At 32.0% G+C, this 72,089-nt stretch overlaps 6 protein-coding genes across 6 annotated transcripts; 2 read left to right on the plus strand and 4 right to left on the minus strand.

The window, feature by feature from the left end:
* Positions 1 to 5,695: 5,695 nt before the first annotated feature.
* Positions 5,696 to 11,231, minus strand: LOC114724357 (GDSL esterase/lipase At5g45960-like). The gene is made up of 5 exons (XM_028910696.1): positions 10,868 to 11,231; positions 10,381 to 10,514; positions 9,486 to 9,719; positions 6,615 to 6,879; positions 5,696 to 5,904 (listed from the first exon to the last, which is right to left on the minus strand). Exons 1-5 carry the CDS (start codon positions 11,166 to 11,168, stop codon positions 5,696 to 5,698), a joined length of 1,143 nt encoding a protein of 380 aa, XP_028766529.1. The 5' UTR covers positions 11,169 to 11,231.
* Positions 11,232 to 22,299: 11,068 nt separating this feature from the next.
* LOC114724311 (GDSL esterase/lipase At5g45960-like) lies at positions 22,300 to 25,715 on the minus strand. The gene is made up of 5 exons (XM_028910642.1): positions 25,396 to 25,715; positions 25,105 to 25,235; positions 24,436 to 24,669; positions 23,262 to 23,532; positions 22,300 to 22,601 (listed from the first exon to the last, which is right to left on the minus strand). Exons 1-5 carry the CDS (start codon positions 25,697 to 25,699, stop codon positions 22,408 to 22,410), a joined length of 1,134 nt encoding a protein of 377 aa, XP_028766475.1. The 5' UTR covers positions 25,700 to 25,715; the 3' UTR covers positions 22,300 to 22,407.
* A 6,038-nt stretch (positions 25,716 to 31,753) lies between these two features.
* LOC114724358 (ethylene-responsive transcription factor 15-like) lies at positions 31,754 to 32,635 on the plus strand. The gene has a single exon (XM_028910697.1). It carries the CDS (start codon positions 31,754 to 31,756, stop codon positions 32,633 to 32,635), a length of 882 nt encoding a protein of 293 aa, XP_028766530.1.
* Positions 32,636 to 36,054: 3,419 nt separating this feature from the next.
* LOC114724334 (pathogenesis-related genes transcriptional activator PTI5) lies at positions 36,055 to 36,925 on the minus strand. The gene has a single exon (XM_028910674.1). It carries the CDS (start codon positions 36,825 to 36,827, stop codon positions 36,324 to 36,326), a length of 504 nt encoding a protein of 167 aa, XP_028766507.1. The 5' UTR covers positions 36,828 to 36,925; the 3' UTR covers positions 36,055 to 36,323.
* Positions 36,926 to 55,921: 18,996 nt separating this feature from the next.
* Positions 55,922 to 58,690, plus strand: LOC114724325 (rac-like GTP-binding protein RAC13). The gene is made up of 7 exons (XM_028910662.1): positions 55,922 to 56,158; positions 56,265 to 56,352; positions 56,887 to 56,996; positions 57,117 to 57,180; positions 57,382 to 57,446; positions 57,570 to 57,635; positions 58,340 to 58,690. The coding sequence occupies exons 1-7, from the start codon at positions 56,060 to 56,062 to the stop codon at positions 58,436 to 58,438; spliced, it is 591 nt and encodes a 196-aa protein (XP_028766495.1). The 5' UTR covers positions 55,922 to 56,059; the 3' UTR covers positions 58,439 to 58,690.
* Positions 58,691 to 66,200: 7,510 nt separating this feature from the next.
* Positions 66,201 to 68,791, minus strand: LOC114724359 (WUSCHEL-related homeobox 9-like). The gene is made up of 4 exons (XM_028910698.1): positions 68,635 to 68,791; positions 67,617 to 68,444; positions 66,722 to 66,930; positions 66,201 to 66,206 (listed from the first exon to the last, which is right to left on the minus strand). The coding sequence occupies exons 1-4, from the start codon at positions 68,789 to 68,791 to the stop codon at positions 66,201 to 66,203; spliced, it is 1,200 nt and encodes a 399-aa protein (XP_028766531.1).
* Between the last annotated feature and the right edge of the window lie 3,298 nt (positions 68,792 to 72,089).

Raw genomic sequence — 72,089 nt, forward strand, 5'->3', positions numbered from 1 at the left:
AATTCTTTGTCGAAACCCTTCTTTAAAAAATAATAATAATAATAATAAAGTGTGTACAATACACAAAAAAAGAAAAGGCCAATTTGTGATGAAGAATTTATCCATCAATAATTTGTGGCAAATTTATAGAGTTGAACTGATAAAATTTATAGGATTATATTAATCAAAAACCGTAATCATGTGTGAACGCACGACTATTTTTTAAGTCCAATGCAATTTTCTTTTAGATTTTTTTTTCCATCTTTCTTCACACATTTCATTTTAGGCTCTGTTCAATTTTGTTCTTGTTTATTTAATGCTACTTTTAGTTATTAATATACAACCTAGTTCATAATTCAAATTGAGTGACAAAAAACTAGTAACTAGATCTTATATTAATGATATGAGTTGGTATATCTATTCACCAAAGCTTGACTGTTAGAAAAAATATTTTCAGAAAGATTTTAAATTATTATATCTCTTGTACACAAAGAAAAGAAATCTGTAGAGATTAGAGATTATTTAAATGACTCAAGTTTTAACTTTTTTCTTTTCCATGTTAAGAAAATTATTGCATCCAAGTTGACAATTAAAATGGTAACCACACATTCTAATACTTTCAAAATAAATAATACTCCTCCGGTCCTTAATATAGGACCCAATTGTTGAGTTAGTTTTGGTTCTAAATATAAGACCCATTTCTCATATTTATCACTTTTATCTAAATTATCCCTATAGATACTCTCTCAACTATAATCAAGTAAAAGAGAAATAAGGGTATTAAGAAAAATGATTATGGTATTTTAGGAAAATCGTGTCACATTTCTTATAATTAACTAATTTATCTAACTTCCTTAATCTAATCAAATTAGTTAAATGGTTCTTATATTAAGGACCGGAGGAGTATCAAATAATATTGAATCTCTAATTATTTTTCGGTTGTAGAACCCTCTAAACTTTCATGATTCGAAATAAGTATAAATGTACTTACTCCTATCTTTGGGTTTAAATGCGCAAAGGTTTTATTACGAGCTTTGAAGTTCACGAATCTAGATTTTCTGCATTCAATAAATATAGGTATGAAATAATGAGAAGAACAATTCGCTGCGTGAGAATTTTTCTAAAATCTCATACAAGTCCCTAATTAATATATTTTCTAAACTAGTAACTAGATCTTATATTAATGATATGAGTTGGTATATCTATTCACCAAAGCTTGACTGTTAGAAAAAATATATTTTCAGAAAGATTTTAAATTATTATATCTCTTGTACACAAAGAAAAGAAATCTGTAGAGATTAGAGATTATTTAAATGACTCAAGTTTTAACTTTTTTCTTTTCCATGTTAAGAAAATTATTGCATCCAAGTTGACAATTAAAATTGTAACCACACATTCTAATACTTTCAAAATAAATAATATCAAATAATATTGAATCTCTAATTATTTTTCGGTTGTAGAACCCTCTAAACTTTCATGATTCGAAATAAGTATAAATGTACTTACTCCTATCTTTTGGGTTTTAAATGAGCAAAGATTTTATTACGAGCTTTGAAGTTCACGAATCTAGATTTTCTGCATTCAATAAATATAGGTATGAAATAATGAGAAGAACAATTCGCTGCGTGAGAATTTTTCTAAAATCTCATACAAGTCCCTAATTAATATATTTTCTAAACTAGTAACTAGATCTTATATTAATGATATGAGTTGGTATATCTATTCACCAAAGCTTGACTGTTAGAAAAAATATATTTTCAGAAAGATTTTAAATTATTATATCTCTTGTACACAAAGAAAAGAAATCTGTAGAGATTAGAGATTATTTAAATGACTCAAGTTTTAACTTTTTTCTTTTCCATGTTAAGAAAATTATTGCATCCAAGTTGACAATTAAAATTGTAACCACACATTCTAATACTTTCAAAATAAATAATATCAAATAATATTGAATCTCTAATTATTTTTCGGTTGTAGAACCCTCTAAACTTTCATGATTCGAAATAAGTATAAATGTACTTACTCCTATCTTTTGGGTTTTAAATGAGCAAAGGTTTTATTACGAGCTTTGAAGTTCACGAATCTAGATTTTCTGCATTCAATAAATATAGGTATGAAATAATGAGAAGAACAATTCGCTGCGTGAGAATTTTTCTAAAATCTCATACAAGTCCCTAATTAATAACATTCTTTTTTTGGCCAATTAATTAATATAGTATTCTTTTAGTTTTAGACCAGCTGCATGCAATAATTAAATGCTCTAAAAATAGAACACTTCAAGAACTTTAGGAAAACAATGCTTCAGCATTATTTTTTATGTTTGGCCAAAAAAAAAGCATTATTTTTTATGGGACATTAGCATGACAGATAAATAATAAGGCGCATACGGAATTTGGTTCCACATTTGTTTTTCGATAGTAATTTGGGTCAACCTTGTAATTAGGACCAAATTATTACTTATGATGGATATGATTTTATGGGCCCATGTCAAATATGAATTTGGGTTAAACCAAAGATTTTCTGAGTTCCGATAAATTCTACAATTTCTTCGGCATGGTTAGTAAAAAAAATTTTGCGGGCGGTACTATTAGTGAATACTATTTTTGGTATTTAATATAAAAGTTAGTTTGACTTTAAATTTAATCTTAAATATAAGACCCTAATTTATTTTGTCTCTCATCTTTATTTATTTTTCCAAAGTAATCCTTGTAATAGTTGCACATATTAAATATTCTATCAAATAATAGTTTTAACTAATACACGTAATTAACAAAAGTATTTTAGAGAAGAAAACACCTATTTATTACAATTAATTAACTTAGCAAATTTTTTTGATCTGCTCATATTAGTCAACTAGTTTTTATATTAAGGACTATGGATAGTATTTAGTAAGGCGGGTGATATATCTAATTCATTTATCAGCTGAAGGTATCTGTTTGTGAGAAATGATAAAGTTAAGAGAGAGGCATTAATTTTGTTTTGTTTTGTTTTGCTTTGTTTTTGTTTTTGTTTTTGTTTTTGTTTTTGTTTTTGTTTTTGTTTTTTTTAATTTTCTGGGTAAAGAAATAGCAGTTCAGCATTTGCCTTTGCTGAGTTAAGCGAACGCCAACTTCGTTAGTGAATGTTGCATATTGAGTGTGATGATTCATGGATTTGATGCTGAGCATCTTCTCTAGGGTTGAACGCATTCATAGCTTATGACAAGCTATAGTTATCTTAAAAGTTGTTCCTTTTCCATTGTCCTTAGGTCTAGTATTAACGACCGTTGGAAACACATAATTCGTCTTGTCACATGTCTAATTATGTTGAAACGGTGAGTCTGCTGATTATCATGATGACTAGTCAACGTTGTCTTTGTGTCTTGTAATTCAATTTACATTAGGTCATTGGAAAATTTGCTTCTCTCTATTTATATTTAATTTCCTTTAAGGAGTCTTGGTGATGTATATACGCCGCTTTCCTTGAATGCATCTTGTAAATATGTTGAAACTTAATGTTATGTCATATTCTGGCTTTAAGATGCTTCATATTCTTGAAGATGGAATTTTTGGAGCAATGATGAAGGTAAGCTTGTGTTATTCAATTTCTTTGTGATGATGCCCGTGCTGGTTTTAATGTTTAATGGCTACGTGTTAACTATCCTTGCACTTTTGATGGTGAGAAGGTCAGTTTGGTTAATGATGGACCAGTTACAATGCAGCTTGATTCACAAACTCCAAAGTGAGTTCAATCTTGGTTAAAAACGATTGCATTTGGGATTATGAAAATAACGATTCCATTGACAATTCCTTCACATTCAGGAAATCTACTGATGCACCAGAATCTTGATGCAGCGGTTGTCCTGCTTTGATGAAAAAGGTATGAAGTTTGACCTTTGGACTATGAAGGCAGAAATTGGATCCGTTTTGAAAAGCTAATATTTCTTCCTGATTGCAAAGAAGAGCATTACTTTCTTACTTTTCCCTGGTAGCTCTCCTGATTTTGGCTATACCATCTTCTGGCATTAGTATGGAGTCGTCTTCCAATGATGCTGTATTGTGCACACATAGAAATCCGAAGACTCTGCTAAGAAATCTGCTTGTAGCTGTGTCTTTTACTTATTCCTGAACAACAGAAGAATACATTGGTTGAAGTTCTGATTAGAACTTCAACTATAGATAAATCATCATTGACAAACTTTTTATTTGTTGTTCCCTTTTACATGGGAATATATAATTGTAAGTCCAGGGTTTTGCCTGATCACTGCCTTTTGACTTATTATATTCCTATTTTAGATGATGTTCCGACATCCAAGCTTCCCAAAATGCTAAGTAACTATTGTTCCTCTGTTACGTTAGTGATATTTCAAACCTCGGCAAACATCGGGACTGAGTCCGAAAATGAGAGGAGGCTCTCCTTTTCATACGGCTTCACAAAAGCTAGCTGCAGAATAGATGTGAAACTTATAAGGTGGTCTGGGTTACAGAGGATGTAATAGAATAGAAAGAAAAATAGAATTGGAAAAAGTAATTTTGTGGATGAAAAGTATTCTGTATCTCTCAAGGAAAAAAATAATCTTATTTCTTATGCAGAAGAAAAGAGTTGCTTCTATACTCTTATCTCAAACATCCTCTTAGAAAAGCTTGAACGTTGACATGGACAGAGGGTGCAATGTTTATACCGATGCAAACAACTGCACCTATAGCTATACAGGGATTTCCTTTTTTTTTTGGGTGACAAAGAGGACTTAAGTTTTGAAAGAAAAATATAAAATAAGTACTTTGCGTGGCCTCTCTATGCCTCCAGTATCTTCCTATAGTAGCTGATGAAGGTCCTTAGTCGGTGTAGTTCATGTATAGTGCCCAATATCTTGCTTGATTCCCCATTTGGCTCACCAATTAGTACACTCGTCAGCCCCTTTATAGGTATGCTTAAAGGTAAGCCGCAAGTCTCAGTCTCTGCCAGCTTCGCAGAGACTCAATTTCTCTTTATAGGCATGGCCGCCCTTCAGCTGTGTGGCTCCATTTGTAGTCAGCTTAACCCAATGATTCTATGGTTTGATCTAGCTAATCAGAATCAGCTTTCTCTTGTCCAGTCATTCCTCTATAGTCTCTGTTTCTATCCTCAAGCTCTCAATTATACTTAAGTGTCCCATCCTCTTGTCTTGACTATCGTTGAGGATAATTCCCAAAGGCATCATGATGAAGAAAAGTAACTTGATCTTCAACTGGCAGTCTAGTATTAGCTTACTTCCCTCGGTGTCTAATGAATCTCAAAATTTATCTTATTGGAGATAGGGTAGTATTTTGATTAAAAATAATTCTCATGAACCCCAAAACTATTATTGAGTCTAATTGTATTGTGTTTCCTAGCACCTAAGTCCCAGATTACTCTATCAAAATTGTTCGTGTTAATCCAAGTTATTTTATATTGTGGTGGTGTTTCTTCTCCTTCCTTCTTTTTTCTCCTTTTGTTTGCAATACTCCAATCCCTCATCAATCATATACGGTTTTTGGACTAAAATTCCTGCGTATGGCGAAATAAATCCCTAACAACAGTGTAAACATGCACAACTCAACAAATGACATGCAAATTCTCTTATTCCGTCAATAGAAAGTACATATTTTTCTTATAATCTTTATATGATACAGTCAAACCACTTCCATGAGGATATAACCCAATAATTACAGGCCATATAATATTAAGCAGCAAGAAGAGAGGGGGAAAGAAATGGAAGTTAATGTCGTTGTTGGAGGCGTTGGAGGATGAAATCAACGGTGGATTGAGCAGCCAAGAAGATGTAGTGATAGGCCTTATCTGTGGGGTGTATAGAATCCCAGAACACATACTTTGAAGCATCAGGACACGCCGGCGATTTGTCGTTACACAAAAATGATGTCTCAACGTAACCACTCCCACAACACCCATTATTTACCTCATCAAAACCTGTTCATGTTCCCCAACAAAAACACAAAATCAATGACATGTTTATAAAACTATATTTGTGTTGGTTAGTGGTGTTGTAAACAGAATTTGAGAAATGAATTATATTATTCATAATTTAAATATTTGTAAATAAATTAATATACTTGTCAGTCATAAATGTAGGAGTTAATTAAGATGTTTGTTTTGGGCATAAATGTGAATGTTTATTTGGATTGTCTTTTGTAATTCCAAACGCCAATTTGATTCTAAAAATTATATTTGGATTGGCATTGGAGCCAAATAATTCTTTTTCTAAAATCCACATTACATCTAAAAGGCAATTTCTTGGACCTTTTGGGGTTTCAACACTATTCTAATTGACTTTTATTCTAAATTCAGTTTGTAAAATGTAATTAAAATAAAAGTTACTTTTACAAATGTTAATCCAAATAAGCTTTAAGTTTCAATCTCCTTTATGTTTCACATTTTATTTTTCGCTAAATTAACTCTACTGATTGCAGATATCATACTCAATAAAGGTAGTTTTCAGAAAGGGTTAATTTAGGAAAATCCATATATATATATATTTATAAATAATCAACTTAACTAATTGTTTTAATTTATATGGATCATTTAGCCTATACATTTTATGACAATAGTTTAGGAAGTGATGGAGTAATATGCTCCGCACACAATAATGTGAAAAAGCAAAGAGCCAATGGAGTACTAACCATATTTATGAGGAGCTTGGATCATATCAGCCAAAGGGCCATAAATGTCAACGTAGTAGAAATGAGCACCAGAATTAGAGAAACGTTGTTGCATTATTTGCAATTCATGTTGAAGCATTTGGTTGTAATCTCTTGCAATTAAGGAATACTTATCAATGCAGCCTCTTTCCCCACCAAAGCTGTTCATAGTTATCATAATTGGTAAGCATCCCATTGGAGGAAGCCCTACCACTGCAATTTCCCTAGCACCCTCTACCAACAAATCCTGCATTATATCATCATTATCACTTAATACAAAATATATAAAACAGATCCTAATAATGTTTATTAATTATAATGCTACTATCACCTCCGGTTCTTAATATAAGAGCTAGATAACTAATTTGGAGAGGTTAAGAAAATTAGTTAAGTTGGTTACTTGTAACAAATATATGCTAACTTGCCTAAACTATCCTTTCCAATTATGTGTATGGAAATTATCCTTTAAAAGAAACCTTTTATAATCAATAGAAATATTTTAGGGAAAAAAATTATAAATTTGAGATACAAAATTAATTAATATTTAGGATTAAATCCAATATTTAATTAACTCTTATATTAAAAGCTGGAAGTAGTACTATTTATCTTGAAATTTCATGCAATACATGCAGTTATCTAACTTAACTAATTGTTTTAATTTATATAAGTTATATATCTAAATTCTATGTTAGGAATTGAAGGGAGTTAACTCAGCTAAGGGAATTCACTAAGTAGTTTTGTATGTGTGTAGAGGGATGAAGATATTAAAAAAAAAAACGGAAAAAATTGCTGAAACATTACTTCGTGGAAAATGATTTGTCCAAAGGTGTCTTAGGGACCATGTCCGTGCTTGCAAATCATCTTCAACAGGTGCAAACTCGATATTTCGTGACTATGTACAATATATTTTCAGCTATATGCATGTATACACACACACATATAGTTAAACACACACACCCATATATATAGTTAAAAATAGGTTGGAGACTGTTGAAGGAAAAAGTTGCACCAACCAAAGATAAATTGCACAAGAGTCCTTAAACAACTTTTAGCCACCTTTAGGCGGTACTTTTTCACAATTTTCCATGTAAACTAAGTTGCAATACTTATGATGTGGGGGTAGTGAGCCAGAAATATCCTGATTTTTTTTTTTGGTACTGAAAAAATATCCTGTGTGAACTAAGGAAAGCAAATTGCCAACATTAATGGGTGGGTGTGGTAGGGTCTTCCATGAGCCTTACTTTACAGTCCATACCGAAAATAACAATACATATATATATGTATGTATTATGTTGGCCGCTTCCTATATTGTGGCCTGCCATTGAACTATCTTCGTCTACAATATTTATTTATTTATTTATTGCATATTGTTTTTCTTATTAGGTGTCTCAAATAATCTTATTAGAATTCATTATGGTTATATATGAGAAGCATTCTATAATATGTTTCCTTCGAAAGAGTTACAATACCTTGATTTGGTTTTTCTTATTATGATTTCGTTTATTTTTGTTATTTTTTCTCTATAGTTTAAAATTTTAGAATCAACTCTTTGATATTTATGTTTTTTCTATCTCGTCATTATTAATTGGGTTTTGAATATGTATTACGCATATTTATATAACTTATCATGTATATTTTTAAATACTTTGAACTAAGGTGGTTTATGATAATAAAAATGACATCACAAAATAAAATTAACTTGCATACATGATAAATGTGACAAAAATATAACAAATTATGGTGACTAAATTAATAATTATTTAGACCACAAAGAATTAATTATAAATTTTTTAATTATTAATGCTAAATTCAAAATTAATTAGAAGGATTAAATGTAGAGTGAAGTCAAAATGAAACACAGAAGGTACATATCACAAGAATTCGATTCTTTTTGGGTAAACTCGTACCACAGAGGCTTCACATGATCCGTCCCTCTCACACATGAATCTTGTTACATCTTTTATTCTTTTTTCCCGCTCCTAACCCGTTTCCTCGGCCACTTTGAAAGAATCTTCTTCAATCACATCATAATACCTACCTCTAGTACTTAATATAAGATTTTGTTTTAATTTTGTTTTGATTTTAAATATAAGATTTTAATCTATTTTATCTCTTATATTTATTTTTTTAAGATAATTCTTCTAATAATAGTAGTTCTAACTAATAAATTTGATTAACAATGATATTTTAAGAAAAATAACACATATTTATTATAAATAACGAACTTAACTTACTCCTCTGGTCCTATTTATAGGGCAGAAAGAGAAGGTTTTTTTTGGTCCTATTTATAAGTCACTTCATTAACTTTTCAGTGTAAATGTACTATTTTGTCCTTCATTTATTATAGTGTAAGTAGTTATCTTTTTTGAAAGGAGTATATATTAAATAGGGGTAAAGTTGAAAAGTTGCTATATTTTAATGGAGAGTTAATGCAATTTAAGGTTTTCCTTGGTCTGTGTGAAACATATTGGAAGTGCCTTATAAATAGGACCAGAGGAGTATTTCTTTAATCTACTTAAATTAATCAACTAACTTTTATATTTAAAACTGGAGGTATGGCGTGGAGTTAATATTTTGTGATCGGACATTTTTTTTAAACTTGTATTTAGAGACTAAGTAAAGTGCTGTAGTGTGGGCCTATTAGAGGCATTGGCCCTCAAAAGGGGGCCCATTTTTATGAGCTTCACATCAAGAGAAGCGCCGCAAGCGTAGTGTGATATTTATGAGTTAAGAAACTCTTCCTTCTAAAGTCTTAGTCTTTCGGCACTCTCTTTGAGATTGTCTTCATAACATGTTTATGTATATGTATATGAATATGACATGCACACGCATGTGGGGGTGTATTGGACAAACCTGTAGGAGGCTTTTGAGTTGTTGAACCAAGAATTGCTGGTAGGTGAAGACACTGAAGCTTTTGCTTCGAAATGGGACCAAAAAATAATTAACGACGAAGTCATTTGTTGCTGCACTGACCAGAAATGCTGACTTCTGAATGTGAGTTTCTGTTCTTTCTCTTCCAACCTCATTCTCTAATCTCTTTTTGTACTCTCTGAAATATTGCAGCTGCTTTGGCATTGAGATTACATTCTGAAATAATTAACCAGAAAACAAAGTTATTTGCACATGCCATCACTTTCATGCGAGTTCAAATGAGTCCAGTGCTTATTAATTAAGGTTAGAACGCTTCATAGCTCAAAGAACTTTTACAAATATACTTATAAATCATCCATTAATAATGCCTATTATTCATTGGTATTGCTAAGGACTATGAAAGATAATTAGTATCTCTCTCTCTCTCTCTCGTCCTAAATACAAAAATGAGTATAAGGGGTTGTTTTAACTGTAAATATAATACCTCAAACCCACTTTGTCTCTTAAATTTATAATTTTGTTCTAAATGTTTCATAATAATTGTTCATATTAAAGGGGATTTTTCAATTTCTAATGTAAATGATTAAAATAAGTATTTTAAGGAAACTACTTAACTACATATTTTTTTAATCATAAAGAGCTAAATTAATATTTTTAATATCTACAAATTAGTGATTTAACTCAAATAGGATATTTAGGATAGGAGGTTTAGTGGCTTATTTGAAACGTGTTTCTGTATATACAATGAGTGAGTTCATTGTACAGTTGGCGAATTTACTTCAAATGGAGCCCAAACTCATTTCCGTGAACCACTTATGATAAATGTTTCAAAGATGTCAGGAGGAGAGAGGGGGAGAGAGAGAGAGGGAAAATATACAGAGAGAGCTGGTGTGAGAGGGTCGAAGCCAGAACCAGCAGAAGCAAAACTAACTCCACTCATGAGCTCCTCCATATCAAGCTTTGACTCCAAGTAAGGTGGCACAAACTCTATCTTCACATCTGCATAAGAAGCTGCACAAACAACAAACATCCTCAATTACATCAACCTCAATTCCAAACCACACAACTCACGCAGACAACATAATTTATCTCTCACTCTCAGACACAGTCACTCTCTCTCTGTTTCTCTCTCTCCCTCTCTATATATATAAAGAACTTAACAAAGAATCATATAAGATCGTATGTTTGAATCTTGCAGATAAAAAGTAATATCACACAGAGAGAGATTCACTCTCATTTCAGGCATTCCTTGAATTCAATTAGTCAGTAGTACCATGTATCACACACACCCACACATAGAGAGAGAAAGGGGAAGAGAGAGAGAGAGGGGCATAAAAATGGTAATGTAATGAAAACTTGCATACCAATATAATCAGTGGCGAGCTTGCCGTTGGTGAATCTTCCAGAGGGAACATGGTTGGGCAGATCTCTTCCATAAGGAGGGAAATTGCTCTTTAAAGGAGTGTTGATGTTGTTGTTGTTTCCTGGGTCTACTGTGGAATCTCCAAATACGTAAAGAGCTAAGCCTGACACATTTTTTCTTGAAGAAGAAGACCCAACTGATTTTACCACCAAACATAGTTGCAGACAAGCAATGAAACATTTCATAGGAAGAGAAACCGAAACATGCGTATCTTCATAAGTTCTCATGTTTTTTTCTCTCATTATGTTTTCCTCAGGAACTGCTAAACAGCTATGTTGCTACTCAAGTTTTCTGGGCTTGGCATCTTTATATGTGTCTCTGTGTGTGTGTGTGTGGCTAGTTATTGCCATATGAGTCTTGTGAATGCACTGTGGACTTTATTCATCTCAAGCGAAGTTTTGCACATTAATATCACAATAAAGTATCGACTTTAATTTGGCCTCTGCCATCGCCTCCGCCTCTCTTTATTGTTTGGGCTTGGCATTTCCACTGTTTCCCCACCTTAATCAATTCTTTGGCGGAACCCTTGTTTACAAAAATAATAATAATAATAATAAAGTGTGTACAATACAAAAAAAGAAAAGGCCAATTTGTGATGAAGAATTTATCCATCAATAATTTGTGGCAAATTCATAGAGTTGAACTGATAAAATTTGTAGGATTATATTAATCAAAAACCGTAATCATGTGCGAACGCACGACTATTTTTTAAGTCCAATGCAATTTTCTTTTAGATTTTTTTCCATCTTTCTCCACACATTTCATTATTAGGTTCTGTTCAATTTTTTTCTTATTTATTTAATGCTACTCTTAGTTATTAATATAAAACCTAGTTCATAATTCAAATTGAATTACAAACAACTACTAACTAGATCTTATATTAAGAATATGAGTTAGTATATCTATTTCACCAAAGCTTGACTGTTAGAAAAAATATATTTTCAGAAAGATTTTAAATTATTATATCTCTTGTATATAAAGAAAAGAAAGCTGTAGAGATTAGAGATTAATTAAATGACTCATGTTTTAACTTTTTTCTTTTATACGTTAATAAAATTATTGCATCCAAGTTGACAATTAAAATTGTAACCACACATTCAAAATACTTTCAAAATAAATAATATTAAATAATATTGAACTCTCTAATTATTTTTCGGTTGTAGAACCCTCTAAACTTTCATGATTCGAAATAAGTATGAATGTACTCACTCCTATCTTTTAGGTTTTAAATGAGCAAAGGTTTTATTGCAAGCTTTGAAGTTCACGAATCTAGATTTTCTGCATTCAATAAATATAGGTATGAAATAATGAGAATAACAATTCGCTGGGTGAGAATTTTTCTAAAATCTCATTCAAGTCCCTCATTAATAACATTATTTTTTGGCCAATTAATTAACATAGCATTCTTTTAGTTTTAGACCAGCTGCATCAATAATTAAATGCTCTAAAAATAGAACACTTCAAGAACTTCAGGAAAACAATGCTTCAGCATTATTTTTTATGTTTGGCCTAAAAGAACATTATTTTTTAATTTTTAAGGGACATTAGGATGATAGATAAATAATAAGGCGCATACTAAATTTGGTTCAATATTTTTTTTTCTATAGTTATTTGGGTCAACTTTCCAATTAGGACCAAATTATTACTTGTGATGGATATGATTTTATCGGCCCATTTCAAATATGAATTTGGGTTAAACCAAAGATTTTCTAAGTGGCGATAAATTCTACAAGTACCTCGGTATTGTTAGTTAAAACAATTTGAAAACATCATAGATAAAGACCGTGAAATTAGAAAAATTATAAATTAGGACTCATGATAATATTAGTATGGATTCTGACAACAATAATATGAGTTTTGACAATAATTTTTGTAAACTAGTCCCTGTGCATAATTTTTCTATCCACAGTTTTTTTTTTACAATTTTTCCAAAAAACATTTTGGCGGCAGTATTGTTAGTGAATACTATTTCAGGTGTTTAAAATAAGAGTTAGTTTGAATTTTAATTTAGTCTTAAATATAAGACCCTAATTTATTTCATATGTTATCTTTATTTATTTTTTTAAAGTAATTCTTGTAATAGTTGCACATGTTAAAAGTTCTATCAAATAATAGTTTTAACTAATACACGTAATTAACAAAAGTATTTTAGAGAACGCAATACCTATTTATTATAATTAACTAACTTAATAATTTTTTTTAATTTACTCAAATTGGTTAACTAATTTTTATATTAAAAACTGAAGGTAGTATTTAACAAGGTGGGTGATGTATCTAATTCATATCACCCTGGTCGCTTGTGATTTTCTCTCGCGTGTCAAGAAATGTATCAAATTAATAAAAAATTTTACACTTGTCCATATTAAAGAAAGGATATTGAAAAAAAAAATGATGAATATTTTCTTTCACATATATTTTTTTTGTATTTAACAGGGGTAAAATTGAAAAAAAAAACTTTATAAGTGATTTATATTTATAACCAAAATTTTCTCCTACAAGTAATTTATATATAGGACCAGAGTGGTTGTATGAATAAAAATAGAGAAAATTTCATTAAATATGATGAATATTTTCTTTCACATATATTTTTTTTTGTATTTAACAGGGGTAAAATTGAAAAAAAAATACTTTATAAGTGATTTATATTTATAACCAAAATTTTCTCCTACAAGTAATTTATATATAGGACCAGAGTGGTTGTATGAATAAAAATAGAGAAAATTTCATTTAAGGATCACAGGTGAGAATTTATATCATTCAACTCCCAAAACATTCTGACATATCATTGCAGGACCAAGAGATCAAACTGAAATTAAAATTAACAGTAAGATTACAATAATACCCCTCACTTTTTTAAAAAAAAAAAATTAATGGTCGTCGGAGTCCGGCCACCGGTGTTCAAGTAGCTGCCTCTGGAGGTTGAACCTCCGGTGGCCATTACTGTAGCTTTGGTGGCTGGAATTTTTTTTTAAAAACAAGGTGACCAAGGAAATGTTTGGACCCCTAACCCCTTGGCACACCAAGAGTGATGTAACTACCAAGCCAAGCAAGCCCTTCAATCATATGATGCAAATAATATATATATATATATATATATATATAACAAAACAAATGCAAGTATCCAAGTATAAGTGAACAAATGAAATTCGACAGTTTATAAATGAAATTCAACAATTTATAACAAACAGTTAGCAATTTACAAATAACATAATGGAATTCACAACCCTAAATGTAAATATTTAAGTACAAATGAGCAAGTAAAATTTGAAGATTTACAACAAAAGTTTATGAATTTACAATCCAAATTTGGTTATTCACAAGAAACACAAAAGAATTTATAACCCAAAATTAAGTGTTTGAGTGTAAATGAACAAATGAAATTCAGCAATTTGCAACAAAAATTTGCCAATTTACAAATAACATAATAGAATTCATAATTCCAAATACAAATGTTTAAGTATAAATGAACTAGTGAAATTTGAAGATTTACAAAAAAAAAAGTTTATGAATTTACAAGTAAAATTAGACAATTTACAAGTGAAATTCAGTATTTACAACGAAAATTTTATTTGCTTATTTACACTTAAACACTTGTATTTGGCATTGTGAACCTCGTTATGTTATTTGTAAATTGCCAAATTTTTGTTGTAAATCACTAAATTCCACTTGTAAATTGTCGAATTTCGCTTGTTCAGTTATACTCAAATATTTTGGGTTGTGAATTCTCTTATATTTCTTGTGAATAGTCACATTTAGGTTGTAAATCTATAAACTTTTATTGTAAATCTTCAAATTTCAATTGTTCATTTACATTTAAACACTCGCATTTGGGAGTTATGAATTCTATTATGTTATTTGTGAATTGCCAAATTTTTGTTGTAAATTGCTGAATTTCACTTGTAAATTGTCGAATTTCACATGTTCACTTACACTCAAATACTTACATTTTGGGTTATGAATTATCTTATGTTTCTTGTGAATAGCCAAATTTGGATTGTAAATCCATAAACTTTTGTTGTAAATCTTCAAATTTTACTTACTCATTTGCACTTAAACACTTGCATTTGGGGTTGTGAATTCCATTATGTTATTTGTAAATTGTCAAATTTTTATTGGAAATTATTGAATTTTACTTGTAAACTGTCGAATTTCACTTGTTTACTTATACTTAGACCTTGCGTTTGTTTTGTTATATATATTTTTATTTGTGTCATATAATTGAATGGTTTGCTTGACTTAGTGGTTACATCACTTTTGGTGTGCCAAAGGATTATGGGTTTAAACCTTCCCTTGGCCACCTTATTTTAAATAAAAAATTTCGGCTACCGGAGGTCCAACCTATTGGCGCCGGTGGGCAGACTCCGGCGACCATTAATATTTATTTTTTAAAAAAATAAAAGTGAAGGGCATTATTGTAATCTTACTCTTAATTTTGAATTTTAGTTTGGTCCCTTAATCCTGCAGTGATATTTCAAAATATTTTAGGGGTTGACTAATATAAATTCTTACCTATGGTACTTAAGTGAAATTTTCCCATAAAAATAATAAAACAAAATCACTATGTGGTGCCAAGTAAGAAACAATTATTAAAAAGTCCCATGATAATTTAATGATGTGTTGCAGTACAAAAGATATCAACAAGGTTAATGTTCATCTGTAATTACAACTTTTTTATGATTATATTTTTTTTCACAACTTTATAGCGATTATCCTAAGTAATAACTTTCTTACATAAGTTGGGTAGCATGCGTTGGAAACAACTAAAACTCATATGTGACGGACAATTATATTTTTGGGAATATATTAAGATTACTATTTGTCTCATGAGAAATAGCTTGAGTGAAAGAAAATAAGCACATAGGATAATCAATAAAATGAGGCTAATCAATAATTAATGAAAACAAAAGGGAAAGTTGATACTAAAAATTTTATAGGGAAAACTCGGGATAAATTTCTTATTGAAAAATTAATTGATAAAAAGATTTTAAAAATTTCGTGCAACTTAACTTCTTTTATATACATAATCCCTCTCGAGTTGTGTGACATCCTATCTTTGTGCAATTAAACTTTTCTCATGTAGAAGTCATTTTTCTTATATTTAAATTAAATAAACAAATATCTATTTTTGTGTAACTTAACTTTTTTTGTATGTAATTTATTTTCTTTTGCGCAATCTATCATCCCTAATGACTATTTATCAATTTTTTTTATTGAGAGATTTATCCTTAATTTTTTTTCAATTTTAAATAGGCTATTAGTCTCTCGTAAGTAAGAATAAACATCCCCTAAAAAATTCTGATATATACAAGGCTGGAACTAATAACAAACAATAAGAAATTTTTGTCTTGATACATGATTAAAAAAAAAAGCTAAAAACCATTCAAATTAAATTCTTTAAACTAAAACTTTCTTCGTAAGAACAAAAATTTAGCTGCCACCCCTTCCAATTTGGCTACTTAGCCAGATTTATTAGATTCTTGAAACGAATCATTCACCTAATCAAGATAATATCAACGATAGAATGCATGAATAATAGCTCTGTCAAGTCCAAACCGTGGAGTTAAAGCGTTCACTTACAATAACAATTTCTTTCGTCTCAAGATTGAACCTCCCTTTCTTTGTTGAAATTAATATGTGTGTGTGTATGTAAGCCTTTTTTTTGGGCCAAAAATATATAGAATAATTACAATTAAGTTCTAAAAAAAATAATTACTAAAAAATCTTAATAATTACTTAAACAGTTTGTAATATCAAATACCAAAATAAAAAATAATAACTTTTAACCTGTTATTGAAACTTATTAATAGTTGTTTTTTTCATTAACACTTCATTGTAATTCTCTCAAAATATTAGAGGCTAAGCCTAACTAACGTAGCATTTGAATTTTTTTAAAATTAATTGGAGAAACCTATCGAAAATTGGGATGCATTTAAAGGGAAAAAACTTTTTATCATTTGTCATCGTCACCTTAATGAGCATCAAGTAGGCTTCTAGATTGACAACTGACACACGAAATCTATGATTCTTTGGTTAGCTAATTAATACTACTGCATCAAGCAATTAATATTAGAATAATTATAGGAATTTTCGTAATTTACAGGGGTAGTTCGCATAACTTCACGCCTTATTTAATATAGTCAGTCTTTCTGGTTTGTCCTTTTCTGTTGCCTGGCTTGTAAAAGCTTATCAAAGTACCGGCAGTACTGCCAAAATAGTGTTGGGACATGAATATGATGCTTTTTTTTTCGGGATAAAAATCAAATAATAATTTTATAGTATATAAATAAATGTGTTGAACAATTTATTTAGATTTATAAAAAAAATATTTTTAAAAGACACTTTTCCTAATATCCAAACAGTTTAGTTTTACTTAGATTATTAGTAAGAGAAAAAAAATTGGTTGAAAGTTATAGATGTGTAAAAATTGTATGTACTACTCTTTTTCATAATATAAGAAGTCTTTTAGAAAAAATTTTTAGCACAAAATATAAGAGGTTGATGAAGTAATTAATAATAGTTTTTCATTTTTACTCTTTATTACAAGGAAGAGAGAGTTTTAAATGCAAGATAGAGAAGATAATTTTTCAATCTCATTCTTTAATATAATAATGGTAAAATCAATAAGTTTTATTAAATTAAAACATACTAAGTTAACAACTTAACTAACATTCATTGGTTTGTAAGAAATTTTAACTATTGTCTCATATTATGGATTAGATGGAGTATATCTCTATTAATTGTATGGAGTTACTATCAAGTAGTAGTTCTAATAAAGAGGATGATTTAAGGAAGTTACTGCACATTTGTTATAAATAGTCAACTTAACTAATTTTTGTAATATTTTTAAATTAGTTATCTAGTTCTTATATTAAGGACATGACAAGTATTATGTTGTCAAATTATAATAATTATCAATGAAAAATTGCTGTTATATCTGAATTTCACAGTTTTGTGATTCCAATTTTAGAAATTCCATCTTCAATTCAAAGCTGCTAGCAAGGCAATATGTGTGTGTGTATAGATAAGTAATGTAGTTTTTTTAATAAATTATCCTTATTTTATCTTCTCTCTTTTTCAATTTTTGGTGATAGCGTTGCCTTCAAAAGCCATATAACATGTTGCTGGTAGCAACTGAGAAAAGTAGCAGTATTAATTACACATTGGTATATCAATATCACAAGACACTGGTACTTGAAATGAAACCGGAAAAATTTGCTGAAACGATTACTTCGTAAGATCATTGAAATTTTAGCAGTTCATCATTTTCAATATGGCTTAAGTTAAACCATTTGATTTATTATTGGCAACCAATTAAACCACCAGTTTTCTCAATTTTCAACAGTTCACCTATTCTTATGCTTTCCCTTTCAGACCGGTTCATGTCACTGTTTGAATTGAGCCAATGACTAGTACATCAGTTTTCTTTCTCTCTCTTTTTTTCATGATGGAACCATTAGCATCCCTTGAAGGGGTAGAAGTCTCTCCCCGCCTGAATTTTTTCCATACCTAGAGATTGAAGCCGACATCTCTAGTTATGGAACCAAGGTACTTATCACTTTTTTATCAAACTTTTTTTTCCTACGCATATCTATGTTCATATAAGAGGCAATTCTATTTAAGTCACTGTAGAACACTAATTATAAGCACTTCTTTTATTAAGAATTCAAACTTTGGTTCTTCAAGTTATAAGAGACTAGCCTCTTTCACCCAAATGTCATTGGTTAGCTAACTATCACTTCAATTAACCCGATGTTGGCACTAGCGCATGAGTTTGATTGACTAGTTTGGTTTAAATTTTAAGAAAAATTAATCTTTTTATCATTATAGTTTTGACATGTTTATAACATAGTCCCTATACTTTGCTTTAATGTAGCTCAATCCTTATAATTTTGACTCTGTTGTAATCAGTCCCTTTAACTTGCTGCAACTCAGTTCATATAGTTTTATTCATTTTATAATTTAGTCCTTGTATTTTTGAAAAATAAAATTATATATCTAATAAAAGGAGAGATTAAATTATAAAATGTTAAAAGTATAGGGACTAAATTACAGTGAGTCAAATTTCAGGAATTGAGTTACAACTTAGTTGAACTATGGGGACTGAGTTGTATCGAGTCAAAGTATAAAGATTGAATTACAAATAAGTGAAGGCTACGGGGATCAAAAGAATAACTTTTCCTAAATTTCAATACAGGGGCCAGTTGGCAACTAACTGGGAAGACATAAAAGCTACTGTGAAATCATTTTTTGGGGTCACAATCATTATCCATAAAGCATTACCATTGTAAGCATGTTTCTTTTTCTGGCAATAAAAAGGCTTTCTTAAGCTAATTATAGAATACTCCTTTTGTACTTATTTTTTAAAAAATGGTTGGACTCTTATTTTATCCCAAAATAAAAGAAATTGGAGAAACTTAGTGGTGCCACTAATGAACCTTTCCCGAATTTTATTCTTCATCTGATTATTGTGATTTAACTAAAGTTTGATTCTATTCACTAATTTTAGTCAGGGAATTTTTCATTTGACATACTTAGATCATTTAACTAACAAAATTAAATTTTCCTTATTATTGAAAAATGTACTCCTTTTTTTTTTATATCTTTATTTGGAAACTGTGTGGGGTACAGTTTGGTGACCACAATAAGTACTGATAAAGAATTGCCATTATAAGTTGGTGCCTTGGAGGACATTGATTGGGTCTTCATTATCTTTCTGCTTCCTGCCATATATTATAGTCGCTCATTAATATTTTTGTCAACCCCACATATGAAGCAGGCGATCTCGGGTTTAAATTCGCGTAAATATAGAAAATATTTTTAGAAGAATTACATACCTCCAAGTGAATTTGATAATATAATACTCGAATCTGACCTGATCAGATATTTTAAAAAAATTTAAAATTAATTAAAAACAATAAATATGTAAGAAATACAATTTTCAGATATACTATTATTACTGGTTTAAAATAATGAATATGTAAGAGATGTGATTTTCTTTAAATATACCCCTAGTTAGAGGATGAGTGAGAACGAGAATCAGTGGGAAGTAAATGAAAATAATAATTGAGAAAAATACATGAGAAAGGCATAATTACTTAGGAGTGAAAATTTTAAAAAAAGGAAATTAAATTTTTAAACAAGTACAAAGGGTAAATTGTAAAATTTATATTTTTTCTAAACACAAGTATTTTTTTAGAGAAAGTAATTGTATTTGAAATACTGTCTGATATTTTTTTTTGTTGCCCAGAATATCCTCTCACCCGAACGGTGAAAAACTAATCTTACGGAGTATTATCAGGTGCCGGTGAGAGACTAATAACACTGTTTGATACTCTCCGTTTCTATTATAAGAGACATTTGATGCTTATGGCATGTTCCTATATATAAGAGACACTTAAAAGTTGTCTCTACTTTTTTGTGTTGATTTTCTATTTTACCCATATTTATTGTTTCCAACTCACACTCTCTCTCCCTCCCACTTCTCTTTCTTTCAATAATTTAATTGTTCTCTCTCATACTCTCTCTCTCTTTATTAATGAGGGTATTTTTGGAAAAAAATTATATTTTTTACACATTGATTGTTTTTAACTAATTTTAACTATTTTTTTTTATCAATATAATTCAGTTATTTGTTTCTTATAATAAAGAACGGAGGGAGTATTAAATATGAGAATGTATTGTATGCAACTATTTTTTTTTTTATTAATCGTAAATGCAAAGTTGGGAACGGGGCTCAGTCTGACTGGCTAGTTTGTCGGCTCGCCAGAATTTGCGGGCCAGGCTGGGAAAACAGATTCATCTGGCCTCCCCCACAATACAACCTGTGAGGGAAGAAGTGGGGCCAGCGATTTTTAGAGAGAGTGAGGACTGGGGAATGAAAACCCCAATTAAATAAAAAAAAAAAAAAAAGAGTGAACAGAAAAATCTGATTAAATTCCCATAATAGAAGCAAATATCCATTTCCAGGTGATAGGTATTAAGGTATATACTAGCTTCCGTGCTTAATATAAGAGATAGATAACTAATTTAAAAAGTTAAAAAAATTAATTAAATTAGTTACTTAGAGTAAATGTGTATTGACTTTCCTAAATTATCATATTTTTGTATATTAAAATTATCTCCAGGTGGAAAACCCTTTACAATCAATAAAAATATTATAAACTTAAGAGATGAAATTAATTGAGATATTATAAATGTCATCCATTGACTGGTTCTTATATTTAGACTGGAATTAGTATCTTCCAAACTCTTCATAACTTGTATAAAGTTACACTGTATCATATAACTTTTAATGTCTAACAGACTAAATTATGGGATTGTGGTTCCAATAATTAAACAAACATACGTGAGAGGGGTGAGATGAGACATTCAATTACCCACTCTGCCATTTACACGCAAATTTAAGAAGGGTGAGAGGAATAATGGGAGATCAGAGCTTGGAATATTAATATATCTTTTTTCTAAATCCCCATTAAACTATTCTGAGAACGTTATATAATCAATTATGTTGGGAAAGAAAAATTATTTTTACGTTTTTCCCCCCATAAGCTATAACTCGTCAAAACAAACTTTCTCCAAAACGCCCCTTGTAAGTTTAGCTTAAGTTCTTCCAATAATTCCCTCGTGCTGCTAACAGCGTCCTCATATTAGTATAACTAAAATCAATAAATCATGTTTTTATAGGAGTCAACTTAGGTCGAGAGTTTAATCTAGTTGTTGATGTGAATACCTTGTTCGAGTGATTTAGTAAATACTTATGTAACCTCTTTCGAAGCCTGAAAGTATATTCCAATCTTTTTTTGTAGAAAAAAACTAATTTCTTTAATCATAACCATATTGGCCCTTATTCTTCATGGTGAAACTCATGTATAGAAAGTACACTTTTTACAGCATAGTAAGTCAGTAACCGATCGACGTAGGAAGTGATATGTGCATCGTCAATATTACGTCCTTATACACTACCGGCCCCTCTAAAATCGATGTAAAAAGCCATGAAGAAAATTGTGACAGTAACAATGCAAATAAACAGTGCATCTCATTTCAAGTGATTTTGATTAAATTAAATAATTATTTAGCAGTTGATAATAAGATTTCTCATTTCTCAGTAATCAGTTAATTCAATTTTCCACAACCACATAACACAATTGAGTCAAATTAGTTCAACGAGAAGGGCAGTGAAGTCAGCGTCATAGAATGAAGAAACGGTTCGGCTATAAGCAAGAAACTCAAACCATCCACTAATCCAACATATCCATTATTAAATTGTCATTATTATTTCTCAAATTTCCCTATGTATTTACTTATCACATTCTGCAAATTGGTGGTAATTAATTGATGGCTTCTTGATTACATATTCCACAGCATATACTATCATTTCAAATTTCAAATAAACTTTTAGATAAATTATATTAATGTCAATTGCAATCTAATAATAACGATTATCTCAAGAAATTTTAATTATACAAAAATTAATCCCATTCATTAATGATTGATTAGGGCATCGATTGTGGGACGAGAGGCCAAGAAGAGGTTATGATATGCCTTCTCGGAGGGATGGATTGAATCCCAAAACAGATACTTTGAAGGATCGGAACATACAGAAGAATACTTATTGCAAAGAAATGATGTTTCAATGTATCCACTTCCACAGCAACCACTTTCAACCTCTTCAAACCCTATAACACAACATTATTCAACAGTTATTCATATCACATATATAGCAAATAAAGATGATGCAATGAAATATATTATACATGCCATTATTGTCAAAGTAAGAATAATACAATTTATTTCTCTAACTGGATATAATATTCAGAAAAACATAGGTATATATCTACTTTTTGTTAAATTGAGTGTGTTTAGATATCAGTCTGGATTCTGGAAGTCCAAATCCGATTTTGCAAAACCTCAATTTTATTTGAATACTTGTTTGGTTGCTTTGGCTATGCTGAATTATGTGCCTTTAAACTGACTTTCTCTCATATCAATTGGCCTATTGGCTCAGTTGGTTAGAGCGTCGTGTTTTAAACTTTTTCCTCCCTCTTTAATATTTAAGGTCTAAAATTTTCAGTTAGTGGCGTAAGGTTCTGTTTTTGTTAAGTATTTTCTAATATTATACTCGGCAATTGACATCCAAATATGCATTAAACATTTACAAATTAAAGAGCCATTTACAAATTAGAGACAAACAATCATAAGAGTAGCAGGATTCCAAACATATATCTTTCTGTTGTATGAGTTGTATTATTTTCTTATTAATAAAGATTAACAAGATAATTAAGAAAGGGGGAAATAATAAAAATCAAATATTTTAAAAAGCAAAGGATTGTACTCACCAAAACTGTCATGCGAATGAATCATACTATCCAGGGGACCATAAATGTCGATGTAAGAGATCTTAAGACCAGAATTAGACATGTTGAGTTGCATGAAACGTAGTTCATGTTGAAGCATAAGGTTGTAATCTCTTGCAGCAGAGGAAAACTTGTCCATACAACCTCGTTCCATAAAGGCATCATCAGAGTTTAAGGTTATCATTACAGGCAAACATCCCATAGGAGGTAACCCAGCCACCATAAATTTTCTGCCACCTTCTGCCCATAAGTTCTGCATAATTAATATTGTGTCGCTGATAAGTCACATCCAATAAAAAAGGTACACGCAGAGACTTCATCTTACCTTTATTATAAAACACACCTTCTGAAGAAAGAAAAAAGATCAGTTCTTATTACAAGTCACCGAATAGGGTATTAATTCCAATTTTTAAAGAATACTCCTATTTAATATATCATTATTTGCAACTTATATGGCTTTTTAGATGTAATTCATGATATTAAATATGGATAGGTTATATTTGAATGTTTATTTCATCATTTTCAGACAAAGAGTTGACCACCTCTGATCTTCTAGATTTTGTAGAGATTAGAGGTACCTTATAATAGGATCCTGGAAATATATACCTACACACACACCTATCTAGCTCCGACGTATATTGAATTCATTTCTACGGACCATCTCTATGGAAAGAAAAAGAGAACCAGTTTATGAACCATCTTTATGTGAACACCAAATTCCTCTATATATCGCATATTCAATTGAATATGTGCCCCCCAAAAAACAAACAGTTTCTGAATCATCTTTATACGAACACTGAACACTTCGCATTTGTATTAGTTAAATCGAAAGAATTCAAAAAAGTTATACAGATTTTTATAGCATTGTTTGGATGTATATAGCCATATAATTACCATAGCCTCACAAGTTGGCGTATTCAAGGGGTGTGGGGCAGTGGCTTTATTAGTTTCCTGGCTAACATTAACAGCACAACAACCAACACACCACACACACATTTTGCCAGCCTGTAATTGAAATAAAAATATCTGTGTCTTTAATTTTCTTGTAATTAATATGTCATGTGACAATAATTAGACCGTAGATATTTCATTATCTTCCCAAGAATCCAAATATGTTTGTGTGTGGTGACCGAATGAAGTTGAATTGAAGGCAAACCTGTATGAATTCTTTGACATTTTGAAGCACAAATTGCTGATAGGCCAAGAGGTGGTAGCTCTTTCTTCGTATTGGAATTGTGAAATAATTAACAACGAAATCATTTGTGCCAGCACTTATGAAAAATACAGCCTCGTTCATATGTTTCTCAACTCTTTGCTTCCCAAGCACTTTCTCCAATCTCTTCTTGCATTCTTTGAAATATTCCAGTTGCTTTGGTATTGGAATCACACCCTGCAATTAATTAATGCATAGCAACACAAGAAAAGCCAGCCAAATGATAATAACTGAGAACCCAGTTCATAAGTGGAAAAGTTGAAACAGTTTCATGTTTCTGCATGTGTTTCTGCTATTCTAATCAAGACGACAAATTTAGTTTTCAAAGTTCACGTCATTGATTATTCCAAAGTTCATGAATTTGCAATTGCTATTTGAATTCCAAAGTTTGGTTCCAACAATAGCGCGCACGACACAAGATATATATATATATATTTATAGGATGAAAGACGAGGATCAAAACTCAAGTTCATAATGACACATAATTGATTATATGACAGTATACTGAATACTCAGTAACTTGTCTTTACCCCTTCAAGATATTGCAGACACAAAAAACCAAAGATATATTGAAGCACAGAGACAGAGGGGAAGAGAGAGAGAGAGAGATACACTAAAAGTTGGTGTAAGTGGGTCGAAACCAGAACCAGCAGAAGCGAAACTAACTCCTGTGATAAGATCCTTGTAGCTGAGTTTTGGATCCAAATATGGCGGCACTAAATCTTTCAAACCTATATATGATGCTGAAAAGGGACACATTTAAAACCACAAAGAAGAAACAAGAAATGTTTTCCATTAGTTTAATCCAACTAATACATGCAGAAACATAAACAACAAGCGATGAAGACATAGTATAACAATCCAGAACTGCTGAAACTATATATAGATATATATTGCATTTACCAACAAAGTCAGTGCCAAGTTTTCCATTAGTGAATCTTCCTGTGGGAATCTGATTGGGAAAATCTCTGCCATAGGGTGGGAAATTGCCCTTGAAAGGTGTATTGACGAAGTTATTGTTTCCCGGGTCTACTGTGGAGTCTCCAAAGACGTATATCCCAGAGACCTTCTTGCTCAAAGCTTCGCCTGTTTGGACCGTAAAACATAATAATAAGAAGCAGAGAGGCAAAACTTGTGTAAGAGACAGTAAGGGATATTGTTTGTCAGAGCCTTCCATGTCGCCTGGATTTTTTATGTGAAGTAACATATGATTGTGGCAGGAACAATGGAATCAAAATTTATTGACATCCATATATAGCTGTGATATATATATTCATAGCTTGTTTGGTAGCCGAGAAGAGTTTTGCATTCTTTTATTAGAATGGAGCGAAGATCTTATATTTTGAGGAACAATATAATAAGTATAACATAATTAATAAGTATGAAATGCAAAGAGGTTTTAGTGTATTTTAATATCGTTATTACAGAATTATTTTTTTTCCAAGTGGTTAATATAATATATGGTCCCTCAATTTTGTCTTTGTTTTGATTATTTCTTCAAATTTCAGATCATAGGTTTTGGTCCATCAAAAGACAAAATAGTTTATTTTTTCATTGAATTATAGGACCAATGTTTTAAGTGAAAAGCAATTTGAGGGACCAAAATTTATGATTTGAAACTTAGAGACCAAAGCCAAAATGAGAGCAAATTTAAGGAACTGAAAATTGTATTAACCCTGTTTTTCAAAAAAATGCTAAATATTATTAAATAAGTTATTATTACCAATGCTTATTTGATAAAACATTTTTCTTTGGATATAAGGTATCATCACTCTTAGTAAAATTAACCTTCAAAAGAAATCCATAACCATCGTTTGTTTCAGGCAATATATTATTTCAAGATCAAAAAAGCTAATATATTATTTGAGCACAAACCCTGTGGAAATTCGCTAAAAAACGGCATAAAGGCGTTTTCACTTAAAATTAGAGAACCAATATGCAGAACTGTTCATAATTTATTATTAATATTAGCAGTTCTTCAAGTCCTTTAGATGAATGATAGTGTATATATGTATTATTTTTCCCAATTTTTAGGAGGTGGGGACTTGTGGTTGAGAAAGTTAACAAACATGTTTCATATATGTAATTCAGTAATTATTAAGGAATCATGTTTGGTGAGATACGTAGAACAGGTGAAGAAAGTTAGGTACCAAAGTAGGTTTAATACATATACTTTGAGTTTGGCTTTTCTTGCATGAATGGATTTTGATGTGTTTAACTGAAAACAAACTGATATATCTATATATATCTACCCTTCTTGCTCTCAAATTTTAAGCCTTCTTGTGTCAGACAAATTGTTCAGCTAATCGTTACCTTGTTGGACTACATCATTCCAAACGCTAATATATGTGCTTCCTCTGCATAATTAATAAGTAATAATTAGTTAAAAGTGAAATAAATCTTAACATGTGAATTCTACACTAGATGTCAAAAATTTGCATACAACTCTTTCGAACAAAATTAATAGAATTTGTGTATAAATCTAGCAAATTAAATTATCTTTGTATTCAATATATATATGTCCATAATTGCTAATTTAAGTACTTGTTACCTTCATTTGGAGGTTTCAAATTCAATAATGTTCATTCCAAATAATTAATAATTCGGTGGCTATATTTGGTAAGGGTAGTTTTATTGGACGACAAACTACTACCTTTTGGGGAAAAAGTATCATGTTTTTTAATTTATGCACCTTCAATGTTCAATATATAAATTAGTTACCTAATTTATTTAAATTTTAAAAAATTAATAAAGTTAGTTATTTTTTTAAAAAAAAACATGTGTTGATTTTTTCCCCCCAAATTACCTCATTTGGAAATTATTCTTATTGACTGCATCTATTGTCTATACAATTAATAGAAGTAGTTTGGGGGAAAAAAATAATAAATATATAAGACAAAGTGGATTAAAATCTTATATTTGGGATCAAAACTTATCTCTCAATTAGACAAAACAAAGGGAGTAATTTTGTTAAAAGAAATTCAGATAAAAATTGTTAATAACATTTTGCACATTTTAAAATTTATTTTTCCTTTTTTAAAAAGTAACCATATGTCTCTTTCTTCATTAAAATATTCCGAAATTATTTTCCCACTACTTTTTTTTTATTTAATTTAAGCTCTTTTAAAAAAAATTAAATAACATGACAATCCACTAGTAATTTCACCAGAGGATACCCACCCTTGTAGCCAATATGGTTTTACTCTAAACAATTTCTAACCAAATACCTTAAATTAGTTGTTGGCCTAACAAGGAACAAAGGCCTCAGCTATCGTCTGCAACAAAGGGTTCATCGGCCAAAATGGGCCTTATAACATAACCAGGCCCTGCTTTTTGGAACTTGGGCTTCTTTTCTTTCCGATCATTTTAATCCAACTCGGATCCTCTGCGGTGTTTACAAAATTGATTAATTTTATAATTCGAAATTCTGTGAAAATATTTATTCAAACTTATTTTTGAAAAAACAAATTTAATACTTCAATCAAACTTTTAACGTTTATAAACAAAACTACCTTTTGTTTATTGTTTTTGGTCCGACGGCGTATACAAACCTTGCAGATAAGAACGTAGATACAAATTTTAGATCAGGTGAAGGTGTTAAAAACAGTCTAATTAATAGTTAAATATTTAAAAAAATATTTTGGGATCTTTAAAATAATATTCTTGATGTAAATAGTTGACAAGTAGATTCATATTAAACTAAAGGACCACTGGTAATAAATCTATTTAAAGAAGAAAGATAGGTGGGCAATCACAGAAACATCAAATTAGATTAATATAGTTTTGGTTCAAAACATAATATTCATCAATAGCTATGTTCTAGAACTATAATTTTTTATTACAAAAAAAGAAGATTGATTCAGATACATGTACGGATAGGTTTTAATATGTTTCAACGACCACGCAAGTTCAAAATATTGATTAAAATGCAATATTGCTTGATTTTTAATTAAGCCCTTTAATTTATTCCTCCTGTTTTGAAGTTGTGGTTTAGGTTTATCTATTGGCCAACCGTGTGGCTTAGATTTTCTAACATCCCCCCATCATAAGCCATGTCTTTTGCTCCAAGAAATGTTTCTTGTGGTTTCTTTTACGCCTCCTTGCTTTGCTTTTGATTTGGAATAATTTTTTTAAAGGAAAAATTGATATGCAAGTCCTTGTATTTTCTTTCTTTTTATTGAATCCCTATAATTTCCTCAATCATAGGTATTGATCCCTATATTCACCATTTATTAATTTGCAAGATAAATGACATTATGATATACTCAAAATAAAAACTACAACAAGCATTTCACGCCTTGCATATATAGCATGCAATTAAGGTTTCCAATCAAATACAGATGTCTAAAAGGAAGAGGTTGCAAGTGGAGGGAACCACCATGGCTAGGTTATTGTATTTGTGAAAAATGAAACCATAATGACCCCTATGATTGTTAGGGCTATTTTCAATTGATTTACTACATTGGATTGAGCGACTTTGTAAATTAAAACTATGTTGCTTTTTAGTAACGACATAAATCATCTTTAGAATAACTTATAAGTAATTTTTTAATTGTAATTTACAATTGAAATAAGTTTTGTCTTGACTAATTATGTGAAACATGGTTATAAGTTATTTCAACCGTGATCCCAAATAGGACCATAGTTTCTTGACAACTTTTTCTCCACTGTTTTACTCGCCAGGAATAGATACTGCGGTTGTTCTTTACTCATTTACTTGTACTTATTTATAAAAATGCTTCTGCTTTTATTTAACATCGCTTCTTCGCTTAACCGAATTAAATGGGTGACCTGGTAACTATATTTTGTGGTAGTGGTAGTCAACTCAATATATAGTTGAATTAATTTTGTCACATAAATCTAAATAAAATCAAAATAAACCGAATTATAAGTTATTTATAGAATCAAGAAAACAGTTATGCGTACAATAATTATCTTATTTTTATGTCATCTTAAGAAATTCTTTTTATTTTATATTTTGTGGCAACTTACATGTAATTTAGTTAGTATTTACATTAGCTTTAATTAACAGATAATGGCATAAGTAATAGTTCTTATAGTTGACGAAACCATAATTACCCATTAACAAAAAAAACTACAACGACCGAATTAACAATTAAGCAAAACTATCATAATTAACAAGCTAATTTTCCCCTTTTTTTAACATTAGCAAGGTTTCGACTCTTTATTTCAGCCCATGCACCATTATGCCACCCTTCTGGTCAAAGCTAGCTTACTAGCTTGATTAGGGATTTTCTAATTATTCCATTATAATATTGGTAAAGTCCTACATATATGTTCTGTAGCAAATAAAATCATTCAGATACAACACGGCTAACTAATCTAAATTTGAGTCAGATTAGACATATGGATTTGATCCTCCATATAAAATCTCAAACCGTTTTATCTCCAAATTTATAAATTTTTTAAAATATCTTTATTAATTATACATGCTAATTAGGGATTTTCACTGAGGAGTAGTTCTAATGCACATGATTAAAGAAGTTTAGGAAAGTCCATACATATTTGTTACAAATAAACAATTTAACTAATGTTTTAACATATTTAATTTAGTTATTTAGCTCTTATATTAAAGATATTTCATTGCAAACATAATGTTTCATACATCATCATCAGAAGGAAAAATACAGCTTGGATATGTACACCGAAAGTGTATGTATGATGTGACCAATATAAATGATTTCTTTTATTATATGGAAAACATATGAATTTCACTTAATAATTGTTCTTTGTTTAAAATATTGCTTGGAACATTCCAATTCCAACTGTCAATTATCTTTCTGTACATGGTCTTCTTCATCCTTTGTAATTATAATTAATACCTGCTGCTCCACATAATGCTCAAGTTCTTTTTAATCAATGACAAATCATTTTGTATTGGCACTACTAGAGAAAAAAGGCTTCTCACGACACATAGTCATGGCGGTTATCAAGCAAAATGCCGTTAGAGAGAGAGAGAGAGACTTTTTATTGATAATATACTCAAAAAGTGTACATATGTATGGATATATATATATCCATATATATATATATATATGTTCTCACCACTATAAATTTTTTCTCATATTGATCACATGAAGATATAGACCATGTAAATTACACATCATAATTGTTATAACTTTGTTGACTTAATAAAACATTGCTTGTAAATTTTTAATTATCATTCCAAACTCATTCTTGCAATGCATGTTACCTTAAAAATCATGGAAAGTAACTGTTGACTGGTCGTAATACTAATTAGAGGCTCTTTGAATTCTAATGAAGTAACTATGTATGTGTTTTTGAACTATATAGATAGACAATGACTAATGAGATTGATTCTAATATCATTCTATATTTTATCTACACATTAGTACAAAAACGTCTTTTTCGTACAAAAAAAAGTCCTGCTTATAAATTATTTTTGCACCGGTGAGAATGAATAAATGTCAATTGAAGTTTTCCTATACGTATTTAAATTTCCTAAAACAATTAACAAACTAAAGATTTGAAAGAATAAGCCGCAATATTTTATACCTCTCTTGCTTTGAAGGAAAGAAACTTCCTGAAGGAGATATTATTTAATAATGTCGATTTATTTATAAATATTCGTTACACCAACAAAAAAAACATATAAATATTCGATGTTACAAGGAACAAAACGAAAGAAATCTACTGAAGTCAACTCTTGCATTTTTCTACTTACACTCAATTAAATTTCCTGTAATTAATAAGTAAATCAATCAACCGCGTCACGGATTTCTTAGTCAGACATATTTAGCTTAGGGTTGTTCGACGTTTTTAAAGAAAGCCAAAACCACACAACTTAGAACAATGATCTTGCCAGCCTTTCAAATGCTGCTGCCTCGCTGTTTCTTTGTACAAAGTCAATCATGATTAAATAATTAAATTAAAATAAATGATAACATTCCAATTCCGATGCATTGAACAAGAAGAATCCATACAAGATAAAGGCTCCAAATGATTGAGCAAAGCACACAAGTCAAGAAAAGAGTATTAAATTAATAAATTCCCATTATTTAAACACTTTCCTTTGTATTGAAAACCCTGAAATTCTCCATACCTTAGCTGGTCAGTGAACAAATTCTACAATTTTCCAACTTGGATCTCATTCACTTGTCAAGATAAAGCAAATCCATTAGCTTAGCTGTATACGTGTATCCACACTGCATATATACCTATATATATACATCATAATTTATTTTCTGCTTACTTCAATTAACTGTCATTTCTAAATAACATGGCAAGTCAAAGTGATCATCAAGCAAAACCGAGCTTTGGTTTTGCTTTAATGGAGGCGTCGTCGGAGTTGAAGGATATCAACCAGAAAAGTAGTAATCATCATCATGCAGCTGCAGATTCAGAAGGGATTCTTGAGAATATATGGGCTAGGGTTGTAAACACAGCAGAATCATCGAAGTCATGGGAAGGGCTTCCGAATCTTGATGGAAGAGATGAATCAAAGGAGATCCTACAAAGGCTTCCAAGTTTGGGAAGATGGATATCAATGGGAGCTGAGGCATGGGAAGAAATTTTAGCTGATTTTCCACAGAATCTTCTTCAAGACACATGCAATTATAACAACAATCTGGGAAATTTCTGCAGAAACATTGAATCCAATTGTAAAAATGTAGAACAACAAGAAAAAGAAGAAGTAGATGGCACTGTGAGGCCAAAGAATATGGAAGGTGAAAAAAGAAGACACTATAGAGGAGTGAGAAGAAGGCCATGGGGAAAATATGCAGCAGAAATCAGGGACTCATCAAGGAATGGAGCTAGAGTTTGGCTTGGAACATTCGAAACAGCTGAAGAAGCAGCTTTAGCTTATGATAAGGCAGCTTTGAGAATTAGAGGTCCTAAGGCATATTTGAATTTCCCAATTGAGATTGTTGCGAATGCTTTAGGGTTTGATCTCAAAGGAAGTGACAGTGTCAATAATAAACCAATTATTACTAACTCTGCTTCAACTTGTGAGGAGCATTATTATTCCAGGAAAAGAAGATTGAGAAATATTGAAGAACCTGCGGCTAAAAAGATGGCGAATTTGGGGGATGAAGTAGATGTTGTTGTGTTTCAGGACTTGGGGAGTGATTACTTGGAGAGTTTATTATCTTCCTTTTGAGTTTTGACAAAAAAGCTCATCAAAATTGATAAAGGAAGTTGTAATAGATATATACAAGGTAAAATATTTATGTATTTTCTATAGATATTGCATAACTGATTAGTCATAGTAAGCTGTTTTCCTTGAGGAAAGTGACAACGCATGATTAAATTTTTTACGTAGTTGTCTGCGTTTATTTAAATCTCCAAGTTTTCAGCAATAGCTTGTCTGGATAGATACTAGGAAGGCCCCAAAAAAAAAAAAATCAGGAATTACATGTTCAATGTGAACGTGGTTTAATTTTGATACTGCAGTTTATGAAATTTGAAAAAATACATCTATGTTTTGATGCATAAATATTCTCCTCATAGATTTAATTGGCAGCAGGAACGTTTTTGCTTACGCAGGGACATTGCATGGTGTCCAACTGTGCCATGGCTCAAATTTTCAGGCCATAGCACAATATATATCATCATGAACCTAAAAGCCATATATCATCAAGCATATCATACTTTACATTAACTAGGTTATGATCAATTTCCACAATTAGCTAATAACTTAAAGTGCACTGATCACCCCATAAAAACACTTAAATATAATAACAACAGTCTTTTTTCACTAAATGAGGTCAATTATATGGATGACATGATGTTGGTGTATCTAACAATAACAAAACCTTTCAAATAGATTGTTGATAAAAAAAATCTCTTAATAATTTCATTAAGTGTTTTCATTAGTCTTCATCTACTCTTTTCCAAAAAATTTTATACTATTTGATCAACTCTTCTCACCATTATATTCAACTAGTAAAAGATATGAAAAAGAGTATTTAAATGCAAATTTAATAATTAAATAATACCTTATGTACAAAGATTGAGGAGTGCTCATTTAGTCCTATTTATAGGCTCTTTTTTTTTGTTGCCAGGAGTCCTATTTATAGGCTAGAGAAAGAAATTTTTATATGAATGTACATTTTTTTTCTTTTATTTATTATTGTTTAGCTTTTTTTTTTCTATTGATATAATGTATATTAAATAGGGATAAAGTTGAAAAGCTATTAAATTTTAAAGGGTAGTTTTTTTTGGGTGAAAAGAGGAATTCTAAAGGATAGTTAATGAAGTTTAAGTTTTTTTTAAATGTATGAACTATGTTAGAAGTGATTTATAAATAGGACCAGAAGAGTATATTAGAAGCGTATATTATAATAAGAATGACTGACGTTGTCACAAATACTTCAATTATAATTAATAGCTTTTATTATTAGTATTATTATTACCATTGGAATTTGGAAATCCCTATCAGTTTCTTATTTTAATGTGGCCATTAAAAGGACTTGTATCAAGGTCAAATTAATATGGTGACCATTGTTGTCAGTGGAAGTCCCTTTCACTCGCTGCCATATTTTAAGTAGTTTTGGTAGCAATCCTATGGCATTGGGAACTATTGAATTTGGCTTTTGTTGAAGTTGATGAAGTTGTATGAAATATAGGTGTTAATAGTGGAGAAATGATATAATTTAAAAAATAAGAAGAAAAGAATTTTTAAATCCGATTTTCTATACAAGCCCTTGTCAGTATTTTTGTTAGTTTTTGCGACACTAAGAAAAATCTTGATATCTTTTCAAATAGGGTATATCCCTGCCGGGGGATTTTTTTTGGTCTATAATAAATAATTTGACCGTTAGTAGATTTTTTTTTTTAAATGGACGTGAACAATTTCCTTAGTAATTATAAATTTGGCAACCGGCTACTATATATTAAGGGATAGATGGAGTGTGCTTTTCTTATTGTCAATAAAGAGTTAAAGACATCAATGAATATAACATGCACGTTAAGAAAAATTATAATTAAAGAGTCACACTATTCATAATTCATGAATGTGTGTGACGCGTCTCAGACATTCCAATATCCATGCAAATATAGAGGATTCACTCTAGGTCTATTTTAAAAATTAATAGAGCTCAATATTGTTCATAAGTAATAATCCTTCCATTCCTTTTAGATCGTTTTCAAAAGAACACGTTAACCAGTATATTAAATTCAGGAAAATGATTAAAATCAGTTCATTATCAAAGATTTTAATATTATTCAACATGCACATTATTCTGAACTTGTATGCCTTCGATTCGACATTCTTTTCTGCTGGAAAAAATGTACAAAAAAAGAAATTTAAAAACTATGGCAGTCGAAATAATGAAATGTCAATGCGAGAATAAGCATAATATTAATAATAAGGTGTTTTATGTATACATACAAATCAAAGAAATGCTCACTTCTCGTTAAGACGAATACTAAATATTTTCATGCGTATATACCAAATCCACATTATTTAATAGTGTCATTATCTTTGCTTTTCAATTTGCATTATGAAAGTCAAAACACATGCTTCTAATGATAATGACATAAAGAATTCCCATCACAATAAAAATTGTAATTAATTATATATAAAGCTTTGTATAAAAAACAATAGTTTATTTGTATACATTACTTGAAGATTGACTATGTTATAAATAATAATTATCCTCATAATGAAAGAAAAAATTGATTTGTTCAATGCATCCTTAGCAATATGGGCTTTGAATTGCCCTTTTGGAGATTCATAAGCCATATATGATGAACACAGATACATCTCGTAAGCTAAGACCTCTCTGTAACGGCACTCTCTCTTTTCATTTTTTGTATTTTGTTTGAAAGCGATGTTCGATTTTTTTTTTGAACCATACGAGTTAATCAGAAATCAGAAACATTTTTATGTGTAAATAAATATAAGATATTATAAAGCATAATTTCGAAAAAGTTTAATAATTTTTGGTCCAATCCTCTTGTGCGTCTATTTTATTTTAATTGAATTAGTAGAAAATTTGACTCAAGGTTTATTAATTTCATCATGGCTAAATCAGTCGTAACTAAATTAACATATTTTTAATTTCATATGCAAAAATAAAGACATAAATATAAATAATTCATTCAAAATGTTAAAAAAAATTGTATAATTCAATGTGGACGATTCAGACTCGTAATTTGCCATTAAAATGGTAATATTATAGAGATGTTTCAACAACGCTAAAGAAGTTAATCCCCATTATATATAACATCATTATAACGATATGACGAACTGTTAATTAATCACCCCCAATGATTCCACACGTTGGCCCCATTACTATTATCTCATAGTATAGACTTTCCATGTTGATTGGCTCTGAATAAAATAAAAAATAATACCACTTCTAGTCCTTAATATATATAAGATTAGTTTTAGGTAAATTTGAACCGCAAATTATATCTTATATTAAGCACCATAAGTAGTAAAAAGTTTGAACATGGATCACTCTACTGCCATTGGGGTTATATACTCCAATTTTATTAAGATGCAATTGAATTGAATATACTTTTCTAAATTCATTATACATACGTAATATATATAATCTTCCTCTATATATATTATAAAATATATAAGAAAAATCACATTACTTATAATTCATAAACAATTACAACTGAGCACAATATTTCAAATTAACCTTGATGCAGAAAGTAGGCTCCAACTACCTAGATAAATAAATACAATCAATTATATTATGCCAAAACACATACCAAATTTTGTTTTGAATCCACAAGAAATAAATCAAATTTGGGATCATAATTCTGATGCCTAATATTCTCACTGCGTAGATTTTCTACCCTCACATCATCTAAATTCAAATCAAAATTACCTACACGTCACATCTATCTGGAATCAAACTCGGATTCTTAACAGAACTTGCACATGAGCCAACAGCAGCACTTGAATCAGACTCAGAAGAAACCTTATCATTCAATCTTTCTGGTCTGAAAATAGAAGAAGAAGAAGCTACGACGTCACGAGGGAAATTGAGAAGAGCCTTAGAGCCTCTCATTCTGAAAGCAGCTCTGTCGTAAGCCAAGGCGGCCTCTTCCGCCGTCTCAAACGTCCCCAGCCAAACCCTAGCCCCATGGCGAGCCGAGTCCCGGATCTCAGCCGCATACTTCCCCCACGGCCGCCGCCTCACGCCCCGGTAGTGCTTCTTGACGTGGCCGCTGGTGGTGGCCTGACGGAGGCCAGGGACTAGTGCAGCTGCAGTCGATCTGTGAGAAGGTGGAAGAGCGTTGGCTTCGGTGAGGACTTGGTAAATTACCATGTCTTGAGAATCATCATGGTTGAGAGGAAGAAGCTCAGCTTGGGAAGACGATGACGCCATGGATGGATGAAAGGATTGTGAGGATTTGGAAGGGTTTAATTAGTAGTTATAGTGGTTGTGGTGGGGACAGTGAAGTGAATAATTTGTGGTGGTGGTGAGATTATAATGGTGGAATAGGATTTGGGAACTTGTGAATGAACGGACTATATATGGTTTCAGTATTTTTGTTGGTGTCTTGGTGGGGCGTAATTGTATCTACCCTTGGCTTTCTCTCCAAGTACAATATTATATATGGGTATAGAAATAAGCAATATTATTCACATTCATCACGACAAAAGAAAAATGATATGGTTTTGACTTTTTGTGCATAAAATCTTGAAAGAAAATAAATAAGTAAATAAGTAAATGAAATTATTCTCCATTTCTTATTAGGAAAATTATTGAAAAATCCCCCGTTACAAAATTTATTGCCCAAAAGTACCTAAGGACAAGTCTACGAGGGTGTGTAACTCTTTTTCAATTATATACAACATATATTTAATTATGTACAAATGTCTCATGTTTTGGCATTTTGCATATAGTTAAAGATAGATTGTACATATATTAAAAAAGAGTTATACCAGCCAAAAATATTTTGTACATGGGTTATTAAACCAATTTTAGGTATCTTCGGACAATAAATTAATTTTGTAATGAGAGATTTTCTTTTCCAGCAATTTTTCCTTTTTTTTCATTTGTACTTCTGAAAATAAAAATAAAAATATTATTATTTAAAAGAATTAACTTCAATTTTAAATTATATCATTGGAAAAATATATTCATAATCTCTGTGCGGTTCTACTCATGTTCAACCTAGTTCTTATACGAGAAAATGACACAAAAATGACACTTAAATTTGAAAATCCCTATTTAGTCACCTACATAATGAAAATCCCCATTTGCGCACACACGACCAAATTGGGACTTTGAAATTTGCTGAAGAGACCAAATTGCCTTATATATATATATATCAAGCACCCTCACCAGCCAGCTGATAACTTCTCAAAATTCCTACTGAGTTAAGTTGATTTAGCGCTCTTTTATTGGGTTTGAAAGTCAATTTTGTAGGAAACAAAGCCTGAGGAGAGTAAAAAATGGAGAAAAGCTGAAAAGAAGTCAGCCGCCGCGGCATCTGGAAGAAAATGCCACGGTGGCTCAAACAGAGAGGGAGGAGTGCGTCTCTGTAAAAGGCGCCGCGGCGCCTTATTGAATCCGCCGTGGTGCCCAAGCTGTCTCGGAGGAAGCCTGTTCGGTATAATCCACCGCGGCCGATTATCACATGCGCCGCAGCGCCTGTGCCTCGAAGGAAAGCCATTTTGTAATACGCACCGCGGCGCCTGAAGGAATCCGCCGCGGTGCCTAGCCCCTCGCGGCCGTGTGTTTTATGTGGTAACTTAAAAAATTAGGGCATATAGAGGTAGATACTCAGTTTTTTAGGGGGACTTCGACTTTGGAGCAATATTGGAGCCTGGCTCTGCTAGGGTTTGGAGCTTTGGAGGCTTGGAATCTTTGGGCTTGAAGCTAGAAGAAATTCAAAGCTTATAACTTGATTTTTCTGGGTTTTCTTCTTCTTCCCTTCTTGTTTCTGCTATGACTACTAGCTACTCTTATAGTTGTAGTTCTTTACTCGATATGTATAGCTAAATCCGCTTTTCTAGGGTTATTTTGATCTATTGTATGGATTGAGACTTGGTTTTACTATCTCTTGAGTGTTAATGATAATGTTCAGTTGTTTTTACTTTGAGCTTAATGCTTCCTTTTGTCTGGCCATCATTTGGAATGATTGTTTGATTGGTCTAACTTGAGAAAGTTAAGTTAATCTGTGAATTTTGATAAAAACATACTAGTCCAGAAATTTAATTAAGTAAATAGATGGTTTGTCGATAGAGCAGAGATGTATCTGTTGACCTAGCATAGACTAAATAGGTTTTGGTTTTTAAAGTGCAACCTTTTCAAACAAGTGCAAGAGATTGCTGTGTTTTAATCGTGATTGCAAACATTTGGTTTTGACTTGAGAAAGCTTAATCAATTCTGCAAACCCAGGCTAACTGAACTTATTGTAAAGCACTGCTTGAGAAGTAATTAATCCAGTTTCATGAAGTACTTAGAGAAGAATAACCCTAGTCTCTTAATTGTTTCAAGGTCGAGTTGATTTTATACTGCTTTAAACCATTGTTATCCTAATTTCATTTCACAAACTCTTTTACAACAATTGTTTCACTTAACCTAATCAAGTACACAATTATGATTTTCAACTCATCTAGCCTTAGTCTCTGAGGGAACAATACTTTTTATATTACTTGCGACCCGTCCACTTGCGGTTAAGTTAATCGGTGAACAAGTTTTTGGCGCTGTTGCCGAGGACTAACGGCGAGAGTGTTTGAGGTTGATTGTCCTTATTGTGTGATTGGTTACGCTTAAGTTTCAGTTAGCATTTGTAGTGGTTATAAGTAGTAGTATTAGTATTTATTTTGTTCATTTCTCTTGATAAGTTTGATACTTTTGTTTTTTATTTGAATGTGCAGGTAACCCCTGATGCATGCAAGGAAGACTGGAAGTTATTTTGGAAAAGTTACTGAAGAAGAATCCAAGTCAGGAGAAACTGAAAACACACCGGAGATTCAACAACAACCTTAGTTACTTCTACCACAGCCACCTGAATCTGAATCAGAAGAAAACATGGCAGAGGAAGATGAGAACGACGTGTACACCCTGGATGACTATTTGGATAAAGAAGGGCATACTTTTCACTCAAGTATCCGGCTACCAAACATTCAAGCCAGGAATTTTGAAATCAAGCCCATTATGATTCAACTACTAGGGATAATGGGTACTTTTGAAGGAAATTTTAATGATGATCCGAATGAGCATTTGACCAAGTTTATAGAGGTTTGTAAGAACTTCAAACAAAATGGGATTACTAAAGATGCACTGCGATTGATATTGTTCCCCATGTCGTTATCTCACAAGGCGAAAACGTGGTTGAATTCTTTACTAGAACACTCCATTAAGACTTGGGATGATCTTGTATCTAAGTTCAAGGCCAGATTTATTCCAAGGGACAAACGTGCTACATTAAGGGGTGAATTGCTTTCTTTCAAGTAGCATCTAGATGAGTTATTCTACGAGGCTTGGGAAAGATTCAAGGATATATGGAGAAATTGTCCAAATCATGAGTAAAAGAAATATGTTCTAATAGAAGCTTTCTGGAATGGGTTGAATGATCAGACAGTGACAATGCTGAATACCGCTTCAAACAGAGGAATAAGAAAGATGAAGGTAAATGAGCTATATAAACTGTATGAAGAGGTGGCATCTAGCACTATGCAACAGTATAACAAGAGAAGGCAAAGTTCTGGGAGATATAAGGAGCCTAGTTCTTCATCATCAAGGGATATTGCATTGCAACTCGAAGCAATATCTAAGAGATTTGACAATCTGGAATTGCAGATTAAGAAAGGAAATGCTGTAGGAGTTCATGCACTTCAGGCTCCGGGATACACGTGTGACCATTGTAATGAGGAACATCATTCTGATCAATGCCCATACACCTTGGAGACAGTCAATTATATGAATAATACACAGCGAAGACCACAAGGAAGCCCTTACTCTTAAACTTACAATCCAAATTTGAGAAATCACCCAAATTTCTCTTGGCAAAATGGGTCAAGTTTGAATCCACCACAAGTATTACCATTTGGTGCTAAACAAATGGGGTCTCCTGGTTTTTATGGTCAACCACAGCAACATCAACTACAACAGCAGCATCCTTAAAAGGAAGAATCCAAAATTGAGAAGATGTTTGCTCAACTATTAGCAAATCAAGAATCTATAAGGGCTGAGAATAAGGCAACATTTTCTCTCCATGAAACTGCCATCAAGAATCTCGAAGTGCAGATGGGTCAACTGGCTTCACAAATGAATGTACTCACAAGAAGCAGCTTACCAAGTGATACCATTCCCAATCCAAAAAGGGATGGTAATGAAGAATGCAAAGCGATCAGTTTGAGAAGTGAAAAGCAATTACCTGACATTCAGAGGCCAAGTCAGACCAACAAGGACACCACTAACAGTATGGCGACTGACCTTGATACAAATGAGCTTGCAGAAGAAGGTGGTGTAATAAAAGAGGAAGAAACCAAGAAAAGGAAACAAACAGAAGAAAATCTCAATGATGTGGTTAGAGGAAAAAATATAGAGGGTGAAATGGTTGATGATAAAAAGAGGAAGACAACTCCCCCTCTTGCTACACAGATGCCGCCACTTCCCTTTCCTCAAAGGTTCAGGAAGAAAGATGAAGATGTCAAGTTCAAGAAATTTGTGGACATGTTTAAGCAATTACACATCAACATCCCGTTTACTGAAGCATTAGAGCAGATGCCTAAGTATGTCAAGTTTCTTAAGGATGTTCTCTCCAAGAAGAAGAGATTTGGTGAATTTGAAACAGTATCCCTTACTGAAGATTGTAGTGCCATCTTGCAGCGAAAGCTCTCACCCAAATTGAGAGATCCAGGTAGTTTTTATATTCCATGCAACATAGACAAACACTTCAATGGAAAAGCCCTATGCGATTTGGGAGTAAGTGTTAACCTGATGCCTCTGGCTGTATTCAATCGATTAAATTTGGGTGAAGCAAGGCCAACAACTGTTACATTACTCTTTGCTGACAGAAGTATCTCATATCCAAAAAGGATTGTAGAAGATGTCTTGGTGAAGGTAGATAAATTCATATTCCCAACTGATTTCATTGTGTTAGACTGTGAGGTAGATTGGAATATCTCCATTATTTTAGGACAGCCATTCTTAGCTATCGCAAGAACCCTTATTGACGTAGAAAAGGGTGAGATCACCATGCGAGTAAATGATGAGAAGGTGATATTCAACATGAATCAAGCCTTGAAGTTTCCAGATGATTCTGCTAACTGTAATTGTATCGATGTGATTGATTCTACAGTGCAAGAGGAGTTGATTAACTCTTTGACCAGAGACCCATTAGAAGCATTGTTGATTGGAGAAACAAGTAGTATTGATGGCAAGGTTGAAGCTTATGCAGAAATGATAAGTATTGAAGCATTTTCGTATCGAAAAGCTAAGACTTTTGAGCCTCTAGATGTGACTAGTGCTTTAAGCTCTCCTCTAAAGCCTTCTATGGATGAACCGCCGGTGTTGGAGTTGAAGACTTTACCATCACATCTCAAGTATGCCTACTTGGGTAATTCTACTACATTACCTATGATCATTTCTTCTCAGTTGTTCACGTTGCAAGAAGAGAAACTGTTAAGGGTCTTGAGACACCACAAGAAAGCTATTAGGTGGTCCATAGCTGACATCAAAGGGATCAGCCCTTCTATTTGTATGCACAAGATTTTATTAGAGGATGGTCACAAACCTTCCATTGAGCATCAAAGGAGATTAAACCCGGTTATGAAGGAAGTAGTCAAGAAAGAGATCCTTAAATAGCTTTCTGCTGGCATAGTCTACCCTATTTCTGATAGTTCATGGGTGAGCCCAGTTCAATGCGTCCCTAAAAAAGGCGGTATAACTGTAGTGGCTAACACCCAAAATGAGCTAGTTCCTACTCGTACTGTGACTGGGTGGAGAATTTGCATGGACTATTGAAAGTTAAATGCATCAACTAGAAAAGACCATTTCCCGCTGCCATTTATTGATCAGATGTTGGATAAACTTGCTGGGCAAGAATTCTTTTGTTTCTTGGATGGATATTCAGGATACAACCAAATTGTAATAGCCCCAGAAGATCAAGAGAAAACAACCTTTACTTGTCCATATGGCACGTTTGCTTTCAAAAGAATGCTATTTGGTCTTTGCAATGCTCTAGCAACATTCCAAAGATGTATGATGGCCATCTTTGCTAACATGATTGAGAAAACAATTGAAGTGTTCATGGATGACTTCTCCGTTTTTGGAGATTCTTTTGATTGTTGCTTAGATAATTTGGCGGTTGTTCTGCAACGATGTGAAGAAACTAATTTGGTTCTGAATTGGGAAAAATGTCACTTCATGGTGCAAGAGGGCATTGTCCTTGGTCATCGAGTATCCAAATAAGGCCTAGAAGTTGACAAGGCAAAGGTATCTGTTATTAAGCAATTGCCTTCACCAACAAGTGTTAAGGGTATTAGAAGTTTCTTGGGTCACGCGGGATTTTACTGTCGTTTCATTAAAGATTTCTCTAAAATCACTAAGCCTTTGTGCAATTTGTTGGAGAAAGATAGGGAGTTCAAGTTTGATGACGCTTGTATGAACTCTTTTGAAGAATTAAAGAAGAAGCTCACCTCAGCACCAATTTTAGTGGCACCTAATTGGGAGCTACCTTTCATCATTATGGCAGATGCTAGTGATTTTGCCGTTGGAGCAGTACTTGGACAAAAAGCAGAAAAGGTCTTCCATCCCATCTACTATGCAAGTAAAACCCTGGATGATGACCAACTTAACTACACTACTACAGAGAAAGAATTGCTTGCAGTGGTGTTTGCTTGTGAGAAATTCCGGTCTTATATTTGTAGGCACCAAAGTGACTATCTATACAGACTACTCTGCCCTAAAGTATCTGTTTACCAAGAAAGATTCCAAAGCATGCCTGATTCGCTGGGTCCTTTTGCTTCAAGAATTTAACTTGGAAATTGTTGATAGGAAAGGCACTGAGAACCAAGTGGCAGATCATCTAACTCAATTAAGTAGTGAAGCTCAACATGATCATTGTCAAGAGACCAATGCAACTTTTCCCGATGAATGCTTGTTCTTTGTGGATAACTCAATTACTCCATGGTATGCAGATCTGGTTAATTATCTGGTTTGTGGAACTCTGCCACTAGACCTTAACTCCCATCAAAAGAGGAAATTTCTTCACGATGCAAAGATGTACTTCTAGGAAGAACCTTACTTGTTCAAAAGATGTGCTAATCAGATGATAAGAAGATGTCTTCCGGAAGTTGAGCAGCAAGATATTCTAGAGTATTGCTACTCTTCAGCCTATGGTGGACACTTTGGAGGAGAGAAAACTGCTGCCAAAGTCCTTCAAAGTGGTTTTTATTGGCCTTCACTATTTAAAGATGCATACGCCTTTATGATCCGATGTGATCGGTGTCAACAAGTGGGAAACCTATCAAGAAGGAATGAAATGCCTCTGAATAATATTCTGGAAGTTGAACTCTTTGATGTATGGGGAATTGACTTCATGGGTCCATTTCCAAAGTCTCTTAATCAAGAGTACATTTTGGTTGCTATGGACTATGTCTCGAAATGGGTTGAAGCTACTGCATGTGGATCCAGTGATGCTAAAACGGTGATCAAATTCTTAAAGAAAAACATCTTCACGAGATTTGGAGCACCTCGGGCTATCATTAGTGATGGCGGTTCTCACTTTTGCAATCCCCAATTTCAAGCTCTGATGAAGAAATATGGTGTAAAGCATAGGGTAACTTTGGCTTATCATCCTCAGTCAAATGGCCAAGCAGAAATATCCAACCGAGAGATCAAAAGTATTCTTGAGAAGGTAGTAGGTGCAACAAGAAAAGATTGGTCATTAAAACTGGATGATGCTCTTTGGGCCTACAGGACAGCGTATAAAACTCTGATTGGGATGTCTCCCTATCGGTTGGTATTCAGAAAAGCATGTCATTTGCCTGTAGAATTGGAACATAGAGTTTACTAGGCCATAAAAAAGCTCAATCTTGACTTTCAAGCTACTGGTGCAAAAAGGCTCCTTCAACTAAATGAATTGGAGGAATTTTGCCTTAATGCTTATGAAAGTGAAAAGCTCTATAAGGAACGGACCAAGAAGTATCATGATCAGAAAATTATCCCCAAGGTCTTTGAAGCGGGGCAAAAGGTGTTACTTCATAATTCAAAATTGAGATTATTTCTGGGCAAACTCAAATCACGCTGGTCAGGGCCATTCACTGTGGTACAAGCTGCTAACCATAGTGCGGTGGAGTTGGAAAATGAAAAAGGTGAAAGATTTCATGCAAATGGCCATCGTTTGAAGCATTATTGGGGTGGAAAGGTGGATCGTCAAGTCTCTACGATCTACTTTGCTGAACAATCATAACAGAGTTGAAGAGTCAGGCTGAAGACTATAAACCAAGCGCTACTTAGGAGGCAACCCAAGCTCTAAACTTGCCTTTGATGTGTTTCTTTTTATTTTGGTTTTGTTTTAGTAGATTTACGTTTGATCTTTGTTTTTGTAGGCCTTTTGGTTTATTCCTCAAACTTTGGAGCTTAGCAAGAGTGGTTGATTTCTAATTAGCGCAACCAGGGAAGTGCACCTAAACTTAATCTCCAACAGTGGCCTTGACCTTGATTGGTTTGAATTTGTGTTAAGTTGAGGCTTGTGGGTTTTGTTTTTATGTGGTTGTTTGTGTTGGGTTGGTTTTTATGATTGTGCTTGTGTTTAGTCTTGTTTTATTGTGTGTAGGGTGTTTGATTGTGGTAGGTCCAATAAGTGTTTATTAATTTTTCATGTTAGGCCTTCTCTATATGAGGCGCTGCGGCGCATTTGATGAGAAGCCGCGACGTCTCATCTGTTTCAGAATCCTCTTCCTGTAATAGGCGCCGTGGCCCCTACATTAATCTGCCATAGCGCCTTCGTCCATGGTTTTAGGTCCGTCTCGGTAAAAACTGCCGCGGCGTTTGGACATAGATGCCGCAGTGCTATTACTTTAGCCAGTGTCCGCAGTTCTGTAAAAGGCACCGCGGCACCTTGGTAAATCTGCTGCGGTGCCTTCTCGCATTTTCTTAGCTCCTTCTTTGTGTTTCCCGTTTTAACCTTACTCATTTGTCTCAATACCCACTTTGCCCTTGTGTATCTGACCGGTTTTGAGGGTAGATTCATGGTTTTAATTTTAAAACCCTAACCCTTTGGTCTTTTCACTCTCCATACCAATTTCAAACCCCCCTTCCCGTCGAATTACTCACTCTCCTTCGGTCCATTCTATAACCGCTGGTCGTCTCTCCCTCTCCATCGTTGAAGCAGATCGCTTCTTTCTCTCTCTCCGCCGATCGCCTCTCGGTCTCCCACCACCGGTCGCATCTTGTTCTCCCACTGTCGGCGCCATTCTTTGTGTTTTTTTTCCGGTGCTTTCTCTCCCTTAGTCGTCCGCTGAAGGCGTGTTCTTTCTTGCTCTTTTATTTATTTTATTTTAGTTTAGTTTCATTGGAGATGGGTATTGCTAGGGTTCTGTATTGTGGTTAGATTATTTTTGAACTCTAGATGGGGGCATTTTGATTCTCTGAGGTTGCATTATGGTTAGGTGATAATTCCACATTGCCCAACTATCTGTGAACATGTACTGATGAAAATGTAATATTTGTGAAATTGAGTGATCATAGCTTGGAACTGATTTGAGAAAATAAGGTGCTTGTCTAAATTTTCAAATAACACCAGTTCATTACCCAAGTTATGTTGTTCTTTTTCACTTGTAACTGATTTGGAAATGTTATTCTGATTTAGTGAAAATAGTTTAAATTGGCAGCTACTGATGGTTGTCTGACTTTGAAATTATTAGATAAAAGAGAACCTTTGTGAACTTGGTTTGAATTGAGGGTATTTTATAACTCAGGTTTAGAAAGGGATTAAGTAATGGTGAGATTGTGTTTTGGCTCTTTGATTTAAGTTTGGGGGAGAGTTTTTCTTTGTTTTTAGGTTAGTTTTCTTCTTTTTCTTTGTCGGTTTTTTCGTGATTGTGGTGTGTTATTTGCTTAGTTTGTGTGTGGTGTGCTTTGCTTTCTCTTTGCAGGTAACAATCAAATGGCCCCCAGGAAGAAAGCTCGTGCTACCTCCCCTGATCCTCCAATCAAAGAGCTTATTGAAAGAAGAGGTTTGCATCAAGAAAGAGAATTTCCTTGCACAAACAAATTCGGGTTTTATAAAAAGGCAAGGAAGCTCAACTTCTTAAATCTGATTGGTCCCAGAGGCAAAGGGAATGAGAAGCTGGTCAGGAAATTCTATATTAGGGCGGCAACAAACTTGAGTAATGAGATGTTTATATGGTGCCAGCGTGTCCTCATTACTCCAGTGTGCATTAGAGATCAGTATGAGCTTCTCGAGGTTGAAAAGTGCCAATATCAGTGGTATCTCAACAATCAAAAGGAGATTCCTCTCGATGCCATCTCAGCAACACTCACCGGTTCTGATGAGATGTGGGTGCGGCCTAAGAGGGGCCAGGCCTATATTATGCGAAAAGACATGATACCTGAGGCCAGAATCTGGTTGCATATTGTCACAAGGAACATTATGCCAACCACTCATTTCAGTGAAGCCCCACGGAATCTGGCACTCTTGATATATCTGTTTATGATCAAAGCGATAGTGGATGTAGGGAAATTGATTTTTGATGCCATATGGGATGCTAGTAAAGCACACAACACAAATCTTGTCATGCCTCACCTCATCTCGGATTTGTTAACTAAAGCGAAGGTAGAATGGAAAGAAAAAGATCGAAAGTTCAAGCCGGTTTCACCATTCAACTACTCTAATTTAGTTCCTGAACGAGAGTAGCAAAGGATCACTGAAGCCATGTATGCTGAATAGTTTCCCGAGGAATATAGGAGGGAACTGGAAGCTTAAGCCAGTGCCAGTGTTGACCCTACCACTCAAAGCTTGGATCTCCTCCACGAGAAATTAGACAGAGAGATACATCACAGGAGACGTAGACAAAGGCGCATGGAGGAACTGTTAGTCCAGATTGCGAGGAAATTGGACATTGACGCGCCGGATGTGGAAGATACAAGCACTGAGGCAGAGTCACCAGGAGATGAACATGAAGCTGGAACTTCTGGGGCTGATATTGGCTCGGGCGATGATATGGCTGTCGATCCATTTGCAGAAGGTAATGAGGATCAGGGGGTTAGTAGTCCGAAGAGGAGGAGGATGACTAGCTGGGGCCGTTTCTGCTGCTGTTGTTGCTTGCTTTGTTGCTTTTGTCTTTATGTGTGTTTTTTTGCATTTTCTAGGGTTTTGATCTCTTTTCATGTGATGTTGCTTGCTTCTATGATTCTGAAAAGGCTACTGATGGCCTGTTGAACTGATTGTGACTCTTGAACAGTATCTATCATTGTTGATATTAACTGCGTTAACTGCTGAGAAATGATTAAAAATGTCGATGGTTAACGGATCTTTTGATTGATTAATTTGTGGATGCCTTTAGTAATTAATGATTTCATTATGCTTATCTAATGACGATACTATTGATAGTTGTGCATACTGCTATACTTGTACAGAAAGAAAAGCAAAATTTTGACCTTTCATTCAGCGAATATATTGTTTTTTCGATTCTGCTTGCATGCCCTGATCTTTACTTCCTCTTGTTGACAGTGAGGACACTGTCAGTTTTAAGTTTAGGGGTGAGGATTGATTTTTTATGGATAACAAGATTAAATTTGAAAATTTTGTGGATAACAGGGTTAAATTTGAAAATTTTTGAAAGGTCGCTTTGTTGAGAAAAATTTGAAACAGTTGAAACAGTAGAAATTTTGTCAGCTTAAATTTTTGCTCGATTGATTTTATGAAAGATGAGCTGAAGTGGCAAGTTGTTAGTTGAGAATGTATGAATGGTCCAATGATTGAACAAAGTGCTTAGTTACTATGCTTGATAGGAAGTTTTGAATTGCTCTTTGATGCTTGAATTGTGAGGTTAAAACCTGTGTTTCTTTAATTTTGGAGAAACTAATGCACTAAAAGGGTCAAGACATTTCAAGTGGTTATGTCGAGGTTGAGTGGATAATTTAGCCTCTATACTTTTGTTTCAACTAAATTGTTTCAGAACCTTCTTTTGATTTCTCAAAGTTTATGGTTTGTTCTATATGAATTTGAAAAAGGATTAGGGCAATTCTTAAATGCATTTGAGCCTTTCAAGCTGACCTTATAGATTTTGTCCTTTGAACCCATACTTTGAGCCAAAAAAAAAAGTGTATATGTTCAAGTTTTGTTTCAAACCCTAACCTCTTCCTAACCCAAAACCAATTGAGAAAAACCATGAAGTCCCTAGCTTTGAGATAAATGGAAGTTGGAAGGATAAGGAGTTTGATGAAATGTGGAGATTTTGAAAGGTTGGCAGGGGTAGTCAATTATTCTAAAAATTTAAAGTGTTAGGAGCTAAGCTGTAAGTTTTTGTTTTCAATGTCCTTTAAAAAAACAAAAAAAAGAAAAGAAATATATATCTATATATAGATAATTGTGGTACAAGTTTGGGAGAATGAAAGTGGTTGAAGTAAAGTCTGATTATTGAATATCTATTTATCTCAAAGTATTTGTATACTCTACTTTCCCTTTCTTTCCTAAGCCATTACCTCTTGGCCACGTTATAAGCCGAAAAGTCCCTTTGATTTCAAATGTATATGGGTGAGTTGTAGACAGAGAGAGAGAGAAGTTAGGCTTATGAAAGGATGCGGTTGAAGGTTAGTATGTTGGCTAAAGTCTCCCATTCCACTGAAACAGTATCTTAAGAGATGTTCATTGACTCTATACACACACTCACACTCTAAAATCATTGAAAGTTTGTTTTAAGCTCATGAAACTTGTTTCTTTGGGTGATTCAGTAATTTCCTATCCTGCATATTTTCTTGAGCATTTGATAAGAATATAACTGTTCCTACAATCTTTAATGTGCAATTTGTTACTTAGTCGCTGGTTTGTTGTTTTACTCGAGGACGAGCAAAAGTCTAAGTTTTAGGGTGTGATAACTTCTCAAAATTCCTACTGAGTTAAGTTGATTTAGCGCTCTTTTATTGGGTTTGAAAGTCAATTTTGTAGGAAACAAAGCCTGAGGAGAGTAAAAAATGGAGAAAAGCTGAAAAAAAGTCAGCCGCCGCGGCATCTGGAAGAAAATGCCACGGTGGCTCAAACAGAGAGGGAGGAGTGCGTCTCTGTAAAAGGCGCCGCGGCGCCTTATTGAATCCGCCGTGGTGCCCAAGCTGTCTCGGAGGAAGCCTGTTCGGTATAATCCACCGCGGCCGATTATCACATGCGCCGCAGCGCCTGTGCCTCGAAGGAAAGCCATTTTGTAATACGCACCGCGGCGCCTGAAGGAATCCGCCGCGGTGCCTAGCCCCTCGCGGCCGTGTGTTTTATGTGGTAACTTAAAAAATTAGGGCATATAGAGGTAGATACTCAGTTTTTTAGGGGGACTTCGACTTTGGAGCAATATTGGAGGCTGGCTCTGCTAGGGTTTGGAGCTTTGGAGGCTTGGAATCTTTGGGCTTGAAGCTAGAAGAAATTCAAAGCTTATAACTTGATTTTTCTGGGTTTTCTTCTTCTTCCCTTCTTGTTTCTGCTATGACTACTAGCTACTCTTATAGTTGTAGTTCTTTACTCGATATGTATAGCTAAATCCGCTTTTCTAGGGTTATTTTGATCTATTGTATGGATTGAGACTTGGTTTTACTATCTCTTGAGTGTTAATGATAATGTTCAGTTGTTTTTACTTTGAGCTTAATGCTTCCTTTTGTCTGGCCATCATTTGGAATGATTGTTTGATTGGTCTAACTTGAGAAAGTTAAGTTAATCTGTGAATTTTGATAAAAACATACTAGTCCAGAAATTTAATTAAGTAAATAGATGGTTTGTCGATAGAGCAGAGATGTATCTGTTGACCTAGCATAGACTAAATAGGTTTTGGTTTTTAAAGTGCAACCTTTTCAAACAAGTGCAAGAGATTGCTGTGTTTTAATCGTGATTGCAAACATTTGGTTTTGACTTGAGAAAGCTTAATCAATTCTGCAAACCCAGGCTAACTGAACTTATTGTAAAGCACTGCTTGAGAAGTAATTAATCCAGTTTCATGAAGTACTTAGAGAAGAATAACCCTAGTCTCTTAATTGTTTCAAGGTCGAGTTGATTTTATACTGCTTTAAACCATTGTTATCCTAATTTCATTTCACAAACTCTTTTACAACAATTGTTTCACTTAACCTAATCAAGTACACAATTATGATTTTCAACTCATCTAGCCTTAGTCTCTGAGGGAACAATACTTTTTATATTACTTGCGACCCGTCCACTTGCGGTTAAGTTAATCGGTGAACACCAGCCAGTCACTAGAGCTTTGGCGTCGGCAGCCATTGGCAGAGTTCAGGCTGGCTGCTGATTGTCTAAGTTCTAGTGGCTGGCAGACAACCAGTCATTGAAGCTTCAATGATAGACAACTATTTTTTTGGGATTTTTTTAAGTCCAGTAATACAATTAACAAGTTCTTTAATACAATTAACAAGTTTGTTATAGAATTTATCAATAGATTTTTCAATAAATTCAAAAATTAGCATTTTTACAACTTTATTAACATGGTTAACAAGTTCTTTAATACTATTAACAAGCTTAGTATAACAGTTAATAACAGTAGGGGTGGAAACAGGCCAGGCCAGGCCAGGCTTTGCTCTTAACAGGCCAGGCCTGTTTTGGAGCCTATTGGCCTGAGCCTGGCCTGTGGCCTGTTACAGGCTTACTTTTCAGCCTGAGTCTGGCCTGTATAAAGGCCTGGCCTGGCCTGAAGCCTGTTAAAAGGCCTGTATTTTTAAAAAATTCAAATTATAATAATTAATTTTTTAAAAAAAGCTAAGATAAAAAAAATACATAATAATTTAATTTTTAGTCTTGTCTTTTATTTAAATTTTAGTATCATAAGTACTATTTTAAATCTTAATTATAATTTATAAGAATATTATTGAAAACTAATTGTAATTATATGTTAAAATTTGGAATAAGACTACGTTTAAGTACACACAAAAAATTAAAATTAAGACAAATAAATAAAGAGGAAAAAATACTAATTTTATAATGAATAAAGAGGGTATCATACTTAAATTAACATAATACGTAAGTTAGTTAATTTATCATTATTGGAACAAAATTTTTCTTTCCTATTTTCTTTATATTTTTAAGATTTAAAAATCACATTATTTATTGATATTATTATTTTAAATTATATTTTTATCTTCACTTGTCATCTAAACTTCAAAATCTAAGAAAAGATTAAGCTATTAACTATATATTAAAATTAAAAAATAAATTAAAAGAGCACATTAACAATAATAGCATTAATTAATTTTTTCATATATTATGATTATAAATTCCTGACAGGCCCAGGCCGGCCTAACAGGCTTAACAGGTTTTTTAAAAAGCCTAAGCCTGGCCTGTTTAACTAAACAGGCCTTCAAACAGGCCTGAGCCTATCTTTTTTGGGAAACAGGCCAGGCCAGGCCATGCCAAATGCAGGCCAGGCTATAGGCCCTGACAGGCCGCCTGGCCTGTTTCCTCCCCTAAATAACAGGTTTTTCTGAAAATTCAAAAAGTGATATTTTTACAATTTGAGTAATGCAGTTAATAAGTTATGTAAAAATATCAACAACTCTCATGGTGCAATTAATAACTCTAATAACAAGTTATGCAATGATATTAACAACTTTCATAATCATAGAGATTGTCTAATAAATTAAAAAAATTTTGTTGTGCAATCTTTATAGGGAGCAAATACTAAAAGCATCAACCTTCATAGGAAATTTTGTTAACGGCGCTATAAGAGTTATTAATATCATTACCTGATTTATTAACCACATTACTAAAGTTGTAAAAATATCATTTTTTGAATTTTCTGAAAAACCTATTGTTAACTACTATATTAAACTTGTTAATTGCGTTAAAAAAAACTTATTAACTACGTTACTAAAGTTGTAAAAAATGTCAATTTTTGAATTTTTTAGAAAACTTGGTGTTAAATGCTATAATGAGCTTGTTAATCATATTAAAAACTTATTAATTGTATTACTAGACTTGAAAAAAAAAATCTCAAAGAAATAGTTGCCAACCATCGGAGCTCCAATAACTAGTTGTTGATGCGCGACCAGCGGCCCAACTGAACTCTAGCATTGATGAGGGTGCTTGATGGTTTTTTTTTCTTTTTAAGGCAAATTATCATGTGTGCTCAAATAGGGATTTTCATTATTGAAGTGACCAAATGGGGATTTTCAAGTTTAAGTGTCACTTTTGTGTTATTTTCCCTTCTTATAATTTAATAAAATGTCGTGATTGAGTAGTTCTTATATATTACAAAAAATTTTGAAGACTTTAATGAAATTTTGTCAAGATAATACGTTAAAGATTTTGACTTTTTGGGCATAGAATACATTTTTCTATATATTGCACCAAGTCTAATCAATAAGACACGTTATTATTGTTCATGCATATGATTTAATTTGTAAACATTACAGTTTATTATAATTTTTATTACATGTTAATAATAATTTTTTTAGAGCTAACAACTACTACATGTATATATTTCCCATGCATTGTGTAGAAAATAAAATATGAGGTGCATTATTTAAGGCTTATAAGTAATTCAACTTGTCACAGTTTTATACTTTTTCTTGTTCTAAATATAAGACCTATTTTATAATGTAAATTACATTATAAAATACTACCTCCGGTCCTAATTATAAGACCCAATTGACTAATTTGAGGAGATTAAGGAAGTAAGTTAAGTTAGTTATTTGTAATAAATAAGTGTTGTCATTCCTAAAATATCCTTGCTAATTAAGTATATTGGTTAGAGCTATCATTATTAAAAGGACTATCTTGGGAAAAAAAATGCATAAATATGAGAGACAAAATGAATTGGGGTCTTATAATTAGGACTAAACTAAAAGTCAAACGGGGTCTTATATTAAGGACCAGAGGTAGTAAATCTTTCACTTGTTCATTTAGGACCGGAAGACTATTTTATATTAATCTCTACAGTGTGAGTGCGTGTGAGAAAGAGAGAGTAAAAGAAAGGGTGTAGAGACATAGTCTTAATCACGTGGTTTGAATAGTTGACCAAAGAAAGTGTAAAACAAAACAAGAGACAAAGTTAGGCAATGAAAAATGGCAAAAAACTTCTTCTCCGCGTAATTAATATTAATGAAGAAGATTTATGATATCTACCTTGATTTGAAGTGTAATTATAATTATAATGTTAATTGCCTAATTAATTTTAGAGATATGGACATACATCTGAATTCTGAAGTATATGGAGCGATGAATAGTAACCTAGAAAATGAGGTGATGATTGAAGTTGTTGTCTAACACCATCATTTCCAAATGGCGAATTGGGTTGCTATATAAACAAGTTAGTTTAATATAATCTCTTATTTATATAATCAATTCATATATACATACATATACATATATATCAATTTTTTTATATAATTTTTAAAATTATAAAGATTCAATTTGAGTCTTTGAGTCGCTACTAATTAAATAGCCCTCTATCAATAAAAAGGATAACAAAATAAATTATCTGTAATGAGTCAACCATTTTTCAAATATTTAATGATCAAACAATTATCGGCTCTTATTGCACTGATGGAAGGAATATAAAATATATAGTAAGTTGTATAGGTAAAAAATCACACAAACTATTTTTGTTAATAAAAAATGAGTCATTCATTAAAAAAGTTCATAAAATTTTTTTTTTAGGATAGATAATTTTCATTTATATTCTTTTTTTGTTACAAAAAATTATAAGTGAGTTGAGTTCCGTGATCTCATCAGATCAGGGCATACTTTTTAGATAGCTTTTACAGAAATATTTATAAATCACCCACCAATAAGTTTCTCTACATATACTCAATCATATATATATATATGTGTGTGTGTGCATGTGTGTGTGTGTGTATATATATAATTCAAATAGAAGTGGAACAATTGAGACAGTTCTTTTTTTTTTTGGGGTGAGAATTGACAGATGTTTCGACTTGGCAGTCACATATGGGATATGGGCCTTTAAAAGATAGTGGGCCCAAGAAATGCTGATACTAGCTCAACCCAGATCAGCGCAAGCCTGGAGCCACCACCAATAATTGTCTGTTATGCATTTTCCAAGCAAAAACCTCAGAAAAAATCTTTAATAATATTACGAAATGAAAATTAGATGACAACCTAGCTAAGAGAGAGAACGGAAGATAAGAGGCTTCATTTTACAAGCAAAAAAAAATTGATATTTGATTTAGCTATGATTTGTCCGGAAAAGAAAACAATAGGCTTCATTTGGTTTTCATCCAAAATTTTTTTTATATCTAATATAAGTTAAAAAAACTGTTTTCATCTCTCTCGAAACAAGCATATATTAAATAAAAAATAAATAATTAAAAGTAAACAAATTGTGAGGTTTAAACTATTTAGATTTGTGTATCTTATGTGACTTGTCATTTTACAATTTGATCGTTTCAAACTAAGTGTGAAATAAAATTTGAAAGAATTTTTTTTTTTAAAAAAAAACCTTATGCTGTCCAAATCTCTGTGATTCATATGGTGGTGAAATATTGTCTTTATTCTTTCTTTTGATTTCTTCCAAAGAAACATGCAACAAACTAACGAATTAAAAATAAGAAATAATTTTTTTTCCTAGAAAACAAACTATTGGATTCCTTTTCAGTGACGAGTCCTATGATTAGGCGATAATAATAATTCAAAATCAAGCTGTGCCAAGCCCTAAGTAAAAAGAAAATTTTTCTGACATAATTTTTTTATAACTAGTTCCCAACCTGAATAAAAAGAACGATGATGTTGTACCTCTGACAGCTAGCATAGAACTCTATCAAGTCTTAATGACACACGAATCAACGAAGAAATTGTGCTAATTTTTTCTTTTCATCCACAGAGCTCCAATTCTAAAGCTATTCAAATCTAGCTGGAGCACAGTGTAGAACTTACAAGAAATATATAGACAACGGTTAGGACCATATAAGACCAAAGCAAAGTCACAAGCACAACAAACCATTTTGACTTTGCTTGAAATCATCAAATCAAATGAAAACTAATTCCTCAATTCCATCATTAACACATACACAAGAGACCAGAGTGCATTTGGTTAATTAAACCAAATCCTTTTAGCTTTTTTCTCCATCATTCATAATTCATTCTCTTGCTAGCCAGCTGCCTTCTCCCACACTTAACCAACTAACTCCACCACCCTCCCTATACCTACTGATAACTTACCTTTTCTTGTCTCTTCTCTCTCTTGTTGGGGCCTTCCACTTGAAGAAAAAGCTTTATAAGATGGACGCAATGATTTTAAGTTGAATCGAATTCCCATAAAGCCATAACTAAAGTAGGTCACATCCTTAGCTAGCTGCTAGGTTGTTAAGGCCCAGCTACCCTCCTCTCTCTCTTCTTTCTCTTTCTTTCTTCTTCATAACTTTCTTATATTACAGATTCAATCTTCTGTACATAGAGGAAGAGGAAAAGAAGCAGAAGAAGAAGAAGAATGAGTACAGCGAGATTTATCAAGTGTGTGACGGTTGGAGATGGTGCTGTAGGGAAGACATGCATGCTTATATCCTACACCAGCAATACATTTCCCACTGTATGTTTATTTCTTCTATATACACACACACACATAGTCTCTTTTGTTGAAGGAGTGAGCAGTGAAGATTCAAACTGATCCATCAATACTGTTTTCTGATATATAGGATTATGTTCCAACAGTTTTTGACAATTTCAGTGCAAATGTAGTGGTTGATGGCAGCACTGTGAATCTTGGTCTATGGGACACCGCAGGTTGTTTCATCTAACTTTGATCTAACTTTCCAAATGTCATTTTGTTCTAAACTATATATGAAACATCCATTCTTCACCAAAAGTATCCAAAATTCTTCCTTTTAATATGATGATAGAGTATCTGGTACATATGAGCATTCATTTTATATTGAGTTCAAATAAATCCTCTCAAATGTAACTTAGCTTAAGTGAGGAGAGAGGAAAATGTAACTCCCTCCTCAAACATGCTACCTTGTGGAACATGTGTTTGAGTTTTCTATTGTATGATCCTGTAATAGAAAGATAAACACAGAGTGAGTGGGTGGGCCCCACTTTTGTTTTTATCCCCCTTTCTTTCACTCTTATATATATCACTTTACTAGTTGAAATCATTTTAGAAAGAGCCTATTTTGAAATATAACACAGGTTAATTTGTTTATGTTTGGAGAACTTCATTATTGAATGCTAGATTTTGAAGTATACCCATTTTTCAGATCAAACACTTTGAACTACAGATTAGCATAATTATGGGTCATGATGCTATTTGTATTACAGGACAGGAAGATTACAACAGGCTGAGGCCTTTGAGTTACAGAGGAGCTGATGTGTTTCTTCTGTGCTTTTCTCTGATCAGCAAAGCCAGTTATGAGAATATTTCTAAGAAGGTTAATTATCTCCACTCTGCCTAAATTTTTTTCTTTTTTCCTTTTAATTTTTAATGTAAACATGTTTTCTGCATTATTATCTGAAACATTTTCAAGTCTTTTTTATTTACTTGTATACAGTGGATTCCTGAGCTGAGACATTATTCTCCAAATGTGCCGATTGTGCTTGTGGGAACAAAACTAGGTAATCGAACACAAAAACTGTACCAATCGTATTATTATTAAGTAGTGCGACTCATTTCTCAGATTTTGTGTGATACGTAGTATATTAATTTATTTAGTTCAAATATCTTCTGCATTATTCATGACTTTCACTGGTAGTTAAGTATTATCAAATTAAAGGACTTGAAAGCTAATAGTGGTTTTCTGGTGAATTATTACTCAGATCTGAGAGATGACAAACAATTTTTGATGGATCATCCTGGAGCCACACCAATCACAACTTCTCAGGCATGTTCTTCAAGAGTTCATTAAGAAAATGCCTTCATTATATAGAATATATATATATAATTGAGCTTTTTTTTAAAAAATTTTGTTTGGCTTTTAAGTAATTAACAAGAATGTAATGAACAGGGGGAAGAACTGAAGAAAATGATTGGTGCTGTCACTTACATAGAGTGCAGCTCTAAAACTCAGCAGGTAAATCAATCTTTGGTCTTTTCTAAAGTGTGTTAATATTTGCTATTTTTATCGCTTCTTTTATTACTAGCCACCATTAATAGCTAGAGAGATGAAGATGAAGATGAAGAAATGTTATGCGTTGTTCAAGAGAAAAATAGAAAAATTTTTTTTATATTTTTACCATTCCTGAATTAAAAATAGCAATATAAGTCTTTTTTTTTTATCTCACCTACTTTTTCGTTCCCCTCAAATTTTATTCCATTTTTAACTTACTAACTCTCATTTGGTTATAACGTTTATTTTGTCTAATATTAGTTATATCATTAATTACAATTAGTGTTTGATGCGTAACAATGTTTATTTTATTGTTTTTAATAATGACAGAGATTTGTATTTACTTTTAAATTTATTGTGAAAATGTTCATTTAGGAGCGCCAAACACATGAAAAATTTTTAAAATGTGAATTACGCCTATTGTTAGAAAACTAACATTGATATTAAAATAATGACATTGACCACTAATATTTTTAATATTAAAGAATAATGTTATTACGATTTTAAATTTTTCAAGAAAATTTACACCTAAAAAAAACTTTTGGTGTCCAGTGCTCCTGAATAAAAAATTTTGGGTTGAGATAAATTTGCACATTCACCCTGTGTCTGTTATTTTATAAGGCATAATCTTTCTTATTGACTGTATTTTGGCTTCCTTGTGGTTTCAGAACGTGAAGACAGTGTTTGATGCGGCAATAAAAGTTGCATTGAGGCCACCAAAGCCAAAGAAGAAAGCACGCAAGAGAAGGACCTGTTCTTTCCTCTGAGCTTTACAGATCCTCTTTCTTTTTTCCTTTTTTTTTTTTCTCGTTCACTAAGTCATAAAATGTAGGAGAATTAAAATTTTATTCTTTAATATTCATATTGTTAATTTTAATATATATATGTGTGCCAACTAAAGCTCTTAATAATATTCATGAAGGATATATACACACACACATATATATTAGGTTCCTCATTGTGTAAAATTAGAATATGTTATATTGTAAAATCACTATTTTTGTATTGGCTTTTGTAAATTTTTATCGTGTTCTTTCTCTTTATTAGTATTTTTTCCTGAACCTTTTCTTTTCAAATTATCCTGGAAAATTTTTCTAGTTCCTCAGGAAATGTAAAGAAAAGAGTGAAATGTTATTTTTAATAATTGTATAATATTTAGTATCACTGATTGAGAAAATGACGATAAAATACTTATTAAATTTTAAAACGACAAATAGATTGTGCTAATTATTCTTGTAAAGCTTTTGACATGCTAAGATCACCTACTTGTTATTTTAAATTTTAATAGGTGTTTTTTTGTCACTTTTTGTTGTTGATTTCAAATGCAAAATAGTTTTTATTTTTGTCAGAATGCTAAATACTAATTTTGGTTCTTAATATAAGACCAAATTAACTAATTTGAGAAAATTAAAAAAGTTAAAAAAATTATTTAATTATAAGATATGTTACATGATCTTTCTGAAATAATTATATGTATTATTAGATTACATATCAGTTTATAAACTAGACAAATTAACTTAAAAAATGATAAATATAATATTGTAAATTAATTAATTAATTTTATTTTATTTACTTTTTTTTAATAGTTCCTTTAAAAATCATATAAATCAATTCAAAACTGCTTCTCTAAATAATTCTATAAGTTAATTCCTTTGGTCTTAAATATAAGAACCAACTGGGATATTTCTTTTGATTTTAGATATAAAATTTCAATTTAGTTGGCTTCCAAGTTTATAATTTTTTTCACGTTATTCCTGATAATTGTGAAGTGTTTTGTGGCTTGGTTGAATTTGGTTTAGAAGTTGGCACTAAAGGGCAGGGTGAGATAAGACTTGTGAGACCTCTTATTTTATTCTGCCTCTCTAAATTAGTACAACTCATTCCTATGAAATATATTCATAATTCAAATTTAACATAAAAAAATAAAAATTTAAACAGTATAATTTATCTCTCATATTCAGTATGATGCATGAAAATGTATTTTTATTTTATTTTATTAGAAGACAATTCATTAACACAAGGTAAAATGATTCATATAAATTAAGCTTTTTTTTATGTATAAATATTCTCCTATTGGATATAATTTTATTTGAGTTACTATCAAGTACTAAATATAGATACCTCTCTCAATTAGAATTTGAATATTAGTTTGTTGTATTATAAGATATTAGTCTCTTCCATCAAACTTAACTTTCATTGGTTAAATTAAGCTTCTATACATGTGACGATAAACTTAACATTATGAGGCCCAAACCTCCAAATCCGCTCGGCAAAATAAATACACACACACAAACACTAAAACCTATGAAAACATAAAACAGCCACCACACAATCCACAACTAACGGGACATATGAATCAATCCGGCTGTATCTAATAGAAGAAACTAATTTTTTACAACATAACGAATTAATATTCGAATCCTTACTTAAAAGGTACCTACATTTAATGCTGACAATATCTCAAATAAAATTATTTCTAATAGAAGAATAATTATACGTAAAAAAAGAAATGAGACATATGAAAATATGTGTTTAATTATTCTTATTTTAAGGAAAGATTAAATTGTGGGTTTGTTGGGTTAACGATGATGATTGATTTGGCACACCAAACGGGTCATTTTAGTTGGTGGACCTTCATCAATAATAACAACCTTTTACTTCATAGTGTTGGTTTGATTGTATAATCTCTTTGTTTCCAATTTATGTCGCTTTTGAAAGCACCACTCTCACCTAATTTTGAAGTAAAAGTCATTGGCAGTTATTTGTGTTGCTCACCCATTCTGTCAAACAGTAGATTAAACCAAATTAACTCTAACTTCTCTATGGTTATTTTCTCATACACTTCACATTTCAAATATTAGATTAAATTTGAATAGTTCATTTTTTTGGGTAATTGAATGGTTCATATTTAGTACTCTATTTTAGAAAGTTATCTAAGGAAGTTGTTTTTGTTTGAAACTTGGTAATACTCGAATATCAGATATTTTATCAAAAAAAATTATAATAAATAAATAAATAAATAAAAACTGCTAAAATTGATATTAATAGTTCAAAATTGTGCTGAAAAATCTTTTTAAAAATATTTTGTAAAGTTTTTGCCAACATTAAAGTTAAAATAGATGAGAAAGGAAGTAAAGAGAAGCTGAGCCTATATAAGCTCGCTATGATACTATTGTTTTTTTTTTTTTTTTGGGTTATCGAAAGTATCCTCCCACTCAAATAATAGAAGACTAATTTCTCATAGTACTGTTAGACACCGTAGTGGAGACTCCTCCCAACAATGTTTTTTTCAATACATACCACCCTAAGGATTGAATCAAGGACATGATGTTTAAGATACCCAAATCCCTTCTACTTGGACCAATACTTGTTGGTCTATGATACTATTGTTAGTTGTTGTGATGTGGAATTTTAAGATATTAGATTTATGGGTCTTAATCAGTTGGATATACCTTTGGTGGTCCAATAATACCTATTGCCTAACATCAAACTTTTTTCGGGTAGAAACCAGACGGTATTTCCCAGCCATATATCAACGGAGAAGAGCTTTATTGGTTGCCTGATGTCAAACTGGTATATTAATACTTGCATATATCTTCGGAGCAACATGATGTTTTGATGGGCCTATAAGCAACATGTTGGACATATGGGCCTATCGAATATAGGGCGTGCAAAGCATTCTAAAAGCGGGAACTTTCTACCAGGCCTAAGGCCTCCATGACAATGGGCTTTATTCGCCGTTATCCAATGAAAGGAGAATGGCCCAATTTGATCAAAATCTCTCGTGCTCAAATATAAATGAATCAATAACCAACAAGAGTTAGTTCAGTTTGTAAAGAGTCGACTCATAATCTGTAAGGTAGTGAGTACAAATCTCACTACTGATTTGAGGACCTTATTGGTGAGCAATTTATAAGTACCTCTGTGAGCACTCTCTCAATCTGGAGGCATGCCCTGATTCTAGAGAAATTTAGTCTCATTTTAATTTTAATCCCTAAAATTTTAAACCAATTGTTTTGATCCCTCAGGAACAAAAAAGTTTAGACAAACCAAAATGAAATCAAATTTCATGAAACAAAATTAAAATAAAATCAAATTTCAAAGACAGAATCACTTGTTTCAATTTTTTTAAAAATTCTAAATGTAAAAACCTAATCCACTTGATATCCCAAATCTATAATTTTTTCTGCACTATACCAAGAAAGCATAGCTCTATTAAAATAAGATTATGCTAAACACGTGCTAGGTCAAGAGGATTGTTTGCTTCTTAATTATGAAGTTTGCAATCCATGTATAAATATATTCAAAAGTTTAAATGTATATACAAAATGAAATACAAATATTGATTTCTTATAAACCATTTTTTTGCCAACTGTTCTAAACCAATTAATGGATTATTAGAAAGGAAAATTGGTGAAAAGGTATATGTTGTGTAACTCTTTTTCTAACTGTATGTAATATATCTTTAGTTATGTGTAAATTATCTTCATTTTCAAGAATTTTTACATGTCATTAAAGATAAGTTACATACAATTAAAACAAACACATTCATTAAATAAGAGTTACACTGGATTCTTTTTTTTTTTTTTACGAATAAACTTTTCAAACTTACCTATTTTCCCTAATTAAAATCCATAGAAACCAATAGAGTGAAGAACAAAACAAAAATATGATATATAGAATGGTAAATGTGTAAATTTATTTTAAAAGTTTTCATTTAAGCGTATTGGGGGACCTGAAAATTTCTTTAAGTGTAAATTTGTTTCCAAAATTTAAAATCAAAATAATGTTACATATTACTACCTCCGGTCCTAATTATAAGATCCCGTTTGACTTTTTGTTTGGTCCTAATTATAAGACCCCAATCTATTTTATCTCTCATATTTATACATTTTTTTCCAAGATAATCCTTCTAATAATGATAGTTCTAGCCAATATACTTAATTAGCAAGGATATTTTAGGAATGACAACACTTATTTATTACAAATAACTAACTTAACTTACTTCCTTAATCTCTTCAAATAAGTCAACTGGGTCTTATAATTAGGATCGAAAGTAGTATTATTTTCATCATTAACGTTATTAACAATAAGATATAATATTATTATAATTTTAAACTTTTACAACAAATTGTTTTTAAGAACACTCTAACCCTATATATGTATATACCCTCTGTCTATATATCGAAGGAAAACAAAATATAATGCAGATGGAGACAAGAAGTCAAGAACAGTCGCATCAATCAAAAGACTGTAGAATCACCTAATACCTTGTTGATGTGGGAATATACAATCAGGCTCTTTCGCAGTACCATTCTCCAGTATACTCAATTATGGCACCTTCCATACCCCACATCACGTCCTCATAATTAAATCAGATTTGATGTATGAAACAAACCAATAATAATAATAATAAATTAATATATTTCTATCTTGTCAAATTTAAACTCGTGGGGGTAATGATTATTATACGTTCTGTGTCTTGATAATACGTTGATATGCCATACGTGATGGTTCATGCAGAATATTAAAACGTACCTTTGGGTAAAGACAGTGTGCATGCTACAGAGTTTTAAGTGGAGAAATGACACAAATCAATCAAACAGATGTAATCAAAGAAGCTTAATTCTTACTTATGGTGCTGATTAATTGGGTCAAGAATTATCGAGTATAAGAGATTTAATATCACTTATTATTTCTTTTAAATACTATACCGAGTACAATTAGTTTACAACTTTTTTTCTTCTTAAAAAAAAAAAACTTACGACTCTTTGAAGATATTTATCTTTGACTATTTTTAGATTAACTGTATTCAGTATCATATGGCCGTGCTTCAATTTTAACCTTATTATAACAATTACTTTGAGTTATGAAGTAGAATCTGCAAAAATTATCGACACATACGCTTTTTAATCAATTTAGACATCTAGAATTAATGTAACTAGTGGCTTTTTGAAACATGTACTGGTTGAATAAAAGTGATTAAACAATTAATTATGCATAATTATAATTAGATCTTTTAATCCATATTAATGTTGGTTAGAGGATTATTCTACATTATTATATATTTTCTGATGGAAGAATGAACAGTCCAGACGGGAGGGTCAAATCAAGAACTGTTGTGATGAGATCACACGTTAACCAATCTGTGCAAAGAACTGTGTGACTGAGAAAGTGATAATTAACAACTCTTCCATTTTCTTCTCTGTTCCATTTCATGTCTTTGTTATCAAGTTTCCAAAATGGTACTTTGCAACAAAACAAAAACATTTGTACCCTTCCGTTTCTGGTCACATTTTTTCCGATTCCTCCCGAACAATAAATTCAGATTCACACAGTAAATCTTATCTCGGATTATCATCTTGTTTTAGTTCTGATTCTTGAAAATTTGCTTTATCTTAGTTTACTTAAAGACTTTTGGTTCTTTTTGTTTTGATTCTTGAAAGTTTACTTAAAGACTTCTTTTTTCTTGAAACAGGGTTTTTATAACTAAAACTACTAGTTTCAAATGTCATGAATCAAAATCAAAATTAAAATAAGATCAAATTTCAGAAGTTAAATACTACCTCCAGTTCTAATTATAAAATATCATTTGTATACTATGAATGGGGTTTTATAATTAGGATAAGTGGCAGTATAATGTTAATCTTTTGGTCTACTATTAAAAATTGTTCAAATCATTAAAAACAAAAAGAAAAGGAAGTTGTGAACTCTTCATGTCGAATTGTTTTTATCTTATTACTTGTATATCCACTTTTGAATGACCTAACAGTCATATATGTTCGGACATCTTTTCTTCTTGCCTTATTTTCTTCATTCAAGTACACTGTTTGATGGAGAAGAAAGACTTGCGAGGGAATAAAATGAAAAACTTTCACTTAAATTTACATGTGACATGACATAGACAAGAATGAGATCAGTTTTTGTGTTTTCCCTCATGTTTAATATATTGTTAGAATGAAAAGTTGAAAACAACACGAGAAAAGAGGGGGAAACAAATATATCATTAAATTTTGTTAAATGGAAATATTATTGAATGGAAGTCCACATCCATAGAAAAATAAAAGGGTATATATAAGTTTGTTAAAATCCTAGTCATAAAGTAGCTAGCTTAGATTATTTTGGTGGCATAGACAAATCTAAATCCAGGCTGCTACTTTAATCGGAATTTTCTTTTCTTTGTCTCTGTCATTACTATTATATTAATTATTATATATAGTCACTTTTTTGCATTTATAGAAAATCTGAAACGTTAAATTGCATGCATTTACATTAACCTGGTCATAATTTCTCCAAAGTTCAGCTGACATAGAAGCATTCTGTTTGTGCGGTGTGTGAGAGAGGGGAGAAGCATCTGGAAATAATGCAAAGTTGAAAGAGAAACAGAGGCCGTGCTCCGATCCGAAAGTTGTGGCAGAAAATGGGGAGTTCAGAACTCTCTCACTCCTGTAGCTCTGACCCTACGAAATAAGAGATAAAAACTGGGATTTTAATTAAAAAAATTATTAAAAAATATTTAACATGAGTAATTATCTGTTGCATAGGATTAGGTAAACCCATTGCAGTGAGATTGACCTATAGTATTCTTCAGTTCCACATATATATGTTTGTTTAATCCTATATAACAAGCAATTTTTCATACTAAACATTTTTTTAATAGATTTTCTTAATTGCAGTCACAGTTTATTTTTCATTTTCAATATTTCGTACCAAACAAAATCTAAATATAAATCTAATTTATAGTAAACTCTTTTTTTGGAAGCCTGGTTTTAAATATAAAATTTAATTTGCAATGCAAATTACGCTGCAAATCAGATTTTATATTTAGGATATCAAAGGTAGCATTTCATAATATATAAGCAATATTATAAGAAAAAGACAAAAAAAAAGGATTTCTAATGAAAAAACACTGGTATACCTATAAATTAATAGTGATACGAACATACAAGTTTAAAGGGGAGACTGATCTCAAAAGTACCGATTAGATGAATAAACCCATTAAACTTGTAAGTCATACGGATAAACCTAATAGGTACTTCAATTAGGAGACTCGTATAATAATAAATCTCATACAGCATCACTTTTGTGTTTACTCTTTGGCCCTGCAGCAGCAGGGTTGCTAAAAATGCGAGTATTTAATTTAAATTATGCATGGTTTCATATTAAATATTACTAAAACAAAAATATTAAACCAAGTAGTCTTACTTTAGAACAAATATTACAATTTATTTATGAAATTGAACTATTAGAGAGAGTACTACACGTTATGAATTGATCTCATCACATCATCAACAGAAAAACACATCCCATACACACACACACACAAAAATATGAAGTCTGCATATAATTACTTTAGAACTTAGAAGAAAGTAAATTCAGTTACATATTAAGGTCCATCGATACTAAATCAAACCCTCGTACTCTAATCACCACACTATAATTATATGATTCGAACACAAAGATCTCCAGAGAGGTACGTAGAGATCTCCATATGTATCCAAACCCCATCACCTTCAACTGTCTCCTTTTCTATATCTGCACATTCATTAGATTCAATAAAATATAATAAATCACCATAACTTGTGGATAGATGTGAAAATTTTAGTTATTATAAAAAAATTCATAGTTTATGACAAAGACAATATCATGTTTTGAATTAGATCTTTACAATCATGCAGTTTAGACGGAATAAATACAAATTTTTTATTATGAAATTATTTTTTTTCCTGTTTATATTCATATTAGACTTTATTTCTCTGTGACTAAGCTATATATAAATATGTAATCACTCATATAGTATGTTTTTTATTACTGTGGAAGACCTATAATCTGTTCCAAATTTTTCCAAAAGGCATGAAAATAAAAATGTTTTTCCTTAGTTTTAAGACATATAAAATAAGATATTTTTTTATTTTTTTGAGAAAATGAACATATAAAATAAGATATTAATTTTTTTGAGAAAATGAAACATAGTTAAAAAAAGGATAAAAGATAAGAAAAAGAAAAAAAAAATTTGTATATGAGAAATTAGAGGGTCTTAACGTGCGCACCAGATAATAAAATGCGCCGTGCTGGAGTGACTGGAGCGTGACGCCCCACTCATTGGTTGGGACAGGGTGTCCTGTTGCCGCGTGGATCAGAACCGCGTCTTCACCAAAAGCCGCTCGTACGTTGAAGGGACCAATAGCCACCTCGAATGCGACGTCGTTTATGTATACAATAGATTTCGCAGCCGTACCACCTGCCAGCTCCCCTGCACCTCACACACACCCAATTATCCCCTCTAGTCAAAATACCCTAAGCCCCAAGTTGAGATTGAGACAGAGAAGCCATGCACACGTCTTTCCATCAACACAATCAAATCTTAAGCAGCACGATCCTCAAATTACCATTTTACCCCCGACCTTTCTCCTTAATTATCAAGGATATCCCTCCAGTTTATTTTCTTGCTCATTTCCTAATTTCTTTGAAGCAGGGAAAATTACAAGTTTTATGTACAACTCGCCCAAAAAAGGGTCCAAGATTAATGTTTGATTTCATCATAATACATGACAAAATTCATCAAAATCAAAAGCGGCAAGCCCCTTTGATCTGTTAATTAAAAAGTACTATACTATGTCATTGGTACAGAGAGAAATAACAATCATAATATAAGTGTGCATGTGTGTACTACGACATGTAAAATCTCATGTTCATTGGTTTGTTTACCGAAAGTATTTATTCTGTTGTAGGATTTTATGAATGACACATGCATCATTGTATCTTCTTGAAAGGTATTTGTCTTGTGATATAGATATATAGTCACGTGGTATGCTATAATAATGCCAAGAAAATGAATGTATTTCTCACAACACGATCTTGTGTGGGTAGGACCACTGTAGAGAAGCATGCACAAGCAAGCTCGAAAGTAAATAAAATAAAAGAAACCAAAATTATTAATTTTACCGTGAATTTGAGGGATGAGGGATGGAACAGTAACAGTAGTGGTGGTTGCAGAAGCCATAGAAGGCACAACAGTACTGTGAATGGTGGAAGTGACAGAAGACGAAGACTTATGATGATCTTGTTCTTTCTTCTGATTCGTCATCTCACTGAGCAAGAGACTAGTGCAAGGCCCAACGTTTTGATTTTGAACAAGACCAGACAGCTCAGAGAAGCAAAACCCTTGATGAGTTGATGTAGCAGCAGAAGAATTTGAAGAAGCAGGGAAGAAGAAAGGCTCAGAAAGAGACGTCTCAGTATTACTATTATGGGTCTGAAAATATGAGATCGGGTGGTGGTTATTATTGGTCACAGGACCAGCGGAAGTGGGAGAAGAACTTGGGAGGATCATATCAGAAGAGAAGCCAATGGAGAATGATGACTTGAAAGGAGGAACAACACTGATTATTTCCTTGGAGGATGAAGATGGAGAAGACCTGTTATCAGATGAAGAATTAGAAGGTGAAATATGAGGAATGATGAGAGAAGGAGGAGGAGGAAGTGGTGAGGTTGATTCGTGTGTGATATGGTTATTATTGTTGTTGTTGGTGGTTTTGTTAGAGTTTTGGAGGTTTCGAAGCTTGTGTTTGCTTCTGGACTTGCGATTCTGAAACCAGTAGAAGACATTGGCGTCACCAACTTGACCATACTCTTGAAGCTGAGCTCTGATCTTTCGGATCTCATCTCTTGGTGGATTCACCATCCCTGAGTTGAAGATCGCTTCCAGAATCCTAATCTGTTCTGGTTTTGGGTTCCACCTCGGCTTTGGCTCTGGACTCCTCTCCTCACAACCTACAAAACCCATTCAATATAACATGAAACTTCAAAACACCAAATAATCTCTATCTCTAGGACACTATTTCTACAGAAACTGCCTCAAATTTAGATCATTCAAAAAGCTTGATTGCTTTGTTGTTGGGACAGAGAGGCGAAAAGGGCTTTTGAAGAAGATAGGTTTTTGACCGAATATTATTATACGAACCTGAAGAAGAGGAAGAAGAAGGAGCGTAAGGGGTTCGGTGGCAGGAGGATGAAGAGATGAGAGAGGAGGAGTTCATGTCGTGCTGCTGCCATGGATGGTGGGGATTGCAAGGCTTGGACTTGAACATGCTAGGCCAGTGTCTGTTAGAGGAAGCCATGATGATGAAGACGACGAAAGACGACGGATCAATACAAGAATGATGCTTAATAATGATGAGAAGTTTGAATATAAGGGTTTTTAGATAAAGGAATCAAATCAACTGAGAGGCTAGATATCAAAGCAGCCAACCATAAGAGAACAACGTAACATATACACATACCAACTAGACCTTTATATATATAGTGCTATCCGTGTGTATGTGTGTGTGTATAGCTTTTTAATTAGCTTTTTGGTCTGAGAAATCTGAATAACCCACTAACCAGCACCATCTCTTGTACCCTCTCTTCACCTACTCTCTCTCCGATGAGACCCTGTGTCCATTCTATAATATTGCAAATTATAATAATGAGAGGTATTAATTAAATTCACAACAGGAATCGCCTGTGAGATATATGAAAGATTAAAAAAGGAAAGGAAAGGAAAAAATATATATAAAGTAACAGTAGTAATATTATCGTACTAACTTACCATGTCTCCCATCCCCTGCATTACTTTTGCATTAATAGTGATCGAGTTCTTTTCTTTTTTTTTTTTGGTTTTAAGGGTTTAAAGAAGAAGGAAAGTACCCCCGGATGTGAAGCAAAGAGAACATGGAAAGGAATACATGCTTGGGACTTAATTAGGAATCTTGGCTCAGAGATGACAGATAAAGCTGTTAATGCTTTGAATACTAGGTCTTTGAGTTTCCGGTCAGTTTCTCTCTCTCTTATAAGTTATATATATATATATATATATATATATTATATATATATATATATATATGATCTCCAGAAATTTCTTTCTCTAGAGAAGAAATGAAGGAGCAGATTTCAGGATTCTAATACATACTACTATATGATCATCACTTGGGTTTGCTAGCACTGTATTAATGGGATTATTTTTCTAATGGAAGAGGTTGTTGCAGGAGTAAATGAAGGGGTTTGAAAGTCAAGAATGATAGGGTTTTGTGATTGGAAGGAGGTGGTGGGTTAGTAATTGCAACTTTTTTTATTATTTTATTTTCTTATTAATTTTGGATTTTTTATAATAAAACTTTCTTGGATTGACTCGAGGGAACTTTATTTATTGTGATACACTAAGTCTTGATGTGCAATTTAGTTCACAAATTCAAATTCATTCATTTCGCACCTCAAAAGCTTCAAAACCCCAATAATAATCCTTGGTTTGAGTTGCCAAATGCATGTGTAAATCGAAAATTAGTTGGAATAGTATTAATTGCGCGTTGATATTAACGAAAGAAAATTGGAAAAAAATATTGGTCTAATTAATTTGTTTGAGTTAGTTTGTGTTTTGAATATCTCTTTAAAGTTTCGCGAATAAAGAGAATATATATTGATGACAAAAAATTTCACCTCTGGGCATGTGGAGTACCATATTTTTAGATTTCTAACCCTAATTAATACCGTTACTATTAAATAATAATTTTTTGTGCTAATCACTATTATTTTAAAAAATTAAACTGAACATGTCAATATTTACGAATGTTTTGATAATATTTAAATTAATATTGTTAATTGGGATTAGAAGACTAAAAAAACACTGTAAAACAATCAAAATAAAATCTTTTCCTTTTTGCCAACATAAAAATAAAATCTTATGTAAAGCTAAATCACCAATTTACATATATTGATTGCATAAAACTTAGTCGTAATTAAAAGGTTCATTTCATGGGGTTTGTCTATTGAGATTTATAAACTTTTCAAAAAGGGAAGAAAAAGGCACACACATATGATTAGTTCTGAGCTTATGGACAAATGTAATATGACAAAAATGCTCGAGACAAAATTTCATGATTTCACATTATTGTTTTGATGTTACCTATCCGGGAAATTCAAATAAAAAAAATTAATTTGCCAAAACAAATTTCCAAAAATCAGTACGTACGTTAATTAGACACTAAAAAAGATAATAAAAATGCCCCAAAAATAAATTAGACACTGGTGTTCATGTTCTGGCAAAAAAAATGGGGCCAAAAAAAAAAAGATGCTGATGTTCATGAAGCAACGCAATAAAGCTGCATTTTATTATCTCTCGTCCTCAATATAAAAGCTCATTTCATTTTTATTTTATTTTTAAATATAAGACTTCAATCTACTTTATTTCTCATATTTATTTATTTTTTCTTAAGGTAGTTTCTTGTAATAATAGTAGTTCTGGCTAATACAATTGATTAGCAATGATATTTTAAGAAAGACAACACCTATTTATTATAAATAACTAACTTAACTAGTTTTCTTAATCTACTCAATTATAAATAACTAACTTGCTAGTTTTCTTAATCTACTCCAATTAGTAAACTAACTCTTATATTAAGGACAGGAGGTAGAATCAAATTACTCTACGTATGAAATTTTTTTGCATTATTTTAGTTTTGATTAAAATTTAATTCTCTAAAGCATTGCAAATTTTCAGTGGCCGTTGTGATCGGTGAATTAAAACAAAAGTCTAATTTAATATGAAGCTCGCTGACATGTCACATGAATAGCTATACTTAATACCCTATTTTCTATTTTCTATTTTACAAGCACCATATTTAATGCACATTGATTACTATGTCAATAAAAATTTTAAGAGTATAATTTAGTCAACTATGTCAACCAAAAATAAAAATATTAATTATAATTAATTTTCTCATTATTCAAAAATTAGCCCGGGTTAATTACATTTATACTTTTTTTTATACACTAATTGCATTTATACTAACCCACCAAAATTTTGAGATCCGAAAGGACAGAATTTGAATTATAGTTAAAAGTCACTGTAATCGAACTATTTAAGAGCTCAAATTAGTGAAATTACTATTATCGTACCTTTAAGATAATTATCATTATTTTTAGTGAAATTGAAAATTTTAAGAAAATTTTAAAAGATAAAAAAAAATCCAAGGGTGGATTTCTTGAAATTTTTGTAAGGAATCCTTTGAAATCTAATGAATTTGGACGTAATTTTATAATTGGAGTATTGAAGATGAAATACGAATAATGATTCAGCTGTCATTCTTTCAGAATGACCACACACTGTATGCATGTAAGATGCTAAGGGCAGGTAGGTTGAGACCTTGATGCCAAAGGCGCCTAAGGAATAGACATCTCTCAAAATGAGTACTTTCAATTTTTAATTATAATTATAAAATTTCAGAAAAATTAATCTACATGTTTCGTTTTTCACTAAAAAAAAAACACTTTATAAATACCTAACCCAAAATTAAGTTAAATGTTGAAAATTTGATTTGAAATAACTATAAAGACTTAATTAAATCAAGTAAAAATTATAAGAATTTAATAAAAAAATTATAA

This window comes from Neltuma alba, unplaced genomic scaffold (genome assembly GCF_004799145.2).
Source record: "Neltuma alba isolate B1F8T4 unplaced genomic scaffold, ASM479914v2 tig00012185_pilon, whole genome shotgun sequence".
NCBI lineage: Eukaryota > Viridiplantae > Streptophyta > Magnoliopsida > Fabales > Fabaceae > Neltuma > Neltuma alba.

Coding starts and splice junctions, on each gene's coding strand:
- LOC114724359 (XM_028910698.1), bottom strand. CDS start 68,791: ATGGCTTCCTCTAACAGACACTGGCCTAGCATGTTCAAGTCCAAGCCT. Junction 68,445..68,634: donor TTCTTCTTCCTCTTCTTCAG/GTTCGTATAATA, acceptor TGGGTTTTGTAG/GTTGTGAGGAGAGGAGTCCA. Junction 66,931..67,616: donor CCTCATCCCTCAAATTCACG/GTAAAATTAATA, acceptor GGTGTGTGTGAG/GTGCAGGGGAGCTGGCAGGT.
- LOC114724334 (XM_028910674.1), bottom strand. CDS start 36,827: ATGGCGTCATCGTCTTCCCAAGCTGAGCTTCTTCCTCTCAACCATGAT.
- LOC114724311 (XM_028910642.1), bottom strand. CDS start 25,699: ATGTTACTTCACATAAAAAATCCAGGCGACATGGAAGGCTCTGACAAA. Junction 25,236..25,395: donor ACTTGGCACTGACTTTGTTG/GTAAATGCAATA, acceptor GTCCCTTTTCAG/CATCATATATAGGTTTGAAA. Junction 22,602..23,261: donor TCATTCGCATGACAGTTTTG/GTGAGTACAATC, acceptor GTTGTGTTATAG/GGTTTGAAGAGGTTGAAAGT.
- LOC114724358 (XM_028910697.1), top strand. CDS start 31,754: ATGGCAAGTCAAAGTGATCATCAAGCAAAACCGAGCTTTGGTTTTGCT.
- LOC114724325 (XM_028910662.1), top strand. CDS start 56,060: ATGAGTACAGCGAGATTTATCAAGTGTGTGACGGTTGGAGATGGTGCT. Junction 56,159..56,264: donor CCAGCAATACATTTCCCACT/GTATGTTTATTT, acceptor TCTGATATATAG/GATTATGTTCCAACAGTTTT. Junction 57,447..57,569: donor CACCAATCACAACTTCTCAG/GCATGTTCTTCA, acceptor TGTAATGAACAG/GGGGAAGAACTGAAGAAAAT.
- LOC114724357 (XM_028910696.1), bottom strand. CDS start 11,168: ATGAGAGAAAAAAACATGAGAACTTATGAAGATACGCATGTTTCGGTT. Junction 9,720..10,380: donor CTCTCACACCAGCTCTCTCT/GTATATTTTCCC, acceptor TAATTATTTCAG/AATGTAATCTCAATGCCAAA. Junction 6,880..9,485: donor AACTCAAAAGCCTCCTACAG/GTTTGTCCAATA, acceptor GATATAATGCAG/GATTTGTTGGTAGAGGGTGC.